This window comes from Hermetia illucens, chromosome 4 (genome assembly GCF_905115235.1).
Source record: "Hermetia illucens chromosome 4, iHerIll2.2.curated.20191125, whole genome shotgun sequence".
In the NCBI taxonomy this organism is placed as follows: domain Eukaryota; kingdom Metazoa; phylum Arthropoda; class Insecta; order Diptera; family Stratiomyidae; genus Hermetia; species Hermetia illucens.
In genome coordinates this window covers 93,540,883-93,612,971 of record NC_051852.1, presented here as the reverse complement: position 1 = coordinate 93,612,971, position 72,089 = coordinate 93,540,883, and positions in this window count along the sequence as shown.

Here is a 72,089-nt window from a genome sequence, read left to right as displayed (position 1 = left end):
TATCCTTTTCTTTTTTGCCTTTAAGGACTCTTTTCGTTTATTGATTTAAATACTCTCCAAACTTGTAAAAGATATATCGAAGTGGTTTCATGTATGAGAGACGTTACCGCAGTTGTTTACCTTCTTTTGGGGGAAAATGTAGCTTTTAACAAAGATGTCTCCTTCAAAATGAAAACAAGTTACTTTTTTTATCTTTTCAAAATGAACGAATTTTGCTGTGTTTGTTTGAAACAAAACTTTATTGAAATCGATCCAATATCTGTCTGCCTGTCGAACCCGATTTACCCGGAAACCTCCAAACTGATCGTCACGAAATATACTATACTATATATAGCAAGCATCTTCCGTTGAAGGGTAGGGAAAGGAAGCTTTTCCATACATGCGAAAGGGGTTCCAATTTTTTTCACCGAATATCATCGTGTGGAATATTAAATGAAAGGGCTTAATTAGTACTTTTCGAAGCTAGTTTTATTTTTGATTAATGAAATATGTGAAATATGTGAGAGCGAGGGCTTCAAATGTGAGCCCCAAAAAGTGAAATAGGTCTCGTTCTCAGAACCTATCGGACCGAAAAAAAATCACAATAATGCATCTACATCAAATCTAGACTTTCGAATACATCCCATTCCGATATCTGCCCAAATGAAGTTAATAATAGCATATTACTATATTTTAGAAATTTACACGAAAAGCCGAACATAAGTGATAAGATGGGACATCATTCTGGAAAGTTTGAAGAAAATCCAATTATTATTAAGAAACTATAATTTTGTATAAGTTTGGCAAAAGTTTGCTATTTCAATTTACCGCATATGAAGATCAAAAATTTATAAATAGATCATATGAAAATTCTAAAAAATAATATGGCTTATGATATATTGTCCCTGTTGTGAATAAGGTTTCAAAAGGAAATCCTTGGGTGTATTTAAATGAGATTTATATTATTCATTTAAATATCATTAGTAGACTATTATTCAGCTTAATCAATAGAAGCACTCTGAAGAAACTTGATTTCTACCTGAATCGTACATAATACTCAAATATAGTCACTTGTTGTATACGTACAACACTTACGAAAAATAATTATGAAAATATGGTAGACGTATTTAATCAACAAATGGAAAATTAGCTTTTAACAGATATCGTTATATATATATCCGTTTGAAATTTTGTCTCCCTTTTTTATTAGCTTTATATAATCATCAATCAATCATCAAGAACGCCATTGAATTGAAGAAAACCACATCCAAGCCACTGACCACACACTTTCCGATATTATGGTAAAGAGGCACAATGTCGCATTACATGGACCAGACAACAACTGAAGGAACAAGATACGGCCGTGGAAATGCAATTGTTTGATGATGGGATACAAGAGCGAAGTTGAAAATATTTATTGGATAATATTTTAATGATTCCGAAAAAATACCGCGGCTTCCAACTTCAAAGGCCGTCTTCTTGAAACTACGTTTCCTAATTCGGTGACCAGGGAAAACCGACGAGTTTCCATCTGATTGACTAATTAACAACTAATCAAGATAACTTCTTCATTTGATTATTTCGTAAGATACACAAAAATACATTTTAGCCGTTGACCAAGAGAAATACAAGTAATTTTTTTTTGTCGAAAATGTGAATTTATTTTGCGCTCCTCCGTTATTCTGGAAAAACATCTAAAATTACGTATATAATTGTTTGTACTTTACCAGCACTAATGCCATGAGGACAGAGGCCCTTCAAAAAATCTTGTACGATTATGCGGTCTTGCAGCCATCGGTTTGTGAAAAATATTCAATCACGAAATTTTCCATTTCTCCTCCGATTGGCATATTAATTGCGGATTACAATTAATAATCTATTCATGTGCTTGAGCTCCTTGGGAACGGTATCTAGGGTGCTCAGAATGCTCAATGTCTCCAACTTGAGCGAGAATTCCAACGAAATAAGTTCGACATTCTGGGTCTAAGTGAAGTGAGATGTTAAAACTCAAGAGGGCACTCCTCTCCCTTGTGTGGGACTACCCTTTTGTAGTTCTGAATACCTTGCTCTGATATGTGATGGGGAGACATGGTCTCGCCTCGCTATCTTCGGCATACTGTTTGAACTCAGAACTTTCTATACACTCAGTTAGGTTTCTATTCCGCGACAACGAACATCTAATCGGATCGACCACTCGAACAGCAAATTTAAGAGATGTCTCCCGAATGGGCGTAATAAAACGGGTGCAGGCATCGACCTCTTCTAATGGTCGTGTACTGTCGCTTTCACAGCAGAGGATTGGCTCTACAAATTCAATACGGGCTCTCTCCGTTGTCCAACTGTTGTTCAACAGAATTCCGAAGTTTTCATGAGCTTTTGGCTAGTATTAAAAGTGCCCTTGTCCATTATAGAGGTGAAGTTGTCAGTCTCGTCTCCAAAGCACGTTACAAGATCTGGCTGACTGTGGAAAGCTGGAAGTCGTTCGATGAATGTAGGGTACTGAAAGTTTTCTTGTCGGATGAGAGTGCAGGCGAGCCTTTTATTGTGAAAAAGCCCGAAAACTTCAATGTAGTGTGCGCGGTGATAAAAGGAATTTCACCATTGCGCTGGCGATTAAAGTAGGAGTCACTACAATTATCCACGATTCCAACACAGTATATCTCATCGCGGGAGAGTTGTTTGTTGCCATTATCGTTCCGATGTTCCTGAGAGGAACGTTAATGGTAGGCTCCTCATCCTCGACCATGAGAAGCTGAGAAGGTAGAAAAAAGACTTCAACATGATTCTGAATCATATAAAATCCGGCGAAGTTCCACACTCGTGACTGATATGGCACGCCACCGGAATATACGGATATGGACTGTTTCTCCTGCAGAAGCAGAATTACCACTGCCATCAACGCACTCCGGATGGCTCAAGTAGTTACCGCGCTGGACTGTCGGAGCAAAAGGTCACGGTTCTAATCTCACTGGTGACAGTGGGATTTCCTATCGTGAATGGATGTCGGGTACCAGTCAACTCAGCTGTGTATGAGTAGCCGATTTAATTCAGGGAAATAATCTCGAGTGAGTGCAATGCTGAATACATTGCCTCCTACAATGTACTGTAGTCGTTATGGTCTTGAATGGACTGCTCCGACACACTCCAAGGCTCGGATCCAATATGGGCTGTTGCGCCAACATATTATTTTCCGAATTGTCACAGTCCCCATTTAGGCCCGGACGATCCTACCTACTTAAATCATAAAGGGGCGCTGGTGGTAGTGGCCGGTGGTAGGACAATGGGAGAATCCGTCGCGAACTCCCCACAACATCGAACATGCATGCAGAATGGTGTATTTCTGCATGGTTGGAACTAGGCTGCAGCCGCCAAGGATTTAGGTACAATGCCTGTAGCTGACAATATTATGGGAACTACAACCACTCGCTCGAGACGCCAAATTTCTTTGATTTCCCGAACCAATGGCTCATAGTTCACCTTATGAGGGATAGAAATAGCAATAATATACATGGTGCGACCCGTCTTGTCAACTAACAGTACATCAGGGTTGGTGTGTGCAATATGGCTATCAGTCAGAACTCACTGGTTCCAATACATACTATCAAGTTCTCCGGCTCATATCGGTAAACTGTACATGTTCTCGTGATCAGCCCATGTTTGGGTGGAAGGTTTTGATGGATCATCTTACATACAGTATTATGCCTGGTGAATGACACGGTCCAACGTCTCTAACGCCGAACCACACATTCAGCGCTGGTCGTTCTCCACCCGTTATTTCATGATGAGCTTTTTGTAGGCTCGGGTGGTGACCACGCCATCCTGAATAGCACACATGTCTCGCAAAGAGCTCCCCAGCACACAGCCATCTGTTCGACAAATGCAAACTGACAAATGGCTGCCAAAGACAATTCACGTGTTTAACGTGCATTGCCTTCGACTTCCATTCATTGATCCGCTCTTGGTCCCACTTCACCCCACTCAGATCACTCAGAACACTCACTTCACATCACTCAGAAAGATCGATCCTTCAAGTTAAGTGGAGTCAGTCCACAGTCTGCCTTACAGACAGCCGCCACGTCAACCACGACCCTACATCCAATGTCACGAGGCTCACTGGTGGCAGTGGGATTTGTATTGTGATTTGACGTCGGATGCCAGTCGACTCAGCTGTGAATGAGTACCTGAGTCAAATCAGGGTAATAATCTCGGGCGAGCGCAATGCTGACCACATTGCCTCCTACAGGGCACTGTTATTCTGTAGTGTACCGTTACGGTCTTGAATGAAGTGCTCTAACACACTTCAAGGCCCTGATCTAATATAGGTTGTTGCGCCAACGATTATTATTATTATGCATCAATTATTTGTATCTTTGAGGTATACATATCTTCCTGGGTTAAAATCACGCATGATTTTATCCCAATCGCAAACTTTAAAGCAATTGTTTTAGGATTGAGGGAGTCCTGGGTAGCCCCACCAGACATTTCCGCCCTTTTTATCCAAGACGGGTAAGTACGCAGTACGCAACTTTTTAGAAAAGCGATTTGTGTTTTGTCCCTGACAGGAACCTCATTGAATTCTGCCTCACCTGTGCCCTAGCAGCAGAGGGACCGAAAGTGTTATTCGTTCCCAAAATTGTCGTGTATGTCTATTCTTATTCAATTCATTATATTCGCCATTGAATCAACAACGAGACAATCTTAAACTGGCTTCCTTTGACTAGCCAACATTAAATTTGTTTGAACAAAATTGATAACCGATTATTCCATAAATTGCCCGCGTGAGGTTGGTACCAACAACCAATGCACGATCGATTAAATTCGCGATACCCACTTCTGCTATGCTTCCACATAAACCCTGATTATTACTAATTTATTTGTTAAATTCACATGTCCATCTTTTTTGGTCATTGTACGCTCTTTACAAATCCACCTCGGGAGTTGTTCATTTCTTCCTCAAAAATACACGAAAGTAAGTTGACCGCAAGACTCTCGAATTGGCTTCCTATTGTTCTCTAAATGGTTCTATTTGTCCAATTAATTCCTCATGGTTGTGGAGTGCTATCCACTTGAGCGTGGTGCTGAACCCAAAAACAAATAACGAAATACGGGCTGACTGCATGAGAGTGTCTCGCGATAATTTCCATATCCCTTGCTTCACTCATAATATTCATATATTCCTGGACATCAGTCATATTTTCGTCTTGCTGCGCTGAAGGAGACCCTCTCAATACCCCTTCACAAGAGTGCCACTCTCGGTGGAAACCCGCGAGTCCAGTACTTGATCGCCGGTACATGCTTCAATTGCCACCTGAGGAGGCTCTCCAGATCCGTTCCGTTTTTTCTGGGGACTTCTTACCGTGGCTGTAATGTTACCGTCCAATGAGTTTTATGCTGGGCTGAATGATGTCTAAATTATTTTTAATTTGGGGTTATGTCTTGTCTACGATTGTTCGTGAACTGTCAGAATTATTCATAAGTCATTTACATAACTGCGTGAAGCCAATTTGAATGAATGGAGAAGAATGGCATCGCGGCGATAGAGAAGATGGTCCAAGATATTAGGATGACTTGGCAACTTCCTGGCCCAGTGGAAAAGGTGAGGCAATTGTTTGTTTAATGATTTGGACTTCTGGGTGGAATTTTAAAATGCAGATAGTGTGACGGAGAAAAGACCCTGTGAACTATTCGCTGGCATGGCGTTTCCCAGTTTTGTCTAGAGTATGATTAAACAATTATTTAGTATTTGGCTAATAATAACAAAAGCACCGAAATCTCTCTTTGCCACAGTGTCACTTACCTTTATGCAATGTGAAGGGAGACGCTTTCAAATTTTTGTCTGTAAGATTGAATTCATCTTCTATTTTTATCTGTTTTCAACTATTTATATCTTGGCCTTTGTTTATCATTTAGTCGAAATCTAACTGCAATTTTAGATTTCAGCCCTTCACATCTTGCTAATTTTATGTTAAAATGTCTACTAATTATAGCAGAAAACTGTCCCAATTATCTACCTTCCTATTATCTGAGGAGTAACGCTGCACTAACTATAATAATATGATCACTTTGAAGTCACTCTTAATCGTTATGATAAAGCATTCAATGTATTCTCTTACGTAAATAAGTCAAGCTGGCGAAGAGGGCAAAAGATTTTCTGAAGGTGATTTTTCTCAGCTAAGAACACCGAGCTGTACGTCATAATGTTTTATATAAGTGGGAAACCACAATCATAATCATCAATGACCCAACAACCGGTATTCAGTCTAGGTCTGCCTTAGTAAGGAACTCCTGACATCCCGGCTTTGCGCCTAGGTCCACTAATTCGATATTCCTAAAAGCTGTCGGGCGTCCTGGCGTACGCCATCGCTCCATCTTAGACAGGGTCACACATTTTCTTTTTCTGCTTTCGATATTGCCCTTATGGAGTTAAGAAAATGAGCCACCGTGGGATAGAAGCCACACACGACCTCCGTTGAAACAGAGAAGAAAACATTAGAGTCTGTGTAAGCAAGAATGGGGTTCAATATTTAAAGGAGTTGCTGAGGTGGACTCTAGTTGAAACAAAACTACTCGATTAGCGGGATCTTGCTGGAATACTGACGGAGGCATGGAAAAAAGGCGAAGTATACTTTCCTACAGAAGTTGATTGGATGAGAAGGGCTCATGTAACCACGTGACGACTGGCATAAAAGCATTATATTTTCGTTATATAAGATAGGTGGTAAGCTCCACTGTGACAATTACACAGACTAAACATTTTAAGATTTTTTGCAAAACAAAAAGTATCTTTCTCAGAAACGGTTGTACCGATTGATACCAAATTTGTTGGGAGGTTTGGAACTATGAACGTCCATAGCAAAAGGGGGGTCCACTTTTTTTTTCACTAAATATAGCCGGGTGGGGTATCAAATGGAAGTTTGGTGGAAATCGCACAGTTACTAACAAAGTTGTAATAGGTCAAAATGAACGCTTCATTACAATTTTGAGTTTGAATATCACTTTCATGCGAAAGTGAATACTCTTTCATAATATATCATCATCATCATCAACGGCGCAACAACCATTACATGCTATGTTCGATGTACTACTTAAATGTTTTTAAATAACAAATACATAAAACGTTTCATACTTAAAGTGTCCAGCTTCTGGTCACCCGTCGCGTTTGTATTTGTTATGGCAAATTTTCACAAAAGTCCAATGAAGAAAACTTAACGCCGTGTACAGAAAAGATTATTGGTAGGCTTAGTAGGCTTTACAATGACGACGGAAGGCAAAGCATTTGCGGAAGTCCTTAGTGAAATCCGCTACAGAAGGCTTTAAAATTAGGCGGTCTGCAATCGATCACTTAATCAGGTGCTTGAGAAATGCTTGAGCAGGACCATGCTAGTAAAGATTGTAACATATTGTAGAAAATCCTGACCCGGTTTGAAATCCCACTGAATCTGGTACAAATGATGAAACTGCAAATAGGTATCGCACAATCCCTGGTCATCACGAGAGTTGATGTACAGCTTAAGCACAAACTCGAGCTTGAAGTGAGGAGACAGTATTTCTACCACTTTGTTCAATATAGATCAGGGTCCCGAATGTGCAAAAAGGACTAGCAAAATTAAACCAAATTTCAAAGGGTAGTATACAGTCCCAGGGCGAAACGTGGATTGGTACCCACGATGGAGTATAAAACCTGAGAAATGATTGCTGAACCAACACCAACAGCTCTACTACCAACCCTATCTCCACCTCCACGTGGTGACCGCCGGGAGCTCTTTCTTAACGAAAAGCTGCAGACGATGAAGGCGAGTCTCCCGCGCCTAAAAACGGGACAACTTCTACCAACTGCTCCTCCAGGTTGGGAGTTGGGTAGGTCTGACAACCCTACACGGAAAACAACTTGTTACGGAGCCACAACAGGAGCCTCGGACTGGACGGATTACACAAAGACGAACCCGGCAACAACAACGGAATAACGATTTGCGCATTTTCTCATAGAACGTGCGCTCCCTGGACAGAGATGAAGCTGATGAGCAGCTAGCCGATACCCTGTCCCAATATGGGGCTGATGTAACAGCGTTACAGGAGATGCGTTGGCCAGGGACCGGTTTCCTGGAGAAGAGCCGCTACACTATATATTATAGTGGCAATCCAGTGAACCATGTGTTCGGAGTAGGTTTCTTAGTCAGCCAAAAAATAAAACCTGCTATTATCGGGTTTGAAAACATAAGCGAACGGGTATGCACTCTGCGCTTCCGATGCAAGTTTAGAAATAGAAACCTCATTAATGTTCACGCCCCTATAAGAGGAGACTGCAGAGTCGGAGAAGCATACCTTCTACGAGGCAATAGAACGAACCCTCGAAGCCTGTCCCAAATATGATATCAAAATCATACTTGGGGATTTTAACAGCCAAGTAGGGAAGGAGCCCGTATTCAGGCGATACGTCGGCTCCCACAGCTTACACGAAAAAACAAATGATAACGGACTGCGGATTATTCAATTAGCAGGTTCACACGAAATGGTTGTTGGAAGTACCTGGTTTGCGCGGAAAGCGGTCCACAAACATACGTGGGCCACTCCAGACGGGCCACTTTCAACCAAATTGCCCACGTGTTGTTTGAACGCCGCCACCTCTCAGCCTTGATGAATGTCAGAACATATAGGGGGGCCAATATAGACTCGGATCACTATCTCGTTGGCATGGTGCTCCGAGCTCGAATAACAATACCATCTAGAATCCCCTCTGACAATCAGGTGAGACTTAACACTGAAGCCATCCACAACACGGCCCTCCGCAACACCTATAAGAGGGAAATAGATGCCGCAATAACCGCAGTCAAATGATCTTCACAATCACCTGAAGAACGTTATCATTGATACGGCCACAAACATACTTGGCTCCAGCCGCAAAAGGAGTCGGAACGGCTGGTTTGACGATGAATCTAAACTAGCAACGGAATGGAAGAATGCCGCATACCGAGTAATGTTGCATTCTCAAAGAACGCGGGCACGCGCAGAGACTTATCACGAACTCCGTCGAGCGGAGAAGCGACTTCACGGAAGACAAAAGGAAGCCTGCGAGAACCTACAAGCCTATGAACTAGAAAAGTACAGGGAGCAATCGCACCAGGCGCGAAGTTTTACCAGCAAGTTAACAGGATGAAGCCTGCCTGATGCTCATCCTGTCGACACAAAGGGGGAAATCTGATTTCCGACAGAATGGGCATATTGGAGCGATGGGTTGAGTACTTTGATGAGCTACTGAACAACCAGAACATCGGCGAGTTGGAGGTCCCGCCAACTGAAGACGACGGACAAATACCGCCACCATCAAGTTTAGGAGAAACAGTCCCTGCAATTCATCAGCTAAAAAATCATAAGTCGCCAAGAGCCTATGGAATTATAGCCGAATTGGTTAAATATGGAGGCGACCAGTTACACCAAGTGGTTCATCAATTTGTGCTCAAAGTATGGGACAGCGAATCAATGCCTGACGATTGGCAACGAGGCATTATCTGTCTCATACATAAAAAGCGAGATATCACACAGTGCAGCAATTATAGAGGTATCACGTTACTGAGTACCATGTATAAGATATTCTCCACTATCTTCCTAGGCCGATAGCCCCGTACCCCCAGAACATCATTGGCCCATACGAAAGAGGCTTCACTCCAGGCAAATCAGCAACAGATCAGATTTTCTCTGTGCGGCAAGCGATAGAAAAACTGTTAGAATATGGACAACAGTTGCATCATCTATTCATCGACTTTAAAGCCGCCTATGATAGCATAGCCAGGGTAAAACTGTACACGGTCATGAGAGAATTCGGTATCCCGACGAAATTAATAAGATTGACTAGGCTGACCCTGACCAATGTGCGAAGCCAGATAAAAGCAGCAGGATCACTCTCAAGACCATTCGACATCAACAACGGTCTACGACAAGGGGATGCGCTATCATGCGTCCTCTTTAACCTGGCCCTCGAGAAAGTGATCCGTGATGCTGAGGTAAATACAAGAGGTACGATCCTCTTCAAGTCCACCCAACTACTGGCCTACGCTGACGATATCGACATCATGGAACCACCCGAGACGTACAAAATCTCTTCATCCAGATCGAGCAGGCGGCAATTGAAGCGAGATCTTGGGGTGCACATCAATGAAGGCAAGACAAAATATATGGTGGCAACGTTAGCACCGAAGACCAGCCAACCAACAACATCAAACTGCGCTGGTCAAACGGGTAGGATACAGATTGGAGAATGCAACTTTGGGACCGTTGACAATTTCTCCTATTTAGGGTCGAAAATCAGAATCGATAACAGCTACGATGATGAAATCCGCGCACGGTTGTTGTCAGCCAACAGAGCCTATTTCAGCTTAAAAAAACTGTTCTGCTCGAAACGTCTCACCATAGCGTCAAAGCTCTCACTGTACAAGACTATGATCTTGCCAGTCCTCATGCATTCCTCGGAAACTTGGGTTCCTAGCAAGAAAAATTGCGAACTCTTGGCCGCTTTTGAGAGAAGAATCCTCCGAAGAATTTTGGCCCCTACATGAGGATGGACGATTCCGTAGCCTACACAATGACGAAATCGATGACCGATACCATGACCCTCCGGTTGTGGATAAAATCCGGATCGATAGGTTACGGTGGGTGGGCCACTTAATCCGCATGGATGAGGATGATAGCACCCGGAAAGTCTATAAGAGCAATATCTATGGTAGAAAAAGAAGACGAGGCAAACCCTGCCTAAGATGGAGCGATAGCGTAGGCCAGGACGCCAGACAGTTTTTAAAGATATCGAATTGGTGGACCTAGGCGTTCCTGGAGTTCCTTTTTAAGGCAGGCCTAGACCGGATACCGGTTATTGCGCCGTTGATGATGATCAAAATTAAACCAACTTATAAAATATATTTACATTATGGCACGATCAATACCCCAATCCAAAGTAAGTTTTTTAGATCTGAGCTGTGCAGCAAAGAAAGGCGGATATCTTCTTCTTTTTCTTCAGCCTTTGTCCCGTTCACAAGCGGGGTCGGCTCGTCGTGATTGGCTTCGCCATTTGGCTCTATCGAATGCCTGATCTGGGTGCAATTTCGAGGCTTTCAAATCCCCATCCAACGTATCAAGCCACCGTTGCTTAGGTCTGCCTTTTGGTCGTTTACCATCGACTTCGATGTTCAGACCAATCTTTCCAAGTGAATTCTCGTTTGCACGAATTGCGTGACCATACCATCGAAGACGCCTCTCTCGCAACTTTTCCACGATCGGTGCAACCACATAACGATCGCGAATATCCTCATTTCGGATGTGATCTAAACGTGTGACGCCACTAGTCCAACGTAGCATCTTCGTCTCCATTACCGCAAGACGCCGTTCATTGTCTTTCATGGTCGGCCAACACTCAGAACCATAGAGAGCGACTGGACGGACGACATTCCGGTAAATTTTAGATTTGAGACGTTCGTTGATACGTCGATCACAAAGAACATCGGTTGTGGACCGTCACTTCATCCAGGTTGCGTTAATGCGTGAAGCAATTTCATAACGCAGCTCTCCATTGGCTGACAGCGTTGACCCGAGGTATTTAAATCGCTCAGTTCTGGGCAGATCACTGCCGCTGACAGTGATTGTGCCTGTTTCATGGGGATCGGTCGTCAAAAATTCAGTTTTGTTTAGATTCAATCTGAGACCGTGTTGCATGAGGCGATCATTCCATTTTTGAACAAGTTGCTCGAGATCATTTTTGCTATCAGATGCTAGGAAAACATCATCTGCATAAAGCAGTGTGTAGGGCGCTGGACGTTGGATATCCCGTGTGACGGTGTCCATAACAAGGACAAAGAGGAGTGGTGAGAGGGCACTTCCTTGATGAACTCCAACAGAGACACGAAGCGGTTTTGATACACCCGCCATACTTCGAATTTTACTTTTCGGATTGTGATAGAGCAATTGAACCCAGCGCACGAGTTCTTCTGGCACGAAGTGTTGTCGTAAAGCATACCAGATGAGTTCGTGTGGTACACGGTCAAACGCTTTCTCAAGATCCAGAAAGGCAATGTAAAGAGGGCGATGCTTCTCACGGTGTTTCTCCATGAGTAACCGCGCAGCGTGTATTGCGTGAGTAGTTCCGCAGTTCTTGACAAATCCGGCTTGATTCACGGTTATTTCAACGATTTCGCGAATACGGTTGTCAAGAATGCGTTCAAAAATCTTCATGGTATGGGAAAGTAACCGGATCAGACGGTAATTTGAACATTCTGCTGGACTACCTTTCTTTTTCCATATTGGAACAGTGGTACTTTCTTGCCAGTCAGATGGTGCTCTTCCTTCCTGAATAACCCGGTTAAAGAATTCACTGAGCCACAGTGTTGGGTCCCAGGTGTTCGCTTTCCAGAGCTGACATGCGATGTCGTCAGGTCCTGTTGCTTTCCCCGATTTCATTTGTTTTATTGCCTCCTAGGCTTCAGTTGCGCTGACTGGTGGAACTGGTCCAAATGTCGGCAATGATTGTGGCAGTGGAGGATGAGCAAATTCTTCAGTTGAAATCTGCGGGAAGGATTCTCGCCATCTATCCGTTGCGGCTCGACGGTTGGTAAGCAAAGTACCGTTCTTGTCATTAACGCAACAGAAGTGTTCGATATCCTGTGTGCGTTCATTACGGCTTTTAGCAAGTGGATACAGATCACTCTCGCCATCTCGAGTGTCCAGTTTATCGTAAAGATTTTTGAAATGGTTCGCTCGGGTGACGGCGACCGCTTTCTTTGCTTCCCGGTTGGCGTTCTTATAAATTTGCCAATTAGCAGGTGTTTTATCGTCGAGAAATTTGTGATAGAGGCGTTTCTTTTCACGGACCTTCATTTCAACATCATCATTCCAAAGCCAAGTATCTCGGTTGATGTACCGCTTACCCGGCTTGGTGACCCCAAGGGTTGCAGAGGTCGCTTTGTGGATCGTGTCTTTCATTTGGTTTCATGATTCTTCCACATTCGTAATGGTCGGCAATCGCATGAGTGAGACCGTTTCTTCTTTCTTCTCACCAAATCGCCACCATTTAATCCGCTGCGGGCCAGTGCGTTCCTCACGCTGTTTTATCGGTGGCTTAATCCGCAGGACGGCAATCAACGGCCGATGTTGAGGTGCGATGGTCTCATAGGGAACGACTTTGCAATCAAGGACAGTGGTAAAATGTTGGCGTCTTATGAGAATATAGTCGATTTGCGTTTTACTCCTCCCACTATAAAATGTAGGAAGATGAGATAATCGTTTGATGAACCATGTATTCATAAGCACAAGGTCATGGGTGTCCGCAAAATCGATTATACGCTCGCCACCTTCGTTGCGCGCTCCGAACCCCTTTCCCCCATGGCACCTGTTACCGTCTGCCTTTTCACCCACATGACCATTAAGGTCGCCGGCAATGATTATGTAATCGTCAGCAGGCACGTGACAAGTCTTTTCATCGAGAAGTTGCCAGAAGGCATCTTTCTCGGCATCAGGTCGGCCTGTCTGTGGTGCATACGCGGTGAAGAAGTGAATAGTGCGATCAGCTGATATAATGGTGAGCTTCATCAGCCGATCATCAAATCGTTCGACTTCTTTAATGGCATCACGGAAACCCTCTGAGATGGCAATGTCAACACCATATTGAGTGTGTGGGTTACCAAAATAGAAAAGTTTGTAGCCATTTTTACCGCGTTCGCGTTCAATGTCGCAGCTTTTGGAACCAGACCATCGGGTTTCTTGCAGAGCGCAGATGTCAATGCACCTTTTCCGAAGGGCTCTTGCGAGTTCCTCTGTCTTTCCAGTTAGGGTACCAACATTTAGCGTGCAGACACGTATTTGTTTTGTTCGTTGTGTGCGGACTAACTTGCTTACGTCCTGACGCCGTCCATGCGTCAAGAGCCCTTGCCCATTTCTCGACAGGACCGGGGCCCGTCCTGCCGCGTCGACTGAGGTGGACGCCCTAGCATTTCTCCGAGGCCTGTGACTTAATCCGATCATCATGTTTGTAACGACATTCTATGCATTTTCTTGGTCGACCTGTCGCGGGGCCTGTCACCAAGAGAGATCAGGTAGGATTTAGCATAGTAGAATAACTCCAACTATACTCTATTTATCTCTTTCCCTGATTTCAGCATTTTATTTTTGTTTTACTGAGGATAGTACAGAGTACGTTGCCTCAAACCCTCCTCCTTTACCTGGGCTTGGGACCAGCATACTATGTTAATAGCATGGCGGAGTTAAGAAAGGCGGATATGGGGGTAATGATATCAGAATAAAATTTGTAACCAAACAATGAAAATCTAACAGGGCACAACATGACATATATCTTCGAGCATATCTTAGAAAAAACCTTAAGGAAGACAATGAAATTCAACAGTGAATGAATCTAACAAATGAAAATTGTCTTGTCTTAGAATGTTGTTGATGTTGATTGGTCTCGAGCCGACTACTTTTGTCTGGCTTCGCAGATTAGTCCGGGTCAGCCTAGTCAGTCTTATCAATTTTGTGTGGATATTGAATTCCCTTATGGGCAAGTGCAATTTTTTCCTATTTTACAGATAGTACTCAGCGATGTGATTCTTCTGTGATTGCTGGACTGCGTGATATCTCTCTTTTTATGTCACGTTTCCAATCATCAGATATTGATTTTCCGTTCCACACTTTAAGCATTAGTTGATGAACCGCTTGTTATAGTCGATTCCTTCCATATTTAACCAAATCGGTTATAATTCCATCAGTACCTGGCAACTTATGGTCTTATGGGCCGATCAATTGCGCTGTTTTTTTCCATGGTTGGTAGTAGCAGTATTTGTCTATTGTCTTCAGTTCATGGGACCTCCAACTCGCCTATATTTTGTTTGATCAATAGTTCAACAAAGTACTCAACCCATCGTTCCAGAAACTATTTACCCTGCCCTATTTGTCTCGGCAGGGTAAACTTCGAGGTGTATAAGGCATCATTCTGCTGACTTGTTGATAAAACCTCCCTTAGCGCGGTTACTCCCTGTACTTTTCGAATTTACGCACTTGTTGGTTCCCCTAGGTATCCTTTGTCTCTCTGTCCCGATGAAGTTTGTGATAGGTTCTCGTAAGAGCCCGCGTTCTTTTAGAATATAGCACTGCCTCGTAGGCAACATTCTTCCTTTCCAGTGCCAGCTTAGATTCATTGTCGAATCAACCGTTCCAACTTTTTTGGGGCTGGGAGCAAGTATGTTGGTGGCTTTACTAATGATAACGTCCTTCAGATGGTTGTGAAGATAATCTGTTTATGTATCATCTTCAGGACGTCTGCTCCCCCCTTATAGGTTTTACGGAAGACTCCGTTGTGGATGGCTTCAGTTTATTATGGAGGACTCTGTTATGGATGGCTAACATGTTCACCTTCACTTGATTGTGAGAGGGGATTCCAGTTGATATTATTATTCAAGGTTAAAACACTACGCCAATTGGATAGTGACTCCAATCTATGCTAGCCTCCTTTTCAGCCAAGCATTTCGTGCGACTCTACTAGTTGTATAATCGGCAGTCCGTTGTCACTGATAGTTTGATGCAACCCATGGCAGCCAACGTATTGCCCGTAGATGGGCTCTGCCCTTGTTGGTTAATAAAATCTCCAAGTACGATTTTGATATCATACCTGGGGCACGCTTTGCGAGTTCGTTATATTGTCTCGTAGAAGGTATTCTTCTTCGATTCTGCAGTCTCCTCTGTAGGGGTGTGAAAGTTAATGGTGGTTATTTTTCGAAGTTTGAATACGTGGTTTACTGGATGGCCACTATAATATATGGTGTAGTGGCTCTTCTCTTGGAAACCGTCACAGAAGTAATATCGCCATCACTTTGGTAATGCATTGATATTAGCTAATGCAGTGATGTTAGATAATGCGGTAATGTTGGGTAATGTTATAGTGCTTGGTGATGTTGGGATCGCGCTCGGTGATGGTAATGTGGTATTATACTTTAAGGTGATATCACGTCTATAATAAGTATATAATATACATCACCTACCCATCTGTACTCCAAAGCAATTGAAAACGATACCACAAAGCCCAGATTTGAACCCGATTGAACATTTTTGGGATCATCTGAAAAAAAACATAAAAAAACAGTCCACGCCGAACCGAATACATGAAATAATTAGAATAAAAGGATGTAGGACTGGGTATTAATACCGCAGTGGAATTAGTTTGATCACCTAAAGCTGATATTTAAACCATGTTAATCTTTATGGGGGAAATATTGAATGCAATTCATTGAATTTATTCGGCGGCTCGAAAGAAGGCAATGAAGAGGAGGATGGTAAGCTCGACATGAAATTTCGAATACTACTTCACTATGTTCGGGTTGTCTTACTTCAAGGACGGCAGACAAATTCTCTGGCCACTGACAAGATATAATAAATAGCTTACTTAACTTTTATCGAAATGGGACTTTGTTACGTTGACTGTAAATCGCAAACGTCGAAGCCTTTCGAAGATGATTTTGGGGTATGATGCTCTTCACTTTTCTTCGATCTGACGATAAAATCTCCAATGTAGAAGCGCGCGGTTTTATGTTGGTCTCAAAAAACAGTTAAATACGGTTAGAATGGCAATGTTCTGCCACCTATAATTTCCTTCTATGTACGTTGAAGGAACCACATATGCCAATGTTGTATATTTTCGCCTGAAATATGCTGGTATACTTACCAATTGGTTACAATATCTTCTGCGTTTACTCCCTCTGGCGTAAAGGATCCGTGGGTGTACCACGTGATTTCCCTGTTGGTCCAAAATGTTACAAATTTCTTAATGAAATGACATCTTGTTGTCATGTTCTTCTTTTTCTTCAGCCTTTGTCCCGTTTCCCCACAAAAGGAGTCGGCTGGTCGTGTTCGGCTTCTCTATTTTGTTTCACCAAAAGCTTGATCTGGATATAATGGCGAAGCTTTCAAATCCAGCGTATCAAGTCATCGTTGTTTCGATCGGACATTTGTATACTTATTATCGACTTCGATGTTCAGAACAATCTTGGAGAATGAATTCTCGTTAGCGCAAATTACTTGACCATATTATCGAAGACGTCTTTCTCGCAATTTTTCCATGATAAGTGGGTTTCGGAAGTGATCAAAACATGTCACGCCACAGTCTAACGCAACATCTTCGTCTTCATTATTGCAAGACGCCATCCATTGTCTTTTATAATCGCCCACCACTCAGAACCATAGGATGGATGACATTGCGGCAAATTTTAGATTTAAGATGTATCAACGATACATCTCGATACGTATCGTTGATACGTCGATCACAGAAACACCAGTTGTGAAACGCCACTTCAACCAGGTAGCTATCAGAATAAAGGTTACTCTTTCGAAACGAAGACTATTCTTCGGCGTCTCCGTCCAATTGGAATATATCTCAAGGCTAGAGTAGTAAGGGGCTCCTCTGAGAGAGATTCTAAGGTGATTTCAAGACTTGTCCGGAGCAGTGCTGGGAAAATTTCAAGACTCCGGGTGATTTCCATGATTTAAAAGTTTGCACTGTCCATCTTACTCTAGCTTTCGAGTATATCTCTTTCACGAGTTTCGAATTCACCCTTTTTCTCCATTCTGTTCGCTGTTGTGGTATCAGGTGCAATGCTATTGCCTTCTACCGTAGGGTTGACCCTAGCAAATGCGTTCTGAGGATCAGACGAAATCTGTCCTCCTCACATACGTAGACGATATTGCCCTGTCGTTGGCTATAGCTTAGCATAGCTTGGATGCTTTCGTTGTTTGTTCTATCTCTCTACAGAATTCCCTAAAGGAGCTTCGTTTTGCTTTTTCTGATAGAATTGCTATATGTCGTCAGTACGGCTTATACCTCTGCTAGTCCCTGTTTTTTTTTGCCCGGTTGAAGAGTTCTCGCACCTCCTTTGTCATTTTGGCAAGGTTTCTGTTTCACCAGAGTATGTCCCTTGATGACTTGACTATCTTAGTCGGAATGTTGGCTTCAGATACATCAGCGACGACCCCGTTGCGCCCTTCCACCCCGCTTCTAATTCCTGGTGTCTTGGTAGGAGTTTCAGTTTGTTCTTTTGGGATTCCGTTTTATTCTATCTACTTTCAAATTGCCCTCAATGTCGAATCTGATTATTCCGTGATCCGATATAGAAGGATCAATTTCAGAAGGTACTCACCTCTTCGATTAATGTCGCTGCTTCTCCAGACTTCATGGTGGGCGTCGGCATTGCAGTTGAGAAGAAGTGGTAGTGCCTTCCTCTCTCAGAGCTTCGCCAGTCTAACGACTGATTCCGGTAAGATTCGGATGTCGTCTCCTGGAAAAAATCTTGATGCCACTACTGTCTCTCGAGTTCATCCTCCGGCTTCCAGTAAGACTATGATAGCCATGAGGTCTCCAGTTAGAAATTCTGAAAGACGTACATCTCAAGTTTCTTTTGAGAGCGGTGTAAGCTCTTGGCCTTTCAAAAGAGGAATCCCAAATTACGTCCATACTTCCTCTTTGCAGTCCACGAATCTGCCCTCCCAGGGTTCTTGCAGCAGTACTATTCCAATGTTATCCTTTGAACTTGCCCTTGCATTTACTGCAGAAACAATTTTTGCATGGTGAACCGCGAAAATTTAGTTTATTACGCTAAAAATGGCGATCGAGTATTGATCTGGGACCATTTTTGTCATTAGTCCACTATAATCCTTGCCAAAACCAACCAAGAGGTTTTTTTTGAAATTTCGTGTTTTTGCGATGGACAGGCTGCTGAATTAGGTCTTTCTCGAGAAGAGATCTACATCTACCATATTGATTAAAAATTTTTTTCCGATTATCGATTGTTGTACTATGGCCAGCACGGAATGCTATCAAAATGAACGTAGTTAAAGATACAAATTAAGTCGCTACCCCTACAAGTCCGAAAGGTGGATTTCGCTAGAGCTAGGTTCTCAGGATTCCTGGGAGATTATAGTTTGCATGTCAGGAAGCAATTGCATGTATGCGCACGTTGTTCCCCTCATGAGGCTCCTTAGCAATCTGACATTAATAATATCTTCTCATGTGCATCGTTGCCAGTGGGTGGATTATTGAAGATTTCTTAGGCAATATCTCAGTCAAAGTTACCCATGTAATCTTTGTTAGTTTATGTAAACTCATATCACATTCATCCAAAATAGACAGAAAATAATTGAGACGTTCACTTCCGTCTCGGAGCCAATTGACTTTCTCTTACTATTGAAAATGTGCCCAGGTATAAACTTAATACCTCGTGCATTTGATAATATTCATTTTCAGCAGTTTTCGGATTCCGGGCCCCTGAGTAATTTCTCCTTCTGGTCATTCACGAAAAAGTTGCAAGTCACGCAAAAATCATATTATTAACTTCTTTAATGGAAACAGTTAAATATTAACTTTATATTTCCATTTCTAATTTGCAGAAGAAAGCTTTCACACATGGGTGCACTCTAGAGTTGCGAAAAGACACGGCGAATTACTGGGGCCAAGCGGCACATTTAATAGTCCATCAGGTATTCCGTAGAACATGCAATCATCGCCACCCTGCAAATTATTATGACACATCTGATTGCGGAGGCCCATTTTCCTAACTGTTGATTAACTCGTTTGATTTTCACCAGTCCGGGGTCTACCCGAAGACCCATTATCTGTAATTGTGGACAATATCGCTGCGGCTTGCACTTATGTGTAGTAGTTACTCAGTGAATTGTGTAAGCATTCAAATAGCGAATAATTGCCGTAACCAACCATTCATTTCACTTTATAGTTTCAATTATTGGCTGCGAAGCTTTTGTGGAGTTTTATTGTTCATCAACGGCCAACAGCTTCTGGACGGGATAATGCGCACACTTTTCTCACACAATTACCTTCCGTGCGAGTTAATAGATTCAGGTATTTTTGATAGTGGCGGGGGCCTGTAATTTAAGGGCATCACAGCAATGTGATTGCAATGTAATTCTCACCTTCTATCGTTGACATTGTGGTCAAAATAGAATGGCCATGCAAGTTGCCTCCGCAAAACTACCTCTTGCAAACAAGGAAGAAAAGTTTACTTGGTTGATACCATGGCCATCAGACGGTTTTTTAAAAATATTTCTTGGAAATTCCATTGTCCACATACCCTTAACTTAAAATTTTCTAACAGTGCCCAAAAGTTAAATTTCATCCCAAATAATTTTCTGGAAGAAATTTGAATGCTGTTATTGAGTGACTGCTTCACTCGAGCAGCAACAATTTGTTCTTGGCACCGAAAGAATGCTATAGATGTGTACAATCTAGATATATACGAGGCCATGGATTTCAACAGACGAGATTCACTTCCATCGACGTAATAATAAGTAGCTTGAAAAAAGCGCTGGTAAGAGAAAATATTTGGCCTAGTACCAAGTAAGAAATTGAATTATCTGTGGGGAAATCTTGCCGCATCTGATTACTTATTTCCTTCGCCAAATAATTGGCGAAGTTAGAAAGATAGTATCGAATATCATTGTATTGAATAAGTGCAGGAATTGTTGTAGCGAATATTCAATTATATCTTTTAACATGATTTATTAATCCGGATGTCGATTGTCAGTAAGTTTAGGTAATTAAAAAAAAGTTAATCTAAGAACACTCGTTAACTCGTCAACAGCAAATTTTGACACACGGGTCGTGTAAATCAGAACCTTATTATAAAAGGCTTGCTGCTGATTATCTGTTCGTCTGTCACACGTGCTTTTTCGAAAACGGCCCCGGTCAGCACCGTCATATTTAGGAAAGCCAACCTTTGGGATTATTCAGAAATCAATGACAGATGTAGTTTTCTTCAACTGATAAAGTTACAGCCCTATTAAGTATCTGTCGCTGGGCTATCGTAGCAGAAAGTCGGATACCAGACGACTCAACTGTAAATGCGAATCACAGTCAAATCAGTGTGCTCCTACACAGTTCAAGGGCCTAACCCAGTTGCATCGACAAAAATTATAAGGTCGAGACTGTAGAGGAAGCGTTAGAATCGCCTTTGGAGCCTCCCACCTGGCATGGTGGAACAAAGGTCTGTCCAATCGCAGAAACAACACCCTTCAGTAACGTACGTGAAGTCCATGCCAGGACATGCCACGTGCCAGCGCTGGGCTGACAAAAGTCAGATCTACAATTGAACCAGTTCCCGTTTCCCGTAAGTGTTTACATCGCCTTCGTTGGCCAGAACCACATCTAACTGGGGAAGTGCTTCTAATAAGCACCGCCCCTTTGCGTTAGCCTCTTTGCTGCCTCACTCGATAGCCCACGCATTAAAGTCACCGGCTATCACCTTTGGACCTCGTCCCTTTGCGTCGTGAACAAGATCATTTAACAGTTCCTCAAACTCAGGAAGTGTGAGGCTCGGTGGTGCGTAGCAGCTGTATACGAATACACCGCTTATTTTCGCCCACACAAAGCCACTAGCTGCCTGACGCATACTACATTGTATGGCTTGACGACCGCTTGCCCATATCGCCGCTCCACCAGTCGAATCTGTGACCCATACAGCACCGTCAAGATTTCTGTACGGTTCACTAATGATAGCAATCTCCATCGCGGATTCGTAAGTGGTCTGCGCAAGCAAATCTTGTGCGACCCTGCAATGATTAAGGTTTATTTGTATTTGTTGTATTTGTTTATTTGTATTCGCAATATGTCCTTTTTCCCCACACCTTCGACACCTTCGAAATGTCCAAACATTAAGCATTTGAAGCACCTTTTTAAAGAGATCTGTTCCCTTAGTCGGCAAACAACCCATCCAATCCGAATCTTCCCCACGGCCAACAACTTCTGCGCTGACTCCACTGGCAGTCGCATTGTGGCCGTTTGAGTACCGCCATAAGCTTTTCTTAGGCTCACGATAGATTCTTCCCTGAATTCCTCCAACTTGAATTGTTCCTTCAAGGCAGTGCAGATCTCTTCTCTGGATGTTACCTCATCGAGATCCTTGCACTGGATATAGATCTCATGTTTTTGGGAACGAACCGTGACATTCTCCCCAAGTGAGTTTAAAACTTGGTTACGAAAGCCGTCAGTTTTCCCCACGCTGGATTTTTTCAGTTCAAACATGAGATCCCCTTTCTGGTGATCTCCGGATTTTGCTGACATTTCCGCCTAGGTCTTTTAGGTCGGGGTCAGATTTCATCTTCTTCAGTATCTCCGCATACGTTAGATGTCTTTTGCTGCAGATTACAATTGCCTCCGGGCGAATTCACATCTTTGGTTTCTTGTCTCTTTTCTTGTTCACAACCTTCGTCCAACCACCGCTCTTATTTTCTCTCGGTTTCGCTTCGCTAGCCGACGTTCCTGCTTTGGGCACTTTCGGCCCTTCTGAACTTTTAGTTCCGTTTGTTGGACTGGTCGAGACTCCTTTTTTCCTTTCTGGTGCCTGTTGATTCACCAAAGCTTCGCCCTCTTTGTCTCGCACTCGCTTACTTGATCGAGGATCGGTGACCTTGTGCTTTGGTGGCACTTGGGTCGCCTGTGACACTGTTGGGACTGGAATGTCCGGCTTTTCCTTAGGTTTTCTTACTTCTTCCTGGGACCTATTGTAAAGCACCCTAATGGCTCTCACCATGTTCTTAATGGCTTGGTGCACGTTGTGCTTGTTCTTGATGAATTCGAACAGCTCAACTATTTTAGTCCCAAGCTGCATAAAGAGTAGTTCATCTGGGTCAAGTCTCTGTCCTCGATGAGTTTTGGCCAGATTACTCCTTTTCTGACTCCTTCGCCTTTTTCAATTACTGAGTTCCCAGGGACTTTCTCTTTTGCCGGCTTTGGTATTGGAGGTGATCGTAAAATTGATAAGCTTCTCCAGAATGGATCTATTTGCTGCTACTGGAGTACCTCTTGATCAAATCCGATGGGTGTCGACATCGCCTTTTTGGACCAGCTATCTCCTTTTACCCGATTATTCTTTGCCTTTGCAATTGGTGTTCTTTGTTGGTGTTGTGCTTTGTTTGAACACCTCCTTCTCCAAATCTAAAATAGTATTAGTATTAGTATTAGTATTAGTCCAAGTTGTCCACCACTTAGGCACTGCCGGCGAGGGATATCGACGGCCGGGAGCCCGCTTGCTCACTCCCAAAAGCCGCCGGTACTGGAGTTCCGAGCCCCTGCACCGTAACTTTACTCCTTCTCTATTCGTCCATCTTGGTTTTATTTTCTGGGTCTCCTTCCCATAGCCGTTTTGGTCCGCGCACCAGAGGTGAGCAAACACTAGCCCATGCACAGTCAGAAAAGAAATGAACACATATTTACACATCAATAGGTATGCTCCAATCCGACAGCTGGGGTCGCGCCTGATGGGAGACCTAGCCACTCCTCACAGGAGATAGAAACTAAGTCCCACGTACACAGTGAGTGACATAAACTTATCCCATGCAAAGGGGGGATTTAAACATTTTTTTCACCGGATATAGTCATGTATAGTCTCGGTTAGTAGTTTTCGATATTAGTTTTGGCGTTAGTAAGGAGTCGAAATGTATGCAATTAAAGTGAGATAGGGCTCATTTTTGGAAATTACCCCAACCAAAAATCCGGAAAAAAACGGGAAAGTGCGCTTAGATGAAATCTACGGCTCAAAATATCTCCCATTGCGATACCTGCTCAAATAAACTAAGTATATAACCAATTTTTAGAAATTTACTGAAAAAAAGAATTTCGCACCACCATAGAGGACCATATTTCTTATACACATGAAAAATTTTATGAAAATCAAGCTTAACGCCAAAGTTATAGCAGTTCTAGCTTAGCACTTTCGTGCAAATTTACTGCTTCTAAAGCCATGCAAATAAGATGCTCACGTCATCATTAACGAGAATGATTGACATTCGAGTGAAATATTAAAATTCCATTCATGAAGAATTTACTTCTCCCCAGCTCTTTTTAAGGTTTTGTGTGAAACAAAACCTTATTAGAATCGAGACGGTGTTTGTCTGTCCGTCTGTCTGTCTGTCTGTCAAACCCGATTTATTCGAAAACGGCTAGATCGATTGTCGCGAAAATTGGTGAGAGTATGTAATCTGGTGTTCCCTTTACATGCAGTAAGTAGCGCCATCTTGTGTTAAGTTTAAGGAGGGCTCCCCATACATGTGAATGGGAGGTGCAAATTTTTTTTTCACAGAATGTAGCCATGTGGGGTATCAAATGAAAGGTTTTAATTAGTACTTTTCGAAACTGGTTCAATGTTTGAGGTTGGGTGAAACATAGGGGAGTGAGAGCTCAAAATATGACCCCCAAAAAGTGTAACAGGTCTCATTCTCAGAACCTATCCAACCGAAAAATCTGAAAAAAATCAATGTCAAGCGTATGAGGTTGACTATGATCGATACAGGGCTTTCCATCAAATAAGAAAAAGGGCAATGGAATTTTTAACTATGTGACACAGCGCTGCTGTGTACTTGTCGCTCCTCACAACTTCTTCTTTTTCTTGAACCTTTGTCACGTGATCGGTTTCGCCATTTTATTTTATTAAATGCCTGATCTGGATGTAATCGCAAGGCTTTTGCATCCACATGCAGCGCATCAAATCACGGTTGTTTCGGCCAGCCTTTTTGGTTGCTTACCATTGACTTCACTGTTCAGACCAATATTGGCAAGTGAATTCTCGTTAGCGCCAATTACGTGACCATACCATAGAAAACGCCTTTCTCGCAGTTTTTCAACGATCGGTTCAACCACATATCGATCGCGAATATCTAATTTCAAATGTGGGCAAAACGTGTCACGTGGCCACTATTTCAAAACAACGTCTTCGTCTCGATTACCGCAAGACACTGTTCATTGTCTTTTATGGTCGGCCAACACTCAGAACTATAGAGAGCGGCAGGACGGACGACATTACGGTAAATCACAAAGAGCGCCAGCTGTGGAATGCCATTTCATACAGGTTGCGTTAATGCATGAAGCAATGTCATTGCACGGTTCTCCATTGGCTGGTAGCATTGACTCGAGATATTCAAATTGTTCAGTTCTGGCCAGGCTACTCCCGCTGGCAGAACTGAGCGATTTAAATTTCTCAAGTGAATGCTACCAGCCAATGAAGAACTGCGTTATGCTCCTCACATAATGAAACACAAAACCTGAACCTGAAGCGTCAAGCTTCTGGTTTCCCCACTTGTTTATAAAAGATCGCAGTTTCTTTTACTAATTCAATATTACAAACAAAAACTCTTTAATTGAGTGATTTGAGTGCTATTTGGTTCACGATATAATTTTGAGAAACAGCAAACGTCTACCTTCAATGTACTATTCTGATGGCTGCTTACCTTCACTTGATTGTCACAACTACCTCTGATCGGAGTAGGTCGTCAGCCTGCGAAGGTGACACACACCTTGAACAACTCCTCCGAAAATATTTATGTCCACTGGGCGGCCAACAAGAGCGCATTTGTCTCTTATATAGATGAAATTGTCAGCCACCTCCCAAAAGGAAGATAAAAAACGTGGTGGACGGAGGACAAGTCGAAGCGGGCCGATGAACATATGTAAGGAGTTAAGGACTCTGTTCATCGCTCCGGGTGGGGGATATCCTATTCGAAATCGATTCTGCTACAGTATACGGTACCACGAAATTGCAGGTGGTCGTGAGTCTTGGGATGGTCCTCTGATGTTACATTAACGGTAAGCTCCTCCTCCACGATGAAGAGGTACCGGAATCCGATGAAATTCCGCTTTTTGTGAATAACATGGCATGACAAACTACAGTAACATGCAAGTAGAGAGCGCTCCTCCAAAATTAATTTCACAGTCAATACACTCAAATAAGGTAAGAGCTATTAATAGAATTCGCTTGCTGCAAAAATAGTTCAATATCGCAGAATTTACAAAAAAAAAGCAGATGGGACGGTGTTCAACTTCCTTTTGGAGAGACGAATTGCCTCTAGAATCCTTAATGTGCGCTGAGATCCAAGGGCGAATTGCGAGGGGAAATTGCTCGTCGGAGCAAATAGTAAAAATAGCAAATTCACGCCAGATATTAGGGTCGATGTCGAAGACTTCCAACAGAATTCCAGCCTGAAGCCATATTTTGTAGAAACGTAGTTGTGAATTGTGTAGAAAATGTGGAGCAAATAAAAACTAGTCAATTTCATAACCTAATCTCGGAACATCGAAGGAGCAGATGACGAACCAATATCTATCCAACCGCCTACATTCAAAGAAGTCAAAGATGCACTTGATCGGAAGAAACTATGCCGGCAAACGGTGTGAAATTTAGCTGCGAGAACTCTATAGCGATAACGCCAAGCAAGCTGGTTCCAACAGTGTTTAACATCGCTATGGAGTACATAGTCTGAAAGGTGCTTATGGATTTAAACAGTCCACTACAATATAAATTGCCCCAAAGATTAGTAAGAAAAATCAAGTGTGACAAACTAGCGAAGGAATTGATCAAAATCATGACACTAACTAGAAGAAAGACCCAATCGGACAAAACATGGCAGTAAATGACTGCTAACTTTCACAAAAAACAATCAACAGACGGAGTATGTCAACAAAACATTTTACCTTGTATTGCCTATTCTCAAAAAAAAAATGATGACGAAAACACAGTTTGTAATATATAAATCTTCCGAACTTGACTTCAGTAACCAAAAGAAGTGACACACAGCTCGGTTGCCGAAATGGGAAGTCGCGATCGGTGGGCCCAGAAAAATAGAAACAAAGACTTCGGGTGGCCAAGGACGAAGATCGGCCTACAGCGCGACAAACCTTTCGACAGCGGCACCTTCGAGGTAGAATCTCAAAAGAAGTCGAAAACGGCGTTGATTAAGGTTCCATCTTGTCATCGATATCATTTCTTCCTGCTACCTTGGCCAGGGGAAGCAGAGGGGTTAACGGTCTATATCGTCTTTTCTTCAAATACTTCCACTTGGCTGATTACATCTGTTTGCTCTCTCATTGAGTCATGCTCTAAATTTGGAAAAGGAGGTAGAATTGGAGTGAAGGTAAACAGAAACAAAATCAAGGTTCTCATTATGACAGGAGGTTTCACCTTTCCTATCTGTATTAAGGAATAGAACATTAAAGGCGTTGATCAATTTGTATCTCTATCAATTTGTGTAGCGGCGATGGCACACCGAACTTGGTGTCGCTCAACGAATTATCAGCACTAAATCCGCCGACACTGTTTGATGTAAAATTTGTTTCGTTCGAGTGTGCCACTATATGAGGGTACTGCATGGATAGTAACCCCTATTATTACTCAACTCCGCTTTCATCAGCTCATGTCTGCATTATATCATTACATACAATAACTAGTCAAAAACTAGGTCTGGATGTTCTTCGTTTTTATTCAGAGAGTAGAGGTGGCAATGGATATATTACATATTAAGGAGTTGCAACAACTCCATTGCGGGTTATCCCATGCAATTGGACTCACTATCCCAGGAAGGTTGACGAACTAAGTGACTTCAAGTAGCGTAGGTCGAGCGCAGACCTCTCGAAAAATGAAAAATGAGTTCAAGCTCACTAGGTGTGGCGGGCGCGCTATGCCTTATGGAGGGGTGAATGATATTACGAAGCAATACATTCATCACCGCAAAACTTCGCCATATTATTTTCATAACCTGCTGGCCCTAAGTGCGGATGAAAGGGAAGAGTTCAACTCAATGTACTTGTGTGTGTGTGTTTGTTATGGAGGAGAAGTTATAGCCTCTGAACACTCACACGGTGGTAACCCCTTGTACTCGACTCCCCCGTCAAGCGGAATATTCCGGATTTGTTAATTTATTGCAAAATTTCGGTTAGTGGATGTGATGCTACCCGTTGGGGCGCATCACATTCCTCATTTCAAGGGGGCACACATCATTTTGAATAATTTCTATTCTGAACATATGTCCAGTGAGTGAATTATGACCAGTCAGAATACCTACTCCTGTAAGCCTCCCTACTTTCAACAGGGTAAACTTTAAGGTATGCACATTAAGTTCCGCCAGGTAAAGTTTGGTGTGTCTAGCAGAACTTCTGACAGGAAAGGTTTGGCATGTCTAGGCTCTCCCATTTATCATTATGGAAAGCTTGTTCTCAGTTTATGAAGAGAGCCATAGGCAATACTATTGAATCTTCAATAGCTGGTTCTCCTGTCCTACCATTGAGGAGATTGGCCTCGCCAAGATTTCCCTCTACAGAAAGGTGAGTAGGTACCCAGAGTAGTTCCACCATATTGGATTTCAGATAGAGTTCAAACGGTTTCCGCATTCCTGAAGGATTGTTGAGATCATCAAAGGACTGCCCAACGCCCTCAAAGCACCTTGGCTATCAGTGTAGATTGCGATGAGCCTGTGGTTAAAGCGCTCGTCAATCACCCAGATAGCGGGCTTTAGGATCGCATGTACTTCGACTTCGAAACCGTTCCATATTGTCTCAAAAGGAAAACCCACTTCTGGTTTTTATTCGAGAGGTCGGTGTAGAAGGCTTCCACATTGCGGCCACGCATTTTTCTAGGACTTCCCAATTCTCTCAACGTTTCAGGGTAACTTCCCAACTTATTCTTCAGATTCAGATCACAGTTGTATTCTCTATTTTTGAAACAAAAGAGTGAAAAGCAAACTCACAGGACTTTCCACGCATATTGTTTCTTATTAAGCGGGTGCGACCCAAGCGACTACTTTAACCTACTGCCAAAAGTAACGCACGTAGCCCAAAGCAAGACACGCTGGAAAAATGTTCCGTAGCAGTTGCTCTGAGTGCTCTATACCATCCTATAGCTTTGCTGGATAGATGAAGTGTTCAGAGGGCAGTATGACAGAAGGGTGGTAACAACCACCTTCACAGTCTTCCAATTCACCTTGCAACACTTACATATTGAAAGAGTTGCAGGAGCCTCAGCTCTCCCGGATGGTGTACTTCCAAGAAGGTTTGCGCTAATTCCGGTTGGGAGTTTGTGAAGGTATCATTGGGCGTTTACGAGAGAGTTCAATTTGCCCGACTAATCCCTTTTGAGGATTCTGCACGGGCTTGAAATCTGTCTTTTTTCTTCCAGTTCTTCAAAGGGGTCTTGTATCAGAAACTTAACGAGCCTCTTATACGCTGTGAATTACAAAAGTTTAACGAGTCTTCATTCTTATTTCTTTTGCAAACACGGTTCAGAAAGATTTTGAATCGTTTTACAGCTTTGACCTCGGGAAATAGAACAAGCCATTTCATAACACTTCAAAAGTGTGCAATTCAGAGTTTTCGATCCAACTTCAAGTACGAAAGGGGTCCTTAACCGCCTAGGGAGCTGCACTTTATTGTCAAGAAGTTTATTGAACTTCGTCCAATCCATTTTCCTACCGTTTTGCCTTTCTGTTATTATCATTATGTTCCCTCGCCTGCTCCCCACCAAGTTAAAATCTTTCACATTCATAGATTTGTCCTTGAGGCGTTCATGAATTTTACCCTCCATTGTCCCAAGTCTATGCCAGGCTCCTGTTCATCCAACTTGCGGATGATGTTTCATGCCTTCCTTCGAGGGCGGGGTTTTGTCCTGCGCAGCTCAGTGTAAACTTGGCCCGACACCCAGAACTCAAAGCCGGGATTACCTGCTGGAGCCATTCCTGTAGGATGGTGTATTGTCCCTATGACATTTTACCATTCTTAGAGGAAACTCCAATGGTAGCGGTCATAAGTGAGGCTGCAGCTTGCGAATACGTCCTCCTCCTTCCCGCCTTCGTGTCCGTGTTCACTTTGGAGATACAAGTTTCGTTGAGACCTCTCTTGCTCATTTCATCACCTCCCGGCACACCGGCCCTTATCCGCGTGGATGTAAGCATTGGTGCAGAGGACAAGAAAGCGTGACCCACCCTAGATGTGTTGGTCTTACGCTTCTTGCCTGCATTACCGCTGACAGAGGAGTCTGGTGTACCCAGAGTGGGTCTTACCGGGGTTATAAGTTTATCCCCACGTTTCAGATGAAGGTGACGGTTCTGACAGGCAGGATTCAGCCTGTATTCTCCCATAGTGGCTGAAGGGCCCTTCTGCCGAGCCTTCCTTATCCGTTTGCAGGTAGATTTAGGCTGTTGTACGCGGATGCAGTAGGATTTCCAGCTTCTCCCAAATAAAGAGTTGCCGTACTTTCTTATCTGGTTGGCTCGCCGTAAGGACCTAAATTAAAACTTTCCACTGAATCGAAAAGCATGCCTTCTGCAAATTTCCAAGTAGGGGGACATTAATTTGGTCAGCCCCCCCAATCCGTGCTTCGGTGGCGATCTGATTGCTCATGATCGCGGGTGGATTTGAAGTCGATGAATTTTACCACTTGGAGAGTTAAAATTTTTAGTTTCCATATTCATGTTTAGGGACCCTTAATGTAGTGGTAAGCTACTACAGACCCCCCCACCATGATAAGGTGGTGTCCGAGCGTGAGGTCCATATACATAAATGAAATGTTGAGGTTACGGAAAGAGATATGTAAAGTATAGTGGAAGTAACCTTACAATTGTAAATCCTAACTAATCTGTCTTAGGAGGTCTCCAGCGGCTAGGCAACCAAGAAAATATATTGATGTCATTCCGAGAAGCAATGATCATGCCAACAAGCTGTGGAGAAATACTATAACATGTTAACTTATGGTATATGACGCGGTAAGGAGTTCCCCGCCATCTACATGTACCACCCTAGAGTGCCACATCCCACTCAGTTAACACCTATTTATAGCAATGCCAGATTTCTCTAAATTACATAAAGGTTAACCTGTATAATGTAAAGGAAAAGCTTTATGATCTTAGTTAAGCAAACTTAAGGACCTATTTGCTTCAACTTTCTTATTGCTTTGGCAGTCATAGTATGTATATATCTCATTTTAAAAACAAACCGTCAGAAGTTTCCTCAGCATCCCCAGTACTGTTTTGAACTATTTCTGCAAATAAGACGCAAGTTGTAAGAGCGATTTTACAGTGAACTATTGCAAGGTTTGCTGAGGTATTTAATTACACGAAATTATGAGTGAAGCTTTTTGCTTACATATCTCTGGACATGAAAACAAATTAAATCGCATGTCAATTATAGAAGCCACTGCTTTCAGACTAACAACTCAACCCTCCTAAGCTGCACCCCGCCTGTCACATGCTAACTGGAGCTGTGAATCCAGTCTATTATATACACTGGAGTCTGCTCGTAAAGAGTAAGCATGAGTTTGAAATATTCCATGAACAACAAGTGAACAAAGTCATCGTTCCAGTGAAAGTCATCCCGGTATATTGTCATCAAATATTCATGAAATTCATAACTGATAGGACTAGCTAGACGCCACTAGACAACTATAAACTTGTAGGGATAGTCCTTAGTGCTACGGACCCCGTTCAGTCAATCGTTGCAGGCTCGAGCGCTTCGAAATTGCCTTGCGATGTTTACGAACAATGAGTTCAAGTCAATCGTGAAATTGCCATTGAATAATAATATTATTAGTGTTGTCCCGATGACTAGGTAACTTACCCTCAAGGATCCCATCACCGTCAATCAACCGTTGTTCAGAGAGATACGATTTAGTGTGAAATGGGTAAAGGCTTTTGCTGTGTAATGTTCATGGCATTGGTCAGGTTACAATTATATTGTGAAGGAAGTCGGTTTTCACTTTACCAACAGGATAGAGAGATCGGCAGTTCATAGAGTGTTGATGGGGAGATCTTAATAGACCCGAGCAAAACTAGTCCATCGCAGCAATTCCCACAATGCGAAACAACCATAGCAGAGATTTTTCAGAGACGTTCGGTAAATCATCCCTTTGAATTTGAATAAGACGAACTCATTATTTCCTAATCAAGACGAACTATCTGCTGAAATCTACATACATATTGCAAATTCCAAAGAACTAAAAGCCGCTGACCCATTTGGATATTCAATTAAACAGTTATTAATCCGTCAAATCCGCGAGTAGATTCTGAAATGTTGCATTTTCGCTTCTGTAGCAACTTTACATTTATCTTTCCATCTGCAGTAATACAGTCTTCCTAATTTGACTGCATCATCAAAACTGTGGGCGGATAATGATCCATCTGTTAACCTCGCAGACAAAGTTCATCAGTGTTCCGTTGCACACCATTTATTTATCGCATAAATGCAAATTCCCATGCAAACAATTTGCACAGTGTCTTATCTACTATATTTGCCATCTTCCATCTATTTACCGACTGCATCAGGTCTTAATCATCTAATCTCACTGGAAATATATTATCCTGTTGAGAAGCAACGCGAGCTTCTTACGATGGCGAGTACTTTGCAAAGCTGAAACACTGTGCACAATACAAAACTATTATTTAAATAAAATTATGTTGCGCTTAATATGTTTGTATGTTGGCAACTGTTATCCTCGTTGTTGAGTGTCGGATCATTTCGCGTTGGAGTGGCACCAGCGGGAAATCTGCCCTAGGAACCTACGATTTTAATATGAGAAAAATATTAAGATGAGAGGTGAAAGGATGAAGGGTTAAAAGAAATTGATCTTTCTCTGAAATTAAGCGTTCCAAAAATATGCCAAAATATGATATAATAAGAAATTAGATATAATTCCTCAACATTCTCATGGTCAACAGTTGGTAAGCATCCCCAGTTCGAGGGAGTTAATTATAAATTGATTCGAAGGAATAGATTCTAAGTAGAAGAAACTAATAAATTCGCAAGTCTTTTCCTACTGGACTGAATACACAATACATATTTGCATTCATATAAAGCAGATGTATCCACCATGAGGATAATACTGAAAATGCTCTCGTCGGGCCACAGAAGGAGCCAACACAAGACCAAGGACCTCCGTTATTTCGTTAATATGTCTGCTGCCTTCATGACAACAATCTTATACTCACTGTGATATATGGACATGCAAATTTGGGCAGAACGGAAGATACTCGTACGCTCCCGAATAATCCACTGAAGCTTGGCAAGCAAGAGAAGGAGAAACAGTGGATCCTTGCCATCAACATTCCAACATAATAAAAACAGACATGAATTAAATCGTCAGGATTTAATGCATGGGAGACTTGAGTGCATCGAAAATTTTCCCCACGACGTAAAAAGGACAAAACGGCTTGATGTCTCCCTCCAGATTAAAAATATCATTGTAGCGTCGTTCAAGCTGGCATGGAGTAAGGAGTAATGTGAGCGAACTTATCTTTTGTACTTATTGCTTTTTCTCTAAGTGGTTTTTGATGAGTTTGGGTTGTCAGGAGTGGAAATCGCTGAATGATTGCAAATTCTGTCAAGAAGGTGATTATTCAGAAAAAACGTTTCCCACTGCTGTTAATATTAGGTACGTCCCTTCTGAGATTATTTCCCCCCCTTTAAGTCAACGAAATAGAGTTTCTGAGTAAGCACATTGGCGAATCTTTCATATATAAACAAAGTAACATTGAATAGTGTTCTTCTATGACATTGCGGTGCAATGTTAGTCCTTGAACTCAAGCACTTTCCGCGCCCACTCTTTTAGGCCGGGGTCTTCCAATTGCGAAAACTAATCAGGTTGAAATTCTTGTTTTTAAATGAATCCGCTCATCTGATCTGACACATCCCAGGTGGCCGCCTGCCTCACCTTTGAGATAGGATCCAGGAATTTACTTCCCGATCGCATGGTCTGTCCATTTTAGATTATAAATTTTGACATCGATGATGACTTGCTCGCTCTATAAAGATATTACTAGAGTATCTGATTCGCGATTGGCTGTCCTCCAATAAGCCTTCACTTTGGGAGGGATTAGCAATTGCCAGTTTATTGCGTTGACTGCCTGCTTTCGACTTGAATTATCGACGAAGCCGCAGTACAGGACGGAGCGAAACAGTATCTTGTAATCTTCAAGATTAGCTTTATATATACATGTATATATGTGGGATTGCTATCTTGGTGAGGTATAGGGCGTCAACTAGACCTACGCACTATCGTATTTGGTTACCTGAAATGCGCTTCAGCTCCCATGAGACGTCTGCCCTCCTTCTCTTCTGTTCTGTGCCCAATGCCTCTGGAGTGACCCTCTCGTCGGTCAACTTGGAAGAGTGGATGCCCCTGCATGCGTTACCAGCAACGTAATTGTCGAAACTACATTTCATGGATATATAAGTTGATCGACACTTTCGATACTCTCCCAATTAATGCAGCTGGATAGAGTGCGGTGACCCATCAGACTGAGAACCTTGGTTTTGTTGGTGTTTACCTTCAGTTGAACTCTATTTCCGTCTCTTTCTAATTGAAGAGTCATTCGATTAAGGTATATGACTCGATGAGAGAGCAAACGTACGCATCGTAGCAGAGGTATTTGAGGAGAGTTGCCATAGTCCATTGAACTCCTCCACGTGGTGTGGACACAGCAGCATCGAGAACGCCACCTATAACAAGGAGAAATAATACCTACTCCGTTTTAGAGCTCCAATTGATCTAGTTGATAATTATTAGTTTCTTCGGAATATACTTCTTACGTAGGTCATGCCACATATACTCCCTGTTCAAACTATTGAAGCTTTCCCCAAATCTATGAAGAGCAGGTGAAGCGAAAATCTATACTCGTCGCACTGCTCTAAAGTTATCCGTGGTGTGTTGATATGGTCGATGCATGAGGGTCCAGAGACCAGCCTGCCTTCCTTGTCGACCCCTTGTGTCGACCAAGCTCTTGAGATGTACTTTGATGCGTTCGAGAATTGTTGAAACTATTGTCTTTGCGACGACAGGGAACACGTAGGTACCTCTCCAATTGTCACACCCCAAAGGGGTACCCTGCTTTGGAATTATCTCCTTCTACCATTCTCTAGGAAGAGTTTGCGATTCAAAGATTCCGTATGAGTGGAAGTAACAGATTAACAGTAGCTGCAGATGCATCGATAAATAATTCCACTGATTTCTCATTGGCCATTGATATCCTTCACTGAACCAGTGAAGACTTTGCGGCTACATACAAGCTCTTTGGTGATTCAATGAATACTTCTGGAGTCATTGCGCTCTGTGGTATCTTCCGTTTCCCTGATCAGGGCAAACTACGTTGGACTTCCCAGGATTTCGTTTCGTATCGGATTTCGGATGTGTCATGCCCACCCTCACTCGCAGTGGTTAATCGAACATTAAATTCTTGCGTTCATTGATACGCTACCAAGATTCCTCTGTCAAATCTTAAGACGGCCAGCTCCTCCATACTTTCAGACCGGCGACCCATTGTATCTTCCGTCCAACCAACAAGATAGCTCTCCCATAGCCCAGCGACAACCAGATCATACAAGCGGTCGATGTCCCCACTCTACAACCCTACAGCGGATGCAACACACAAGCCAGCAAAAGCGACCATTAGATAGTTATCCCTTTTCAGGGCGATATCGGCGCCTTTCCTGTTAGACACATTCAGCAGACTCCTAAATCTGAAATAATAAAAAACTAGTTGTTTTTTTTTTCGTTGGTGGTGGGTATTCTTGCAAATACCGATATTCCGGGAACCACTTGTTCCACTTGCTAACAAGTGGAAACTTGTTAGCACTGATGAAGCGAACAAGTCGTTCCCGAAATATCGGTACTTGCAAGAATAAATATCCACACCAACGAAAAAGAAACAACAAGTTTTTTTTTCTATTCTTATTTCAGATAATTAATCGTTGGAATCACCGCATAATTACACTCAGTCTCCTAAATCTATTGCTGATCACGAAGTGGTCGATCTCCCACGAGCAATCAGGTCGTGCGGTTTTGGTCTGTCGAATTTTTATGACAAGTTCTGTGCTTGAATAACGTGCCACCAATGACGGCGGTGGAATCAGCAGAAATCAATAAACCTCTTACCAATATTAATGCGGTCGATAGGGGCGCGCAAAGTGTTGTAGGAGACAACCTTGGTATTCAAATCAACCATCTCGACCACAGGAAGCCACCTCTCAACTGCGTGTAATTGCTCGTAGGGAGCATCTTCTTCAGTATATTGAAAGTCTTCGTTTGGACATGGCACTGAACAATTTTGATGCTCCGCGAGTGAGGAAAGAGGAGTACTCTCCAGAGTGCTACCATCTTACTTCGCTTAAATACTTGTTTGAAATTTTGTGAAAAGCAAAAGCTTATTAAAAGCAGGTTACAATCTGACTGTACATCTGTCTGCCTATCCCTTCATCTGCTTGCCTTTCAAAAGAAGGTGGAGAACGTCAAAGATACACGTGATATGTGTTAGTCATAGTCAATTGGCATCATTGCCAAGATGACTAATGTCACATCAACTGAGGCGATTCTAAAGTAAATCGTCATCATCCTTGCTTGAATGCAACATACTGTGCATAGTTTGCGGCAAGTATATTCCACGTGCTGCTCAAAGTTGAGTTTGGGAACTGCAATTTCTTTCAAGTATTTCATAATCGGCTTGGAAGTAGTGATATAACTCTTGTGGTGCTTTCCGTTTCTGGGATTTCCTAGCTGAAACTGAATGTTTTGTATGAGTGTAATTCAGCCTCCTCGAGATGCTCTATGACCACAGCCAGCACTATGCTCTCGGCGAAACCCACCACTTCTAAAACCGGGAATTTAAGAATATCATTTTAAAAATAATACTTCACAGTATAGTGCTCATTATCGAGTCCTTTGAGACACTCAAGTGCACTAGGTCCTTCTTTGATCCACCATCGACACCACACCAGAGTTTTCGTTTTTCAAAGAAGCTATCGACAGCAGGAACGAGATAGGCAGTTATGCTTATCTAATTAGCTTGAGCTAGTCGCACCTCCATGAACGTTTGCTCATCTATTGCCTTGCAGACTGGTCTGAAATCCATATTTGATTATGATTGCATTATGCTCGCTGTCCCCAGCATGGGGCTGATAAAATTGAGACTTACAACTGAACTAGACTCCTTTTGCGTAAATGTTGACATTACATGGTTAAGTAATAGATATGACTAGAAAAACGCTTCTAATAATCTTAACCCTCACGCTAGTCTGTCGCTTCTCCAGCCAGAACAGAATTGTCTAACATGTTTTCAAATTCATATACGTTTTGGTGGGGCGTAACAGTTGCACATGTATACACTGCTTATTTCTTCCCAAATAAAGGTGGCAGCCGACTAATTAATGAAATGTGGTACGTTAAGCTTTCTGTAGAGCTCACTTTTAATTTCTGATTCTCACCCTCACTTATTTCCATTTCTGATTCCTGAGTGGTCTGCGCCGACCTTGGGATGGGTGACATTTATTCGAATAAACTGCGTTTCTCCATTGCATTTAAGCCTTGTCAGATTTCAAGGATTTGTCACTTCTGGCAACCTGTTAGTTATCTCATCCCACTTTGTTTTCGGACAATGAGCACTTGGCGTCCCTATTGTACTGCTATTTCCCCACACTTTCTGCATCGCTTGATTCCCATCGCTCCATCTCAGGCAGGGTCTGCCTCGTCTTCTTTTTCCACCATAGATATTGCCCTTATAGAATTTCCGGGCTAGATCATCCTCATCCATACGTATTAAGTGACCCGCCCACCGCAACTTGTTGAGCCGGATTTTATCCACAACCTGACAGTCATGGTGTCGCTAATAGATTTCGTCGTTATGTAGGCTGAAATAGGCTCTGTTGGATGCCAAGAACCGTGTGCGGATTTCATCGTCGTAGCTGTTATCGGTTGTGATTTTCGACCCTAGATAGGAGAAGTCATTAACCGCGTCAAAGTTGTAGTTTCCTACCTTTATTCTTCCCGTTTGACCAGTGCAGTTTGATCGAAGCGAGATCTATTTTGTCTTGCCTTCATTGATATGCAGTCCAAGATCTCGCTTCGATTGCCGCCTGCTCGATCTGGATGAAGGCAGAGAATATCTTATAGATGGTACTCAGCAACGTGATACCTCTATAATTGCTGCACTGCGTGATATCTCTCTGTTTATGTCACGTTTCCGATCATCAGGTATTGATTTTCCGTTCCACACTTTCAGCATTAGTTGATGAACCGCTTGTTATAGTTGATTCCTTCCATATTTAACCAATTGGGCTGTAATTATATCGACACTTGGCAACTTATGGTCTTTTAGCCGATGAATTGCACGGACTGTTTCTTCTTTGCTTGATAGTGGCAGTCGCCTTCAGTTGGCGGGAGCTCCAACTCGCCGGTGTTCTGGTTGTTCAGTAGTTCATCAAAGTACTCAACCCATCGCTCCAATATGCCCATACTGTCGGAAATCAGATTTTCCTCTTTGTCTCGGCAGGATGAGCATCGTGGTGTGTAAGGCTCCATCCTGCTGACTTGTGCGCCAGACTTGTTGGTTCTCCCAGGCTTCTTTTTTCCATCTGTAAAGTCGCTTCTCCGCTCGCCGGAATTCGCGATAAGTCTCCACGCGTACCCGTGTCTTTTGATAATGCAATATTAATCGGTATGGAGCATTCTTCCGTTCCGTTGCTAGCTTACATTCATCTTCAAACCAGCCGTTCCGATTCGTTTTGCGTATTTATGGTAACGTTCTTTAGGTGATTGTGAAGGTCATTTGCTGCGGCTGTGTTGTGCATGGCTTCAGTGTTAGCACCTGATTATCAGAGGGGATTTTGAGTGGTGTTGTAATTCGAGCTCCGAGAACCATGCCAATGAGATAGTGATCCGAGTCTATATTGGGCTGCCTATATGTACTGACATTCATCAAGGCTGAGGGGTAGCGGTGTTCGATCAACACGTAGTTAATTTGGTTGAAAGTGGTCCCGTCTGAAGAGGCCCACGTATGTTTGTGGACAACTTTCCGCGCAAAGCAGGTGCTTCCAACAACTATTTCGTGAGACACTGCTAAATGAATATTCCGCAGTCCGTTATCATGTGTATTTTGGTGTAAGCTATGGGAGCCAACGTATCGCCTGAATACGGGCCAAACGCATTAAATTAAAAGTCAAACTAAGAGGCTAATCTTTTCTCCTCCCTGTTTCACTCACCAGCATCGTAACATGCTGGTACTTTGGATTTGCACAAAAAATTGAGCAGTATTTCACAAAGTACCTCCACTTTCCGCCCATTTTTCGAGCTCGCAGACCCCCCAACTTATACACCATTTTGCAAGTCTAAATCTCCTCAATACAAATGATCACGAATGATGCTCCTTTTCTCGAAATTTTCAATACTAACGGAGATACGAGCGTTTAAAGTTTTCCACAAGATTCTCTCACTTCCAGTCTGGCAATCCAAACCAATTAACCAAGTGTCCGGATAGTTAAGTGATTAGAGCACAAGGCTGTCGTACGGAAGGTCGCGGTTCAAATAGCACCTGGTAGCAGTGGGCTTTGTATCGTGATTTGACGTCGGATACCAGCCGACTCAGTTGTAAGTGGAACCACGGTAATAATCTCGGGCGAGCGCAATGCTGATCACATTGCCTCCTACAGTGCAACATAGTGCTGTAGGGTACCATTACGGTCTTGAATGAAGTGCTCTAACACACTTCAAGGCCCCGATCCAATTGGATTGTTGCGCCAACGATTATTATTATTAAACCAGATTATTGTCACTTTTACTTATGGAACGGCGGAATATTCCTAAAATATCAGAACTTGAATAAGGAGCATCAAGTTATCCTATCTCAAGACGCTATAGGACGAAAATGCTTCAGTGATAAGTGGCAAAGTCATAAGGGGAACGCAGGAGACATCTCGTTCAGATAAAGTAGAGGATAAAGTAAGCAAGGAGATTCCAGCAAGCAATCAAGAAGAAACAGCTTCTTTATAGAAGGAGACTATGCCAACGAAAACACACGATAATGGCTCGATTGCCATCTCAGCAATGGCAAAAGTTGGAACACACCGTGATCTTTTGGAAGGCGAAACCAAACCCGAAATTCACAGACTCTCATAATAATGAGTCATATAAACATAACAGCGATAGTTTTCCACGTCAATTGGGAAAGGTGTTGGAAGAGCCAGCTCAGATCAAAGCCCGAAAACAGCAGACAACAATCAAATGTAAAGATGAAGGTGGCAAATATGTTGTGTCATATGCAGACGCAAGACGGGTGCCTTAATTTGAATAAGTTTGACTTTCTGCCGAAGTCTTAAAAATTGGAATGACGTCTTCAGTCACCTTTCACGTATTACCAAAAAGATGTAAATTTCGCTCGTCGGCATAGCGAGTAGTTAATCGGGCTAGCGGGCTAGCAGGTGAGCGGAGCATCAGTAGGGGTGTGGCAGTCACGGTCGATGCGATAGCTATGGTCTTTGATCAACACCCATTAGTCTTAGTCTCTATATGCCAGAGAAAATCAAATTGAGTACTTTTGCAGATGACTTGTCTATAATTTTAATTTAATTTAGTAGTGACTATAATTTTAAAGCCCCCGCAAGTCATAAATCTGACGAATGCTCAAACTGCACCTGACAAATGAAAAGAAGGAGGTGGTCTTTATTACTATTTCAAGAAAAATGATAGCGTTCGCCAAGTCGTTCTAAAATCGATCATTATAGGCCTGGTTATGATGTTAGATGCCAAACTCGGCTTCAAGAGGCACTGAGACGTCTGGACGAGAATACTGGACAGCTGGGAACAGAAGGAGGTTGTGTTCAGCTTATCGGCCAATAGTACCGAAACTGGGCACAGCATTTAAGAGAAACTCGGGAGAGGTAGTGAGACCCATCGAAGATCCTTATAGACCTCTTTGTATGCAAGGCCCACACACACAGACGATGGCATTGGCAATGGAATATTTCCGAAAGGAACCATTGGATTCATAGTAATTGATTCTACACCATTGCCCCTGAAGACATGGAGAAGGAAATTACCACATGACATCGACTCTTACGTATCACGACATTTACAGGTACATATGAACATCGTTTCGGATTGTGCCGATCTCCAACTACCCTGAATACACCGGTGCACCCGAAGATCCAGAGTTCCATTGTCTGTCAAGAATATACGTGTGTTGAGCGTCACCCTCCACATAGATACCAACTCCTATAATTTCGCGAACAAACTGGTAACCTCAGAGGTAAACTAGAGCGCGGCAAACGTGATGATAGCTGCGATACAGAAAAACCTGTAAGAAAGTGATTCTAGATGTGGACCAGAGTTTTTCCCGTGAAGTTCTATTTCATCATGGTCCCGTGGCAATATGGGTAAAACATTGGAGGAGTATTAATGGGTATGAATCTCATGTACTGCTGGAATCTGGTGCGGTTACGCCTTTTTAAGATGTTCGCCGAAACAATAGTGATGGTAAGAGTAACAAGAGTAATGGTTTAACAAACCTGCCTAGTTTCTAGTGGTTCATTGCTCAGGCGCTTATTGCACTCGCAGTTGTCCTCTACTGTTCTGGGCCAAGTGCTCATGGGGCGACCCACTCGTCAGCCATCTTGCGAGTATGGATTCTACTGCATGGCATTGCCCACAATGCAATTGTCGTCCCTTCTTAATGTGTGATCTATCCACTGCCACTTCCGTCTTCCTATCATGTTGCATTTTTGAGCATTATGTTCATTTCAGCAGTGTTGCACATAACATAGTCATTTTAAATGATTTTTGTAAGAACTTCAAAAGCAACTACATAAATATCGATATTTAAAACAAATAACCAAAAGTTGAATTTTCTAGTGGTCTTTTAACTTCAAAGTTGCCCCTTATTTTCACTAGGCAATCTAACATTATCAGGATATATCGACAGCTAAAATCCCTGATTTGATCGTAACATGGCAGCCAGAAAGCTCCAGATTCGTCTTATTGCTCTCCTTGGTCGGAATTTGATATTTCTTCTGAGGATCAGAACGAATTCCAAAAAAAAGTTACCCCTGTCAGGTTCTACGGTCAGAAGATCGAAGTGATGGAAAATACGTTTGGAATGTTGAAAGGACAATGAGGCAGGACATTACCAGGGTGGCTTAAATCTGCACTACCAATAATGCTAGCAACCGTAGAGCATATAAACAGCGAATTTCTCGGTAACAGCAGCAAAGTAGTCTTTGTGCCAGAATAAAACAAACAAATTGAATGGGTACCCGTCATGACGTATACATTCAAAATGTTGTGATGGTTGAAGGTGAGTCGGGAAAATGTCCAGCAACAGTCAACAATGTTCAAATTCCGCGGTGATTTATTAGTATTTTCATTTTCATCAAAGACCTCGTAGGGTTGGAGGGTCTGAAAATAAAGCTCAGCTGACACGCTCCGAGTATGTTAGTGATAATAACCATATTAAACTTGGCGGAAAAGGCGAATTGTTAACCACTGGCTTCGGTTCAAATGCATTACGTTCATCCGTTCAATTAATTCCGTGTCATACTCTTATATAGAGAAACCATTAAAGATTGTGTACAAACAAAAATGTAAGTTGTGATAATCTCTGCTACAGGTCTCACTTTCAAATGAGCTCTTCTCATTTTTGATATCAAATTACTATTTTTGGATGCTTTTCTTTGAAAGATAGCCAACACTTGCAACTATGTATCGCCTTGCGTCCAAAAGTCAATTTAAAATATTTGCAGAAGATAATCGCATTCATGAACTTGATTAATGTTAGTCTAAGTCTTAATGGCACCGATGTGTATATATTTACAATGTTAAAGTCTAAGCTTATTATAAATCTGAAAAGGTTAACGTTCTCTTCTTGAATTGGATAAATCCACATCTTTTTCATAATTCTATGACATTCTTATTACAATCCCACAATTCCATGGCTTCTTTCGTATGTGGTATATTTATTTAGTGAATGAATGGAAACTCTCTTTTATTACCAGGTAACAATAAATAAATTGCGCTGACCTATGTGAACTGTTCTAGGCAAGCTAAGCTAAGTCGAAATGAAGATCGCAACAAAAGACCTGGCCGTAGGAGCTATCAATCAAACGTAAGAATTTCTTTAAGATACTCACATCTAGCGGCAACGAGGCGACAAGATACGTATTCCGTATTATTGATGGAGGACAATAATGGAAATTAATTGAAAGGTGGCTTCAATTGCGGTTAGCGAGCACCACTCATCTACTACTGTGCGTTTGTAGCGCACCGGTACATTCCTACATAATTCTGTGCATTATGAGGCCCATCAGCAGCAAGTGGCCTAAGAATCGTTTTTAATGTCACTCTTTTGATTTGAATTGAAATTAGTCTTTCTGTTGGAGATTCGAAGTGAACGCACAGCTGTCGGAGAGAATGGAAGGTGATCGCTAACGTTATTGATCGGTATCCATCATCTAGAAGCCTTGAGGCGTTAAAAGAATTTGGTGACTTGGTTCAACACTGAGAGCAGGTATGTGATTCAGCTTGGAAATATCATAACATGTGCATAGTTCGATACTTAATGTTTCTAAATATTCCTGTTTGATACTTCTCAGCCAACATATATTTCTCAGTTAGAAATAACATTGACATCTGTTTAATAATAATGGTTAGCGCAACTGTCAAAATGGATCAGGGCCTTGAAGTGCGTTTGAGCACTTCATTCAAGACCGTAACGGTATACTACAGGATTACATTACCCTATAGGATGCAATGTTGTCAGCATTGCGCCCGGCCGAGATTATTACTCTGATTTGGATCACGTACTCATTCACAGCTGATTCGACTGGTAGCCGACATCAAATCACGATACAAATTCCACTGCCACCAGTAAGATTTGAACCGCGACCTTCCATATGACAGCCTTGTGCTCTAACCACTCAGCTAACCGGACACGAAATCTGTATGGTACTTTTAAATAAACTATTCCATTCTAATCCAAGATTAGTTCAGGATTATCATCTAGCTGGAAGTGGTGATCGAAGAGTTAAGGTTATTTTTACCGACCCATGACTGGTGTGAACTGCAGTTCAAGATTCGTTCTTCCTGGCTTGCAGCACCTCGAGGTATTAAAATTGGCGCTAGGTTATTTGCAATAAAAACTGGGGTGTCCTATTGCTCACTATTGGTCCCAAAACGTACGTGTCCATAATCCTAAGTCCCAATTAGTAAAGCGGGTAAATAAATCAATTTTTAAAAGACTTCGGGAAAAATGCGGAATAGAATTGTCGACTGCAGTAGTCGACTGTCGAAATTTACATTGTTTTTCTTTCTTCTGTAATGTTTCAATGTGAGTTCTTTCCCTCCCCCAGTAATTCATAAAAAGTACCTCCCCACTGTGCGGACATCGGTCGATCGATCTCAATTTTCTCCCCAAGATGAGATCACCCTTATTTGTGAGCACTCCTCGCGATCTTTCTGGCAGTGTCGTCCGAAGAAATATAGATTTCCTACATTACCCCCCGCCCCCCCCCCAACGCTAAAATTTCCTAACAGCCAGCCCGTCAGTATATCTCCTCGCCTCATTTTCTCAAACTTTTGAAGGATTTTCCAGACTGCATCGTGCATGCAAAGTGGTTGATATACAGGCGGCTGATTAGGGCTTTTTTGTGCTTGCCAATCAGCGCCATCATTACCAGCCCAACAAGGCCAACACTTTTCTGGCAGCGTTTATAGCCCATTGTCTCAATCAATAGTGTCTTCTTAATGCTATTGTGTTTGGTAGTCGCTTGCTCAGAAGCCTTCCAAATCTCGCCTCCCTTCAACTAACAATACCAGTGATATTGTCCACAAACTTACAAAGCCACTCCAAGCAAATCAGCGATAGATCAGATCTTCTCTTTGCGGCAAGCGATCGAAATACTGTTGGAATATGGACAACAGTTGCACCATCTATTCATCGACTTTCAAGCCGTCTATGATAACGTAGCCAGGGTAAAACTGTACACGGCCATGAGAGAATTCGGTATCCCAACGAAATTAATAAGACTGACTAGGCTAACCCTGACCAATGTGTGAGCCCAAATAAAAGCAGCAGGATAACTCTCAAGACCATTCGACATAAACAACGGTCTACGAGAAGGGGACGCGATCATGCGTCCTCTTTAACCTGCCCCCGAAGAGAAGGTGATCCGTGATGCGGAGGTAAATGCAAGAGGTACGATCCTCTTTAAGTCCACCCAACTACGGGCGTATGCTGACGATATCGACATTATGGGAAGAACCACCCAAGACGTAAAAACTGCCTTCATCCAGATCAAGCAGGCGGCAATTGAGGTGAGATCTTGGGGTGCACATCAATGAAGGCAATACAAAATATATGGTGGCAATGTCAGCACCGAAGACGAACCAACCAACAACATCAAACCGCACTGGTCAAAGGGGAAGAATAAGGATAGGAGAATACAGCTTTAGGACCGTTAAAAATTTCTCCTATCTAGGGTTGAAAATCACAACCGATAACAGCTACAATGATGAAATCCGCGCACGGTTCTTGGCAGCCAACAGAGCCTATTTCAGCTTACAAAAACTGTTCTGCTCGAAACGTCTCACCATAGGATCAAAGCTCTTAGTGTACAAGACTATGATCTTGCCAGTCCTCATGTATTCCTCGACTCGGGTTCTTAGCAAGAAGAATTGCGACCTCTTGGCCGAGTTCGAGAGAAGAATGCTCTGAAGAATTTTCGCCCGTCTACATGAGGATGGACGATTCCGTAGCCTACACAATGACGAAATCGATGACCGATACCATGACCCTCCGGTTGTGGATAAAATCCGGATCGATAGGTTACGGTGGGCGGGTCACTTAATCCCCATGGATGAGAATGATCCCACCCGGAAAGTCTATAAGGGCAATATCTATGGTAGAAAAAGAAGACGAGGCAGACCTTGCCTAAGATGGAGGGATGGCGTAGGTCAGGACGCCAGACAGCTTTTAGGGATATCGACTTGGTGGATCCCGGCGCAAACAGGGATGTCTGGAGTTCCTTATTAAGGCAGGTCTAGACCGGATACCGGTTGTTGAGCCGTTGATGATGATGAGTCAAGATTTCAAGTTTCCGAAGAGAAGGTTGACTTCAGGTTAGAAACCGGAAAGCTTCTCTCCAAGATGCCACTCACACTCTTTCGACCTAATTCAAAGAGAATTCCGCCAGCCTCTATTTTCAGTATGTAGAATATTTCTTCGCTATTGTCTTCAAGCTTGATTTACTAGCGGGTCTCGTAGAGAACTTCTCCAAAGGTCTTGGAGGAACTGGCTGCTCCTCAATAGCTTTTATCAGTAGGCATCCTTTATGTTAGCAAGCCATTGGCTTTAGTCACAGGGTCTCACATTGAATCTGAATAAAACAAAAATTCTTGACTATCGATCCTAATGAAACAGGCAAACGGATCAATGCTATGAGCCAATGAAATGAACTACGTTATGGAATTACTTTAGGCATTATCGCTACCTAGATGAAGTGGCGTTCTATCAATGATGTCTCCCCAGTCATCCTCTATGTTCTGAGTGTTGATCGACTATAAAGACAATGAATCTACTCACGGTAGTAGAGATGGAGGTGTTACGAGGGACCAGGGGGTAACACACCAGGATCACATCCGAAATGAAGGTATTCAATATGGGGTTGCAACCATCGCAGATAAATTACGAGAGAGGCGTCTTTGATGGTACACGTAATTCGCACTGAAGAGAATTCACTTGCCAAGTTGTTTTTAAACATCAAAGTCTGTTCTAAGCAATGGTAGTTTGATACGCTAGATGGTGATCTGGAAGCCTCGCGACTGCAATCAGGCTTTAGACAGAACAAAATAGTGTAACTAATCAAGGCAAGTATGCGAACGCCAACAATCCTAACTCTTACATAGAAAATTGATTATTATCCAATAGGGCCTGCTACCTAATAGGGCCCCTGGTTTCAAAGAAATGATAGCCCTAGGCAAGTTGTCAGAAGTAATAAACGTATCACTTGTACTAACATACGTACCTAGATGATGGAAACTTTTGGAGGTTATGATGGTCTCCAAACCAGGGAAAGAGTCATGTCAAATCGAATTGTGTAGGCCAATATCACTTCTCACAACTATTAACAGTTATTTTTGGTACATATTTCAAGAGACCGAGATGAACCTAATGATTTACTTTCATAAAAGACAAACTTTTTAAGAACTAAACCTAGTTGCTGTAATTGAGTTTCAATTCCTTTTATCAATTAAGTTTTCGCCAACAAGGCTGTCGAGTATTGCTCTGCCATTTCAACCTTACGTTATAATTAAGATATGACTGCATCTTATAATAACTATTGTGCCCCACATGACACCTTAGTCCCCTTTCAATAGAAAGAACGTCCGATACCACACCTTAATATCAATCTACTTTCCCACCTTCTTTCCAATCGATATCTAAATTCGATACCGATAACAAAATTATTTGTTCCGCACTTGATACTTTCAAAGCCTTAGAACAAACCTGATTGGTTGTAATAGTTGTGTGATAGGTGCCCTCATAAAGTAAATGTTCAAATCACTTCTGAAGAATCTTTTCTATCAAACGGATCAGATAATTTATTTTCATCGAGATTTTTACCGCAAAGTTCTTTTGGAGGCAGTTTGAAAAGATTCAATCAGAGGCTTTTGTCATTCAATCCCAAAAATCTTTTGTACATATTCACTAACTTTGCATACTGCCAATCTTGCCTAGTTCAAAATTTGTGATCGTTTCGATAGATAGCTTAGTCAAATAGAATTAAGAGGAGATGGATTTATCGAACTTGAATCGATCTCTTGCCAATCTTCGTAGGCATTGATATGATATATTCACATATAATTGTGTGCATGTATGGGTCTACGGGGATTCTTTAAAGATTTGAGATTGGTATAGCTTGGAAAAATACTGGAAACGGAACTCGAATGATGATAATTTCATTAGCATATACTTTAGTTTTAAACGTACGGTCTGATATATATACATCTAATCAATTCGTTATAATTCCTCGACGTACCCCGCCTATGGTACTTGCGAAGGACTGCATTGAAAATGGGGGGGGGGGGGAGGAGGCGGATCTTTGTCCTCTTTTGTCAGGGTTCAAATTTGTGGAGTAAATGGCAAATAGATTTGATATGAAGGGAAAAAAAGAAAGAGTGATTTAACCTACTAAGTACAGCCCACAAATGTATCTGTCTAAAACTGAAGGCATAGCTACCAAATAAACCACTTCAATGATATTTATCCGAATATCAACAACCATAATACTAGCACAGCCTCGACAATTACCTACTTTGCCATGGTAGGGGAGACAAATAAGGAAGATCCTCCGGGGAACCAGGGAGCTAAGCGGTTATCAAAATACCAAGCCAAAGTGTGACTATCATGCATAGTGTTGAATGGTCACAGGGGTTAAGAAGTAGTCATCAACGGTGAACTCTACAAGGCGAAACAAAGTTTTGACTAACCCTGTCTGGACAAAAAGCGACTCTGCTTAGATTGACTTACAAATACCTACCCCAGTAAAATAAATGCCACGGCATTCAACTATGATAAATCGCACAATATAAAGCTGAAACAAAATACAAAATATCAATCCAAATTCGTCCTTAACGGCTGAGCTGGAGTTGTCTCCTCTCAGCACTACTGATCCGACGACATAGTGGCTGAGGCCACATTCTAGCTCACGGGAAAGCTCTTGCTTTCGGACAAATCGTCGTACATAAACCGCGGGTTATTAGTGCAGAAATCAATAGTTATTGGTGGGGAAACTGCTTAAACTTCCGACATGCTGACCTGTTGTATGCCAACGGAAGTAGGGGACCCTGTTTCTGCATGGTGGTTTCAGAAGATCTCGAGAATATCTGCGTTAGATAGCTACCGTATGTGATGGCAGCGCCACAATGGTCAAACCATTCATAAAATTCATCAGGGAAGTGAGGTGATTTTTTGGTGTTCTATTTATTTTGCCTACCGCGAGGACAAAGTTCTCACTGGAATTATTATGATGATGATGGTTTTTGTGTGTGTGTATGGTGGGGGAGAAGCTGCCACTTCTGAGCACTCAGGCCGTGTTGGCCCATTGTACTCGCCTCCCCCGATGATGGTACTAGCAGAATTATTCAATGCGGTCAAGTTGAAGGTCATATGGTAGCCGAAAATGGAGAGTATCAAACGATATCACACTCTCAGATCGCAGACGCATTAATTTGTTATTGGTTGTGGAACGCAAATTGGACGCAGTGCCTGAGTTACGATCCTTGGAAGGCGTAACAAATCCAATTTTGAATTTTGAAAATAGCCCAGATAAACACATCTAGCATGGTAGAGCGCTTTCCACTCCATACCTTAAAGAATGGTAAAACAACATAGCAAAACGCACTCCTAAACCGAAGTTTGAAATCTGATTCAGTCACTTATCGCAATGGGTACAATTTAACCGAGAGTCTTTACTCTGGCATGTAAGGTGGTATCACAGCTGCGAGTAAAATGGGCATTTAACTTGTTCCTTATTACATGCTCACATCCTAACTACTTACTCTGATGTGAAGGTGGTATTCATTCCCAAACAAGGGAAATCTATCTACACGGGCGCAAATAGGTATATTTGTATTTTTGGGTCGTTTAGGCTTTTATTGTTTATATACATATATTATTGTTATTCATTATTCAATCAAATAGAAAAATTATATTACACTACTTCGTAAAGTAGAATTAGAGGAATACTTTACAAGTATAGCTGCATATGTATATGAATTTGACATTATTGTTGAACTGCAATACCTGAACAATATTTGTCACACTACTAGAACATGATTGTCTTCATAGTCCTAAAACTTTAATATAAATAACGCCAACCCATGGGGGGGGCTTCTTAAAACTCCAAATTAGTAAACAAGTTTGACCAGAGGAGTTTGGTATGATAAGGGTCACTGAGCTCAAAATGCACTTAGATTTAATCTGGCCGGTATGCGATGTCCAATACCCCCGGTGCTCAGAGGTGGCGGGGAGGAAGTAACCCTGTCGGCTGAACCAAAACCAAGTGGCCGAGGAGAACCTCCATAGTGGTGGCACTGGGAGATGCTGTACTCACGGACGCACGGGGACTCATCTGAAGTGGCAATAATCACGAAACCTTACCGGGAGTATACTGGTACCATGGGGACCGGGATAGCCCCTGAACTCACATACTTCAGGAGAATTGCTGTTGTATGTGCGCTCAGCTCAGTTGTTTGCGGTTGGCCCCTTGTGGGAGCTTCATGGGGGTTGTGGTTGCGTCCTAGCGAACAGAGACCTTCGGGTCTCTGCGTGGTGTTGCGTTTCAACGAGGGTGCTGTACTCCTTAGCTCAGTAGAGATTTTGGTAGGTTTTGCATCCACCAGTATGAATGCTGAGCCATGCACTTGGTATAGACTGGTACCGTTGTTACTTGTCACAGCGGGGCTCTGATTGTGGACACAAAATCAATCCATGTTTTAAGAAGACCGTGGGATTAAGTCCACGAGACAGGTACTTACGTAAAACCCCCTAGGACTCACTGTCCAATACCCCCATCCAAAGATCATGTTCTTGCTTTGTTATTTGAACATTTCTTTGAAAAAAGTGTTTTTTTTTCAAATTTCAACTGGTTTTCAAGATTTTTTATAAAGCAAAACCTTATTAAAATCGACTGAATGTCTGTCGGCTCACAAAATTTGGAGAGAATGACCAGTCTATAATAATAGTAATCCATATTGGATCAGGGCCTTAAGACCGCAACGGTTGACTACAGGAATACAGTACCCTGAAGGACTCAATGTGGTCAGCATTGCGATCGTCCTAGATTATTACCCTGACTTTGATTTACTCATTCATAGCTGCGTCCGCTGGCATTTGACATCCAGTCCCGATAACAAATCCCTCTGCCATCCAGCCCAACGTTCTAACCACTCCAGCCATCTGAATGTGACCAGTCTATAAATCCCTTTAAATGCAATGAATAGCACGATTTCGTTAAGTTCAAAGGGGTGTATGCAGTTGTGATGGCCCAGAAAATCAAAAATTTGACAACATATTTTTAGGCATATAATCTCAAAAATATTCTCGAGATATGCATGTATATTATCTATATATAAAGGAAATCCTATTCCCTTGGTCATGACTTTTCTGATGTTATCATCATCTTTTTTTAAAAAGGTTTCCAAATACTTTGTAGATAGTTTTTACGGAAAGATAAATTAGCAAACCTACGCAGAAAATTGCAAAACTGGAGAAAATTATCACTTTTGAGACTTTTCTTATGAAATAGTGGCTCAGAACCGTCAGAAGTCTATGTAAGTGTATGTGCTAAGACCAGCTAAGGCTGCAAACCTGGCGATTTTGTTGAATATGTGACATCACCAAAGTTCCTGCGCTGTCCGCTAGGCGGTGTCTAGAGTATCGATTTTCGATATCATTGGCTACCGTAGAATTTAGCTTTTTGATTATCAGTGAGTAAATATCATTAAGCAGAAGTACTGAAGTATTGTTTTACCCTGTAAGGTTGCAATCCTGGTGGTTTCGATGAATATAATTAGTCACAGCCAGGTCCCATTTAGCAGTCGCTATGTTCATGCTCACGACTGTGGTGACTTCCATTCCATTTGCTTGAGTTTTTTGAATCACACTTCAACCCGGAGGTTTAATGGCGTCCCGAACATTTAACTATCTTGTCATGCTGGAAGCGATCTTAAGGGGTCCATCCGGTGTGAAGGCCGTTTTGTTTCGCCTTTTTAGAATTTTTTTTGCGAAGAACTGAATGAAGATACGAATACGAATTTTTAACCATATATTTATTAATATCTTGAGCATATGTAATAATTTTTTCAGTACAATAGCGTTGTTGATTATTGAACTGCAGAACAATTTATACACCCATCTCCAAAAAAGGTGTTTTTCTGCTTCCACGCTGTGATCACTTTAAAGAAAAAAGTAAACGGCGTTTTAACGTACAGACTTAACTACAGTCCACAAACTAGGATTATTAAAAAATATTAAAAACTAAATGTTTGGTGCCTTGTTAAACTTTTTTTGTGAATTTTGGTGTTTTTTTACGGCTTCTTCAATGAATAAAAAAAAACCCACACAATTAATCGCAATTATCCTACTTTGCGGACCGTAGAAATATGTTCTTAGTAAGTCGTGAGAATTTCAAAGAATTTGGTTGTATAGATTTTGGGCTATGGTGGCAGCCGATTGTCAACATGCGGTTTCGAGAAAAATGCATTTAAAAAGCAGAACGTGATTTTTAGCCATAAAACCTTAACTGAGCATTATTCTGCTATATCTAGTCCATAAACCTTAGGTTTCTTAAAAAAACACATGTGCAGCTTTGGCTTCAATTCTTGTCGTTTTAGTGAAGTCATTCGAACGTCACTCGGACCGATAAATACGCGTTTTATTAAGGAAATCGACATAAATCTGGTCTGTGACTTAGTACGTGTTTAACACAATAATTTCCGAAGGACTTCGAATATCAAAAAATCACTTTGCCCACATATTCTACACTATATCTAGATATAATTGATGCCAGAAAAAAGAATTCAATTCCGCCGATCCGACACACGGGATGACCCCCTTAATTAATTGCAGCACGCAGTTTCGAGTTCAGATTACCTGAAATTAAGATCACTTCTATGTGGCTCTTCCAAAATCACATCCAGTTTTCAATTTGTTCAGTGAGTTTTTTTTTAAAATGATCGTTTAAAAACAAATTATAAACAAGGATTAACAAAGGTCGCAGCTAGCTCACCGTGATCATGCCTTATATTACAATTTTAATTTGTCGGCTTTTGGTAAGTTTTGATAGGCAAACACATGGCATATACAACCCGGAAAAATAACGTGCTCAAAGTTTTTGGAGATGTTTTTCGCTAAAGAACCAATCGAACGATCTTTACATTACATGTTTATATATGATTTTGTAGCAAATTTTATGTAGAATAAGATAGGTCATTTTAATTTAAAAAGAAAGTTGGCATAGAGTAACTACTTTCATATTTGGTGTTTCCGTCAATTTTTTGGACGGGAAAAAAACGTGCTTAAAGGCTTTTGGCTGATTTATCGGACAGAAATCATTATCAAAGGAATTTTCTTAGTTTATTGTTGACTTATTGTGCTGTTAGGAAACAATTGCCCGAGAAGCTGAAACTTCTTATCGTTAAAGTTGTACAAAAATGCCTCATTCGGAGAGTAGTTACTCAAGACTTCAGAATCTCGCCGTCCGATTCTATAATATGAACCTCAATGAAAGTACGAAGGGTTGCAAACGTCTGAGGAAAGCAACTAAGGCTCAGGATCGTCCGGTTGTCCATATTGTCTAAAAAGATCCATTAAAAATGACGTCCTTACGTAGTAGATTACGCCGACAACTCGTGGAAGTTGGGAGTTACCGAGCAGCCAGAAATATTTTGCGAAGGACATTATTACATTAAGTTGTTGGATGTATCAGCAAACCTCTGCAACCCTCGGAGTCACCAAGCCAGGTAAGCGGTATATCAACCGAAATACTTGGCTTTGGAATGACGAGGTTGAAATTAAGAAACCCCTCTACCACAAGTTTTTCGACGGTAAAACGCTGGCCAATTAACAAAGCGGATCATAACAAAAATATTTTCGATAAACTGCACACTCGGATTGGCGAGAGAGATCTGTATTGATTTGCCAAAAGCCGTAACAAACCCACACCAAACGGAAGTGTTATAATAAATTGACAAGAACGGTACTGATGATGGCGAGAATACTTCGAGCAGATTTCAACTGAAGAATTTGGTCATCCTCCACTTCCGATATTTAGAGCAGTTCCACCTGTCAGTGCAACTAAAGTCGAAGAGGCAATAAAACGAATGAAATCGGGGAAAGCCGCAGGACCTGACGACATCGCATCTGAGCTCTGGAAAGCGAAAAGCTGGGACCCAACACTGTGACTCAATGAATTCTTTAATCGGGCTGTTCGGGAAGGCATCTGACTGGCAAGAAAGTAACACAGTTCTAATATGGAAAAAGAAAGGTAGTCCAGCAGAATCGAGAATATAACGAAAATTCACTTGACAAAATTGGTCTGGCCATCGAAGTCGATGGTAAATGACCAAAAGGCCGCTGGAACAACGGTGTCTTGATACGCTAAATGGGGATTTAAAAACCCCGAGATTGCATCCAGATCAGGCATTTGATAAAATAAAATGGGGAAACCGATCACGACGAGCCGACCTCGCTTGTGAACGGGATAAAGGCTGAAGAAAAAGATGAAGAGCGCCTATCATGTGTACGGATAAGCTTCCACAATACATTTGCAAGTTAGCATTTTAATGTGGGTACTGCCTGTTAGATATAGAGTACCCTTCACTTGTAGTATATCGAACATTTGACAAAAACAGCTGCCTACACACGGCCAATTAACAAAAGTGAGCGAGATTTTCAATGGACTGGATTTTCGGGCTCAACGCCACAGTGCAGTTATTATTACCAAAAAAATCGACAAACTATTGTTTTTAATTCGCATACTTATTTATTTTTTTTAATATTTGTTAACTTTGTTTGGAAAAAATAAATTGATTTTTAATGAGTGAACACGGTTTTTTTCGTCCAAAATATTGACGAAAATAGCAAGAATGAAAGTGAAAATTTATTTTCAAAAATTTAAATTACAAAACTTATTCTGTATAAAATATGCTAAAAAATCATATATAAACGCTTCGGTAAGTGTGCAGGAAACTCGATCTGCGACATAGAACGCGAAATCGGTAAAAACTACTATAAACTTGTTATTTACTTTGGCAGCCCACTCAGTTAATTTAGTTTCTCTGAGGGTTTCAACAATAATTCAATATTATCTCAGCTGATATCACTATTCATTTCTTTACCGGATGCAAACTAGAGACAAGTTGACCCGATGCCGAAAAAGTTGTTTTCTAGCAACTACTTGACACAATTACCTATAATCTTCCTCCAGATACCTATACCGTCATTGCGACAGCGATTTTACTTTTGACGAATGTCGAAAAAATTTCGAATCCACAAAGCCTATCATTTGTAACCTTCTGCGCCACCAAGTTTGGTAAGAAGTTCTTAACTCGGCTTCGGAAAGATGGCTTCCAAAAGAACGTTTGTGAGACAAAACTCTTCTATCATACAAAGACCTTTATGATAAATTGGACGGCGAGAGAAATCCATTTCCATCCATTGTCAAAACTTAACCACTCCCACGGGGATCGTCCTCCCAGCACCGGAGAAGTTGCTAATAGGACCCCAAGCCAAGGTGGAACAGCATACGCCGAGGGCTGCGTGGCCAATGGGGAGCTTAGTCTTTAGTATGCGAACTCTGAATACCTTGGGCACCTTCAGTTTCAAATAAGACCCTTACCCTGGTGTCCGGGCCAGCCAGGGTGGACATTCTTCCCGGACTACTCGTGGGACCAAGACATGGACTCAATTAACAAAAAAACTAAAACGACGATAGAAGAGGAGGAGATGATGCCAGGCGCATCATCGGAGGACGAGCTGCTGGCCTCCAGCCAGGAGAGAGTGGCCGTCGAGAGCAGTACACTCGGTGCCAGCCGTAGCACCGTTATGCTGAAACCAACCGCAGGGGCCCCCCGGAGCGAGGCGTCAGACGAACTAGTGGCTTCCAGCCTAGAACCCACTGCCGTCAAGCTGGGTGTAGTGAGTACCAGACATAGTACTACTCACCCGAAACCCTCAGCGTCGGGGGATCCCTCGAAAGCAAAAACCGACAAGAATGTCGGTCGCCGGAAACCGGCTAAGAAGCGGAGGTCCACGGGTGTCCTGCTCAAGAGCCAGTACCAGAAGGCCATACATATTCTCGGCAAGATTGCCAAGAATAAGGAGGCCGGTACTGTCGACGAGCGGGATGAAAAAGACTTCGCTAAATACCAGGCGATTGTTGATGGATACAACAGCAAACGCCGGGCTGACGAGCAGAAGGCGAAGCCCATCGCTCTAAAACGCAACCGATCTCAAGACGAGGTCGAACAAGATAAGAAGCGGAGCAGAGTGGGCAAGAGCGCAGACGCCAAGCAACATACGGAAGAAATTGTACAGCAACCGTCAGCAGGAGTCACTTACGTGTGGCGCTGGCGGATGGCAATTCTGCTAGCGGCAAACTAACACTGGAGGCGTGGACCAGTGTGGAGGCTAGGCTGTCGGGCATGGTCTATGAACATCTCGTGGAGACCGGAGGCAAGCACCCGGGACTCACTTCCCACTTTGATTCATCTCAGGTGGTCCGTGGGTTCCACGTAATAGCTTGCATGGACCAGTTATCTAAGGAATTTCTCGGCTCGTGTGTCGCTAAGATCAGCGACGCCTGGGAGGGCGTTAAGCTCAAGATTATCCCTTACGACGAGATTCCCAGGAGACCGGTCGCTCGCATCTGGTTGCCGAAGATTCGCATCGAGAAGGACAAGCTCGTCCATTTCCTGCGCCTTCACAACCCCGGGATTCCCATGGGTTGTTATAAAGGAGGAGGAACCACAGATAAACAGCCAGCCCGTACTACTCCGCATAAACGAGGAGTGCCTGGAGGCACTGAAAAAGGCTGATTATAAAGTGTGGTTCGGAGTCAGGAATGCCAAAGTAAAAGTGTTCCGTTCTGCGAAACCGGACGACGACCTTGACCCAATCGACGCCGCCAACGAGCTGTTGGAGGAGATGACGATCGACGGTCCGACGGGGGCTGACAAACCCCCCACGCAAGCAGATCAAGCTGAGGGTAACGCAGATAAATCTGCAGCACTCGAAGTGCGCCTCGGCTAATCTGCTCGTCTTCCTCTTAGAGGAAGACATCGACATCGCATTAATACAAGAGCCCTGGGTCGGAAGCGACCGAACCATCAAAGGGCTCCAAAGCAAATATTTTAATTTATTCCACAGCATAGGAGCCGCTGATCAGGATAGACCTAGAACATGCATTCTTGCGAGGAAGAGTCTACACGCTTTCCTGTGCCCGGACCTGAGTTCCAGTGACCTAGTTGTGGTAAAGCACAGCAGAGAACGTGTATATTCCTCGGCGTACATGGCTCATAACCGATCAGCTCCACCAGAAGAACTACAACATCTGACGAACACCATAACACCAAAGAAAGCCAACCTGCTGATAGGCTGCGACGCAAATGCAAGGCATACGCTTTGGGGCAGCTCCGAAATCAACGAAAGAGGTGAGTCATTCTTTGATTTTATTATTACTTCAAATCTATCGGTGTGTAACAGGGGCAGTACACCAACCTTTCATTTCCCCTGCTCGGAGAACTGTGACGGTTGGGAGGAGGTCCTTGATATCACCCTAATAACAGACAACGGGATACTTAAGGTGAAGGACTGGAGAGTGTCTGACCAGAGATCCTACTCTGACCACAGTTGGATACTCTTCAGTCTAGATCTCGCCGCAGAGGTTCCCAAGCCCTTTAGAAACCCCCGGAGGATCGACTGGAGAAAGTTTGGTCAGGTAATTAAGAACAAACTCTCCGGTGCGCAAATTGGTAGGATTGGCACGACAGACGAATTGGAGTCAAAGGTCGGGGCTCTGGAGAAGGCTTTTGATACCGCCTTCAAAGTCTCGTGCCCTGCTAAGTACACCAAAAAGACCTTGCCACCGTGGTGGAACGAAGATCTCTCTAGTCTCAGGAAACTGACCAGAGAAATCTTCAACATCTGCTACAGGGAAAAATACTGGCAGCCATATAAGGACTGCCTAAAGAAGTACAAGTCGGCCATCAGGACCGCCAAGAGGCGGTCTTGGCTAGACTATTGTCAGAGCATTGAAGGCACTAGTGAATCCGCGAGGCTCAATAAGATTCTGTCCAAGGAACATAAGAGTCCATCCTTCCTTAAAAAGTCGGAAGGCTCCTGGACGGAATCTTTTAGTGAAACCTTGGAGCTGCTGGTGCAAACGCACTTTCCCTCCAGCGAGGAGAACTGTGAGTCAGAACCTCGCTTGGAGGGTTTGCGGCAACCCCAGCTGTGCGAGACTATCAAATCGGTAATTACCCGGTGATAGGATCGGCTGGGCTATAAACAGCTTCTCCACATACAAATCTCCAGGCCCAGATGGCATAATGCCAGTCATGCTACAGAAGCAGCAGGAAAGGGTTGTGCCGTGGCTTGTTGAGATTTACCGGAGCTGCATCACTTTAGGATACGTACCGCAGTCCTGGAGACGCGCACGGGTGGTTTTCATACCGAAGGCCGGCAGGCGAGATCATGAGTCCGCGAAGGACTTTCGGCCAATCAGCCTGACCTCTTTCGTGCTGAAGACCCTAGAACGCGTCCTGGACATTCACTTAAGGACGATTATGGAGAGAACGCCTTTCTCTAAGTCCCAGCATGCCTACCTCAAAGGAAAATCCACAGAAACCGCCCTTCACGAGGTAATTGGCACGGTTGAGCGGTCGCTGCAGTACAAGCAGTATACCCTTGCTGCCTTCTTGGATATAGAAGGAGCTTTCAACAACGTCAGCACCAACGCCATCAAGGAAGCCTTGACCGGTATTGGATTGGAGGAGTATTTCACGCATTGGATTATATCCATGCTGAGTACCAGGATAATCCAGTCCGATCTGGGAGGCAACCACTTGACCAGAGCTGTGAACAGAGGCACGCCCCAGGGTGGTGCTATCTCACCGGTGCTCTGGTTAATAGTAATGGACAAAACTTTACGTACATTGGACAGCAGCGGGGTGAAGGTGATGGCGTATGCCGACGACTTGGTGATATATGTATCAGGGATGTTTCTGTTCATTATGAGCGACATCATGGAAGGAGCGTTGCGAAAGGTGTGCCTGTGGGCCGCAAGATGCGGACTCAGCATAAACCCAACCAAAACGCAACTAATGCTATTCACCACCAAGGCAAGGATACCTGAATTCTATCTACCACGGCTGAATGAACAAAGATTGGTTCTTTCCTCTAATGTAAAGTATCTGGGTGTAATCCTGGATCCTAAGCTAAATTGGAGGTTGAACATAGAACTGAGGGTTAAGAAGACCTGTAGGCAAGAGAACCTTTGCAAAAAAATGGGGTCTCCGGCCGAGGATGGTTCTCTGGATGTACACCGCTGTAGTGCGTCCGATCCTGACGTACGGCTTTATTGTATGGTGGCAGGCTTTGAAGAAGAAATACAATAGAACGAAGCTTAATAGGATTCAAAAAACCGCGTGTGCAGGTGCTACGGGGGCTCTGCAGTCCTGCTCGGTAGATGCTCTCAATGTACTCCTGCATCTCCTCCCTCTAGACCTCCACATCAAATATGTTGCAGCGTGCAGTGCCGTCAGACTACGTGAGTCCGGATGCTGGACAGCGAAGTCCTACGGCCACAGCAACATCCTAGATGAAATACCTCGAGAAATCTGGGCATCCCCCACGGACTATCTTACACGCAAGCTGAACTTCACGAGAAACATTGCTGTGGACCTTCCAACCAGGGCAATGTGGAAAACCGGCGGCGTGTTGCAAGACTATGACACGGTATTCTTTACGGACCGATCAAAGATGGCCTATGGAGTCGGCGCGAGGGTTTTCTCGAATACACACGGTGTATCCAAGTCGTATGGTCTCCCAGGTTTCACCAGTGTATTCCAGGCGGAAGTACTGGCGATATTGGAAGTCTGTCGATGGCTGGAGCATGATTCGAGCCCCAAGCGTAACATAGACATTCTGACCGACAGCCAAGCGGCCATCAAGGCCTTGTACTCAACGACGACATCTTGCCGGTTGGTGGGGCAGTGCAGAGACACGCTCAACCATCTGGGCGGCACGCTCAAGATCACTCTTCTCTGGGTTCCCGGGTATAGGAACATAGATGGAAATGAGCGGGCTGACGGATTGGCCAGGCAAGGCTCTGCTCTTGGCAGTCCCTCGGGGAATACAGTCGGTGTTCCGCTGGCGGCTGTCGGGGGCCGAGTCTACTCGCACTACCTAGCAGCCGCGGGCCTGAGATGGCGAAGGCTTACAAGCTGTGCCAAATCTAGGAGAATTTGGCCCGCTTATAACATAGCCCGATCATGAGAGTTCCTGTGCCAGACGCGTGCAAATGCATTCAAGATTACGGCGGTCTGCACGGGGCACTGGCCCATAGGGGACCATGCCGCTAGGCTCGGCTTACCCTACAACTCCCATTGCCGAAGCTGCGGAGAAGGAAGGGAAACCCTCATGCACTTTCTCTGCGATTGCCCAGCTCTGGCTCGAGTCAGGCTGCGGACACTGGGCAAACCATTCTTTGGGGACCTCAGTGAGATTTCTAGCTGCAGGGTCGGAGAGCTGCTTTCCTTCGTGAACGCTACGGGCTGGCTCTGAAGACCCAAGCCAGCTGGACTCTGCTTCCCTGTTCCCATAACAACAGTCACGGTCTTAGGAGTTTGTGGCATCAAAACGGCGCACCAATGCGCTAATTGGGCTCCTCGGAGCGGCCACTGATACGTACCCCTACCTACCTACCACATATATTGCACTAATGAAAGGATCAGTGCTTATCGGTACACAGGCTGGGACAGAATACTTCGAACAGATTTCAACGGAAGAATTTTCTCAGCTTCCACTTTCACAAGTAGTGCCGACACCTGGAGCAACCAGACAAATGAATTCGGAGAAAATAACAGGAAATGACAACATTACGGTTGAGCTCTGGACAGCGAAGAGAAGGGACCCAACATCATGTCTCAATGAGTTCCTCAGTCAATTTACATGACTGACTACCTTGCCAAGAAATGAGCAAAGGAAATCGCGAACGCAAGTAGTCATCGCTTCGGCGTCTCGGAGAGATGGATTGGCGATTCGAATGAGGTAAACTCTTCTAGCTGTTTTGGTTTACCGCGATTTCAAAATTTTGTCAGAACTTGAACAGTTACGTGTAGACTTAACTCTTCTTAAGACACGATTTGATTTTGTGACCACAATCAAAGCCCCGTTGTGGCAAGCTACACGAGCACTAGTCTATACTGAGTGCATGGCTCAGCATTCATATTGGTAGATACAAGACCTGCCCAAATCTCTACCGACTAAGGATTACGGCACCTGAGTTGAAAAGCAGCAGCACGTTTGAGTTCCGAAGGTAACTTGTCCGTTTGGATGTAACCACAACAACCATGAAACACCCACTAGGCGACTGCTATATTCAAACCAGGAATTTTCTTGGGGCATATAAATTCAGATGGCTAACCCGATTCACATGATACAAGTATACCCTTAGTAAGGCTTCGTGTCCGAACCACTTCAGATGAGTTTTGAGATCTGATGGCCGTTATTAAGCCTTGGAGCATTCACAGCAAGCCAAAGAGAGAACAGCGTTTCCCGCTGCCACCACTTGGAGGTTTTGGTCTAGCCGACATGGTTGCTGCCCCGCCTTTCTCGCCAACAACTCAGCATACCAAAGAAGTGGAACTACGAAAAATAGTTGTCGGAAAGCAATTTGTGCTCTGCTTCTTACGGAATTCATTCGTTAATTCAAAGGCAATTTTTCGGTAGCTTTGAATTTAGGTCATCCGCTTTGTTGCACTTTAATAAACAAGAAAATCATACTGCATTGCACTTTTTCGCAAAGGAGACATCCTTATGAAATTGACGCTTCCGACTGAATCAATGGCAATGTCCATCCGGAAGCTTGCTGCTTCAGATATAAAAAGTTTTGTTAATTTTTAATGTAAAAGTATTTGGGTACTCGATTGTTCATTTATATTTACCTTGTAGTGTATATACGTTCAATATACCCAATATTCAATTCGATGCTCTACTGACTCGTTATCTCTTAGGGAGTAGTAATTTGACGCGGAAGGACAAATTTTGACCTACTGTAGCTTTGTTATTAATTGCAAGATTTACACCAAATCTTTCAGGATGCTTCTCCATATTAAAGCCTATATAACTCCATATTACGAATCTAGGACGAAGTTGAGGGAGGTTTGTAGATAATTTTCAAAATATAATGACATACCATTATTAACGAAACTATTTAAGTAATATCGCAATGGAGAATGATACGTGGCTGGCTACATTCGGTGAAAAAAAATGTGTGGCTTTCTGTGTGTGGTTCAGCAACTTACAGTAATATAATTCACCGCATGTTCATAGTTCATAGTTCCAACCTATCCAACTTCGTGTCAATAGGTGAAATAGTTTCTGGGAAAAGTGAGTGTGATAGAAATAAAAATAGACAGACGACCTGTAAACCGATAATAAGGTTTTGTTTTCAACAACAAAAATAAAGGAAAATCTCGAAAAGAGTTGTGTTTTATGTATGTGTTTATGTTTATGGTTAGGCTTCTTTTGGAATAGTTGGGTATAGATGTTCAATATATTGCCCGCAATTTCCTCGTGACGTACCAGTTCAAAAATTGTCATATTATTAATAACTTCGCTATATCAAATAAAATAAACATGCATATTAGAAAAATCAGAGACTATATTTGGCAGCATTTACTTACATTTACTTATTGAAAATGCTCTCGAAAAACGATGAACCAAATTTGAAGAAAAGTTCGTTTAGAAAAAAATATTCCTTTTGGCACAAGTATTCGTTCACGAATGAATTTTTACAGTGGCGGCTAGTCAGATGTGCTGCCAAACGAGGCCGAAGTGTCTGATGGTCTCTCCCACTGTTCCGTAGCTTCAGCAATGCGAATTGTAGGATATGCCGAGCCTAGCGGCATGGTTCCCTATGGGTCAATGCTCCGTACAGCCCGCTGTAGTCTTGTATGCATTTGGACGCGTCTGGCACAGGAGCTCTTGTGGCTAGTTTTTCTTATAAGCGGCCAAATTCTCCTTGACGTAGCACAGGTGGTAAGCTTTCGCCATCAAAAGCCCACAGCTTTCAAGTAATGCCGCCAGCGAAACATCGACTGCACTCGCCGAAAGACTACCAAGTGCAGAGCCAATCCGTGAGCCTGATCATTCCCCTCTATTTTCCTATGATCGGAAACCCAGAGGAGGGTGTTCATGGCTTTTCTGCACTGCCTCAGCAGCCTGTAGGATGCCATCGCTGAGTACAAAGTCTTATTGGTCGCTTAGCTGCCCACCAGAAAGGCTATGTTACGCTTGGGGGTCGAATCATGCACCAGCCATCGACAAACTGCCAGTATTGCTAGTACTTCCGCTTGGAATACACTGGCAAAAGCCTGGGAGACTATGTGATTCGGATAGACTATGTGTATTCGAGGAAACCCTTGTGCTGACTCCACAGACCACATTCGACGTTTGAAAAATACTACGTCATAACCTTGCAACACGCAGTCGGTCTTCCACTATACCCTGGTTGCAAAGTCTACAGCAAATTTTCTCGTGAAGTTCAGCTCGAGTGTGGTATGGTCCATGGGGAATGCCCAGATTTCCCGAGATATTTCGTTTATTATGTTACTATGGCTATAGTGCTTCGCTATCCAGCATCCTGACGCACTTAATCTGACGGCACTGCACGCTACAACGTATTTAGTATAGAGGTCTAGGGGGAGGAAATGCGGAAGTACATTGAAGGTGGACAGAGAAGGACTGCAGATACCCAGTAGTAACTGCACACACGGCTCTTTGAATCCTATTAAACTTCGTTCTATTTTATTTGCTCAAAGTCAGCCACCATACAATAGAGCTGTACGTTAGGATGGGACGCACCACAGCGGTGTACATCCAGAGAAGCATCTTCGGCGGAGACAACTTTTCTTTGCAAAGGTGCTCTTGCCGGCATAGAAAATTATGCAGGCCTTCTTAACCTTCAGTTCTATGTTCAATCTCCTATTCAGCTTTAGATCCAGGATTACATCCAGATACTTTACACTAGAGGAAAGAACCAATCTTTTTCATTTAGCCGTGGTAGGTGGAATTCAGCTACCCTTGTCTTAATGGTGAATAGCAGCAATTCCGTTTTTGTTGGGTTTATGCCGAGTCCGCATCTTGCGGCCTACAGGCTCACCTTCCGCAACGCTCCTTGCATGATGTCACTCATAATGGCTGGAAACATCCACGACAATGATATCACAAGTGGTCGGTATACACCACTATCTTCATCCCGGTGCTGTCTAATATTCGCAGAATTTCGTCCATCACTGTTGACCAGAGCACCGCAGAGATGGAACGTGCGTCTGTTCACAGCTCTGGTCAAATGGTTGCTACTCAGACCCGACTGGACTATGCTGGTAATTAGCATGGATATAATTCAATGCGTAGGATACCCCTCCAATCCAATACTGGTCAAAGCTCTCTTGGTTGGTACTAACGTTGTTGAATGCTCCCCCTATATCCAAGAAGGCAGCCAGGATATACTGCTTGTACTGCAGAGATAGCTCAACCATGCCAATTACCTCGTGAAGAGTGGTTTCTGTGGATTTGTCTTCGAGATAGGCATGCTGGGATTCAGATGAAGATACTCTCTCAATAATCGCCCTTAAGTCCAGGGCACGATCTATGGTCTTCAACACGATAGTGGTGAGGCTGATTGGTCGAAATTCCTTCGCGGAATCATTTCCGCGTCTGCTTGCTTTCGGTATGAAAACCACTCCTGCGCGTCGTCAAGACTATGCTACGTATCCTAAAGAGATACAGCTACGGTAAATCTAAACAAGCCAGGGGCACATCCCTTTTCTGCTACTTCTGTAGCATGACCCGCACATTGATATGCGGAGAAGCTGTTTATAGCCCAGCCGATCTTATCTTCGGTAATTACCGATTTGATAGTCTCGCATGGCTGGAGTGGCCTCCTCCTCCTCGCTGGCGTCTGAATCGAATTTTTAAGAAAGAATGGAAACAATTCCCTGGAAAGAATCTAATTGAGATTTGCGGATTTGCTGGGGCTGTCAATGTCCTGACAATAGCCCTTGGTCGCCTACCAAGATCGTTCCTTCGCGGTCTTGATAGCCGACTTTTAGTTCTTCAGGTAGTCCTGGTCAGTTTCCTGAGGCTGGAGAAATCTTCATTCTACTACGGTGGTAGTGCCTTCTTGCGGTATTTAGCGGGGCGCGAGACATTAAAGACGGTATCAAAATCCTTTCCAGAGCCCCGACCTTTGACTCCAGTTCGCCTTTCGTGCCAATCTAGTCAATTTGCGTACCGGAGGGTTCTTAATTACTTGACCAAATTTTCTCCAGTCGACCCTCCTGAGGCCTCTGCAGGGTTTGGAGACCTCTGCAGTGAGATCTAGACTGGAAAGTATCCAGCTGTGATCTGAGAAGGATCTCTGATCATACACTCTTCAGTTCTCCATCCTAAGAATCCCAGTATCGATTAGTAAGGTGATATTCTCTGAACCGTCACAATTCTTCTAGCTAGAGAAATGGAAGATTGGTGTACTGCCACTGTTACAAACCAATAGGTTTGTTGTAATAATAAAATTAAAGGATGACTCGCCTCTCTCGTTGATTTCCGAGCGGCCTCGGAGCATATGCCTTACATTGGCTCCGCAGCCTATCAACAGGTTGCCTTTTTGTTGCTGTGGTGTTCGTCAAATATTGTAGTTATTTTGATGAAACTGGTCGGTCGTGAGCCATGTAAGCTGAGGAAATGTTCACGTCCTCTGCCCCAGCCTGCTCCAATTTGACCACGACTGTGGCTGACTAACTGGCTGGAACTCAGCTCCGGACACAGAAAAGCGTGCAGTCTCTTCCTCACGAGGATACATGCTCTACGTCTGCCTTAACCAGCGTTTCCAGTGCTATGGAATAAATTATAATATTTGCTTTATAGTCCTTTAATGGTTCGGTCGCCTCGGTGGGGGGGTTCGCCAGTCTCTGTTCGAACGGCGATCATTATCTCCTTCAACAGCTTGTTGGCGGTGTCGATTGGATCCAGGTCGTCGTCCGGTTCTGAAGAGCGAAACACTTATTATACAACTTTGCGTTCCTGACTTCGAATCGCACTTTATAGTTATATTGTTTACCTTTTCCAGTACCTGCAGGCATTCTCCCTTTACACGGCGTGGAAAAGGTTGGCTGTTTATCTAGCGTTCCTCTTCCTTGATAACTATCCGGTCGTCCATGGGAATCCTGTCGATTTGAAGGCATAGGAATTGGAGGAACTTGTCCTTATCCATGCGAACCTTCGGAAAACAGATACGAGCGATAAGTTAGAGAAAGTGCCTGGAAAATTTGTTCTCACAAGCTATAAGGAGGGACTGACGGATAATCTGAGATGAATCAAAGTGGGGGATGAATTCCGTGTGTTTACCTGTGTCGTCCATCTACAATAGGCTGGTCTTAACGCTGGTCCACACTTTCGCCGCAAGTTTGCTGCTGGTGGAATTGCCATCCGCCAGCACTCCAAGTAAGTGGCTCCCGACCACACGCTGAAGGGTTTCGCAGTTCGTGCCCGTCTGCTGGCTGTTGCTGCTTAACTTTCTCCAGAGGTTGCTTAGCGCCCGAGAGCTTGCTCACTCTGCTCTACTTATGTTTCTGTTCGACCTTGTCTTCAGAGCGATTGCGTTTCAGAACGGTGGGTTTCGTCTTCTGCTAGTCTGGCAGGCGTTTGCTGTTATTTTCCTTAACAACCGTACATGGCTTTTGCTATCGACCCATACGAGATGCTTTGGAAATAATGCCCGTAAAATGTGGGTGATCTGCTCGGTTTTAAGTATACAGCAGGATCTCGATTTTCCAGGTGACAAAATTATAACTGTTTACCTCGTCGACCATGTCTAGTCAGGAACTAGCTTCACTTTTGTTCATCGCGCTGCGGCGTCTTCTTTTAGTTGTTCATTACCTTTATTGTGGGGCATGCTTCCGACCGGGCGTTTAAACGTTGTGCCAAAAGTAAAGCTTACGATACTCCTCCCCCATGGCGGAAATTCTCATTGTCCATCAGTACATAGAAGGCTTGTCACGGCTGGGTGTCCTCCGGGGCTTAGAAACTTCATAGGTTTCGGTAATCAGGTTCATCACTGAATTTATTACGGTGCTAACTACAATGCCACCACCTTCACACATGAATTTTCCTTTTTCAAGATCACGACGAATCTCCTGGTGTCCAGTGCGCTGGGACTGGTGCACGTCGGCAAATAGCATGAACTACTTCGAAAGCGATGTATTGGTGGTTGCTTTCCAAGAAGCCTTGCTGAATTCGCTCCCGTCCACTGACGACGCCAGTGACTGCCATGCAAAGAGTACGTTAGTTATGCTTCCTTCGTAATCATGGCGCTGGAACGTTAATATAGATTCCGTATCTTAAACTACGAGCCCAGTTTTCGTCGCCATTTAGAGCTTCCGTTTGCTTCTGGAGTCTGGGAGAGACATGCCCCGTTCAAGGGCCCTACTACAGCGCCGCTTAGCGGATTCACCTCTCTTTGCCAAAAACCCGTCCTTCCTTTGTCTCATTCGATGTTCATAATGAAAACTTTCCAGCTTCACTGTCTCCGGGTTTAATCTTACAGCAGATCCTCCTTCGTTTCCTCGTCTAAACTGTAGCTAACAAAATGCACTACTTTCTTGGAAGTCACTTATGTCATACACGCTTGTGCACTAAAGTTGAACACTCAACCTGAAAACAAAATAACTAAATATTAATTTTTGCAATTTTCAAATAACTATCCTACAATTGGCCTTCAGTACTCCTTTCTTAGAAATCTTCCGCCCGAACGAACAATATCTTTTGAATTCTATAGGAATTTAATTGAAATTCTTCAATTAACTATTTACTTTATTACCCAGCTAATGTATGTCTTGCCAGGGACGAGGTTCGAATGGTGCAAAAGGTCGGGGGTTACTTTATGGCTTCATTCAAAATAATGGTAATTTAATGTCTTTCAGTTTTTATGACGACCTTTTGTGATACAAACAGCCAATCCACTCAAAAAACTAATTACAGCCTGGTATTATGTCATTTGACAGTAGGAAAACTCCCGCTGTTTGTTCTATTGGAAATATTTCTTGCATGTCATTTTGGTGAATCTCTCGATTCATCCTCTAACAGAAAATGATGTTATTCGTTAATTTGTTTCTGTTGATTGATTGAGTTTTTTTCCGCGCAGAACTACTACTTGTTCGGGGAACGTTTTTCACACCTCTCAAGACGTTTTTTGCCTTTCTCTGATTCTGCTTCGTTTGGGCCAATCTGCTGGGATGCTAGTTCTACTTAACGTGAGAGGTATCCATGGTTAAGTGCTTGGAAAAATAGAAAAATATCCAGAAACACTAACAAATCATCAATTCTAACAAACACTTGTTGTTAATTTCCCGAAAAAAATTAACAGACAACCATTTATCATAATCGAAGGTAAGGTAGCCGAGCCTAGAATTGGAAGGTGGTCGTTGTATTCGCGGAGTTTGCATCTAACTTTATAGCAAGCAGTTCGGATATGGACAGATAAAGATGAGAGTTAGAAGATAGGTAGATAGTAATTCTCATCATATGCAACCATTGGAGGGGCTCCCTTAACCATCTTCTTGTCATGCAAAGCATACAGACCGTACTGAATTATACAATGTATTTCCATTACAAAATCAAAAGTAGTTTTGGGTCGGTTAGATTGTAGACGGCGCAAAAATATTATCAGGTGGCACCTTTTTGACCTCCTGGTCGGTGTGCTTCCTTGGCTCGACAACCATGCAAAAGGAAGAGGATTTCGAAGCCGCCGTTCAAATACATGTGGTGTCTAAGTCAGTTAATGTGTTTTTCTTTCTTCTTTGATGTCTTATTAGCGAAACGTTTTATTAATTGCATCTTTCTGGAATAGAAACTAATTTTGTGAAATTGTTTTGAAAAGGCTCAAGATATATTGTATGTAAATGGTGTTACATAAATGCTAAGTGCTACAAAATAGACATTGTAATCATCTTTTTTTCTTAGATGAACTTAAGACTTGGAGAGGAGAATACTAATTCTCTAAGCAGTTTTCATTTACTCAATTTTGAAAACAAAAGATTGTTTTGCAATTGAGGGACACATGGTGTATTTATTTTTCGCACATATCAGTATTCGCAGAGTTAATTGCTAGCTTGCTCAAAGTATTTACAAGCTGGTCAGAAAAGTAGATTACCTTTGGTAATCTCTGAGATTATAAGTAGAAATGATTGGCAGTAGTAGGGTCGAAAAGCCCTTTTTAAGGTTTTGTGTAAAACAAAATCTTATTACAATCGATTCACTGTCTGTCTGTCTTTTTTTTTAGGAGGTGGAAACCTTCAAAACACTCTGGCCTGGGCACGCCAGAGTGTGGGATTTTTACCCACTAAAACCTTTCTTTTCCTCCGCGAGTGCCAGTCCAGCACTCTCTAACCAAGCCTTAACAATATTGATTGCTTCGCTTGAGTACAACTCAGCATCCTCGAGATTCTACCGCCGTGGCCTTCTCCGGAACCCGAGCGTTAAGTGCATCATTATACACCATGTTCCACAGTAGTGGGCCCAGTACAGAGCCCTGTGGGACACCCACACCACCACACAATATTTACTGGTACAACCCTTTCCGTGAATTGCATTTTCGGCCAAGCCAGTAACCATTCTGATGGCATTAATGGTTGATCAAGCTTTACGGAACCCATACTGCCTATCTGAAAGGCCCGCTCGGCTCTCGACGACTGGGGGTAGTCTATAATAAGTAACCTGCTCGAACATTTTCCCCATAGTGACATATTGATCTATAAGAGAACGGTTCCCCTGGTGGTTTGCCACCTTAGGCAGCAGCACCAGCTTCTGCCGCTTCCACGGTGCAGGAAAGGTACCCTCGGACACGCACGTTTCGAACTACTCCGCGAAAACATCCGGTCTACATTTGACGGCAAGTTTGAGGGCCTTATTCAGTATGCCGTCCAGACCCGGAGCTTTGCTGTCGCCTATTCGACTGCAGATCTCCAACAGTTGCCCTGGTGACTGGTAGAATCGGCGTCACATTCAAGGGACGCTGAATAGTGTCAGTACCCCCTCCTATTGGGGAAATAACCCCTGGATTATTTTCAACAAGAGCATAGGGCACGTGATCTGCGGAGATGATCGGCCTCTGAATCGTCCTGTCACGATTTTATAGGTACTACTCCACGGATTTATGTCCGCTTCCAAACAGAGCTCCTTGAAACATTTCCTCTTACTCCGCTGGATGGCGAGCTTGAGGTTCTTGCGAGCTCCCTATAGTCATGCTCCTTTTCCCCTTGATTGATCCTACCGATTGCCTTCTGAGCCATTCTTCTAGTGGGAATGAGCATCTCCTAGGCGTCGATGTGTCACATGCCTTAAAAATGCTTTGTGTAACATGGAGGTCCCTGCTTTGCTAGGCAGGTCTAGCCACACTTCCATGAATGTTTGCTCATCCATAGCTTTTGGAGACAATCTTGGTGTTCCTTTGGATTTCGGCTTACGGTGTGCGGGTCTTCTGCCTTGTGGCTCCGTCCTTAGTTCACAGGTGATTGTCTGGTGATCGCTGTACGTAAAGTCATCGCTAACTTGCCTGGACATGTCACGTGCCAGCGCACGGCTGACAAAAGTCAGATCTACAATTGAACCAGTTCCCCCTTCCGATAAGTGTTTACATCACCTTCGTTGGCCAGAACTAGATCTAACTGGACAAATGCTTCTAATAAGCACCGCCCCCTTGCGTTAGTCTCTTTGCTGCCCTACTCAATAGCCCACGCATTAAAGTCACCAGCTATCACCTTTGGACATCGTCTCCTTGCGTCGTGAACAAGAGCGTCTAACAGGTCTTCATACTCAGGCAGTGTTATGCTTGGTGGGGCGTAGCAGCTGTATACGAATATACCGCTTATTTTTGCCCACACAAAGCTACTAGACGACTGACGCATGCTATATTGTATGGCTTCACGACCGCATACCCATATCGCCGCTCGCTACGTTCACCACCGGTTCAATAATGATAGCAACCTCCATCACGGATTGGTAAGTGGTTTGCGCAAACAAATCTTGTGCGACCTTACGATGATTACTTGTATTAATCTCATTTTTTCAATACAGTTAACGCCTTCCTAAATTCCGGGCATTTACCACTTACGACAATATGCCGGTTATCTCATCCCTCCTTTCCTTCGCACAAAATGCATTTGAGGTCTCTATTGCACTCCTTGGCAATATGTCCTTTCTCCCCACACCTTCGACATCGATGGGACTTATTGAAAGTGATCATTTTTTTAACGTACCCATTCTCAGAAACTACTTAACCGAAAAATCTGAAAAGAGTCGAGAGGGTGCCACTATAAGGTGCCTAGACTCCATAATACCCTCCATACCGATACCTGTTCAAATAAGGTTAATAATAGTATATCACTATAATTTTTAGTAATTGGCAGGTAAACCCCCTTTAAGTTCCTCCTAAAATCTCGAAACTGCAGCAATGTAGGCTACAAAATAGAGCATGACCCTACCAAATTTGATGGAAATCGCACTATTACTAACAAAGTTATAGTAGGTCAAAGCTGTCGCTTCTGTACAAATTCAAGACTTTGAAAGTCAGTATCACTTGAAACTGGATATTCTCGCATAATATATGCATCTAGCTTCCCATTTCCCGACTTGTTTTACTTTTAGCTGATCTGCAAATTTCTAAACTTCCGAGGACGTCCAATGTATTTGCTGAACGGTGTTCAGCAGTTTTAAGTTGTTTATGCTGAGTTTACACGCTTTCTTTGGTTACTAATGATCGGACCTTCAAATTTTTAATCGTTGACGGAACAATCCATACTGGATCAGTGCCTTGAAGTGTGTTAGAGCACTTCATTCAAGATCGTGACGGTACACTATAGTATATTGTAAGAGGTAATGTATTCAGTATTGCGCTCGTCGGAGATCGTTACCGTGATTTGACTCAGGTATTCATTCACAGTTTAGTTGATCGGTACTCGACATCCAATTACGATAGCAAATCCCCTCTGCCACCAGTGAAAAGTGAACTGTGATCCTCCGTTGCAACAGCTTACACAAAATATGCTGCAAAGATGTAAACAGTGAACGCCTACTCATGCAGCGATTGCAGTATATTACTATGTTTTGGGGAAGTTGCCTAGAAACACCCCCCCCCCCCCCCTGAAATTACAGCAATAATAATAATATCGCCAAGGGATGTGCACTGCGACCTAAAAGAAGTATTGTAAACCTAGTGCCCCTAAACGATAGTAAATCGTTTAAAACGATAACCGACAGAAACCTTAATATATTCCCTACTTCCAAGTCTTTCACCTGCCATCTGGTATTAAGTATTCTCCCAAATGACTGACCTTACTTTGCACAAGTGCTGGACACTATCCGAGAACACTCTCCTCACAGAATCTACAGACTTTGCCTGTAGATATCCCTAGGGTTTCCAGGTGATAGTTTAGCCTGCAGTGATGAGTAAGTATTCCCAATATGATCCAGAGGCTCTCTTACTGAGGTTTAAACAATCTTGCGAGCGCTTGAACGCGCCCATGAACACCATGAACTGCTCCATTCTTGGTAAGTTGACCCAGTAAAGTTCCTTCAACTGTTCCTCTTCATTTTGCAATGTCGTAGTCATGAATCCATTTCCAACTCCACAGAATGGAATTTACCTGGTACGATCTAATAGTTGCTTTGCTGTCGGTAAA